Below are 72089 nucleotides of genomic sequence, written 5' to 3' on the forward strand. Positions count from 1 at the left end.
TCCCATATTCTTATCAGAAATGGGTCAAATGTGTTCCTTAGCATGTGTAACTATAATATTCCACCCATATTCCCCATGTAAAAAAATATTTATAGCCATATTCTTATCAAAAACAGGTCAAATGTGTTCCTTAGCATGTGTAACTATAATATTCCACCCATAATCCCCATATAAAAATAATAATACTCCCATATTCTTATAAAAATGGGTCAAATATGTTCCTTAGCATGTGTAACTATAATATTCCACCCATATTCCCCATGTAAAAAAATAATTATACCCATATTCTTATCAGAAATGGGTCAAATGTGTTCCTTAGCATGTGTAACTATAATATTCCACCCATAATCCCCATGTAAAAAAATGAGTATACCCATATTCTTATCAGAAATGGGTCAAATATGTTCCTTAGCATGTGTAACTATAATATTCCACCCATAATCCCCATATAAAAATAATAATACTCCCATATTCTTATCAAAAACGGGTCAAATATGTTCTTTAGCATGTGTAACTATAATATTCCACCCATAATCCCCATATAAAAATAATAATACTCTCATATTCTTATCAAAAATGGGTCAAATATGTTCCTTAGCATGTGTAACTATAATATTCCACCCATAATCCCCATGTAAAAAAATGAGTATACCCATATTCTTATCAGAAATGGGTCAAATATGTTCCTTAGCATGTGTAACTATAATATTCCACCCATATTCCCCATATAAAAAAGTATTTATAGCCATATTCTTATCAAAAACAGGTCAAATGTGTTCCTTAGCATGTGTAACTATAATATTCCACCCATATTCCCTATGTAAAAAAATATTTATAGCCATATTCTTATCAAAAACAGGTCAAATGTGTTCCTTAGCATGTATAACTATAATATTCCACCCATATTCCCCATGTAAAAAAATGAGTATACCCATATTCTTATCAGAAATGGGTCAAATATGTTCCTTAGCATGTGTAACTATAATATTCCACCCATATTCCCCATATAAAAAAGTATTTATAGCCATATTCTTATCAAAAACAGGTCAAATGTGTTCCTTAGCATGTGTAACTATAATATTCCACCCATAATCCCCATGTAAAAAAATAACTATACCCATATTCTTATCAGAAACGGGTCAAATATGTTCCTTAGCATGTGTAACTATAATATTCCACCCATAATCCCCATGTAAAAATAATAATACTCCCATATTCCTTTCAGAAAAAGGTCAAATTTGTTCCTTGGCATCTGTAACCATGATATTCAACCCATAATCCCCATGTAAAAATAATATTCCCATATTCTTATCAGAAATGGGTCAAATGTGTTCCTTGGCATGTGAAACTATAATATGCCACCCATAATCCCCATGTAAAAATCATAATAATATATATTCCCATATTGTGCCAATCAAAACAGGTAAAATATGGTGTTTGCACATACAGGTACCATATTATATCAATATGTTGATTACTTAAAATGTTTCTATTATTTCTATATAATTTACCATGATTCCGTTATAAAACTGTATATATTTCAGCAAGTAAACAGTTAAACATTTGCAGCTTCTTTTTGCAATGTATTCGTTGCAATTTAGTATCAAGAACTACCAAAAAGAACATACTTTGATTTACCATGAGTGTAAAAAGTATACTGACACCTATTGATAGTGCTGAGCATTGCAGCCAATCATCCCATCATCCCATCATCCCCAATATGCTGTTTAGTACGTCCCGTTTGATTTTTTGATTTTAAACTGATTGGATTGGTTGGCGAATTTGTTATTGATGTCATTGTTGGAAATTTGCTGTTATTAAGACCTTCTTGTTGTGTTGGGTTTTTAAATTTTTCTTTTCCTTTTCAGGCTCTGTGTAGGACTTGTTTTTGCAGATTTTTGGAATATTTAATAGGTTTTTCCAGACACATTGAAGATTATTTCTAAAAGGTATGTGGTGTATTAACCATTCCTTAAATGTACAGAACACAAAACATAGTGACATATAGGGGGCACATGCAAATAGTGAAATACAGTGGTACACTATAAATATAGGGACACACAGAGTGGTACATAGACACAAATAAGGACATCAAGTATAGAGACACAGGAGGACACAATATAAATATAAAAACACATGGGGGCACAGAAACATAGGGGCTCACAGACAAATAAAATAAAAACTTAGGTACACAGAGTCACACATATATACAGGGAGACACACAAAGACACTCATAGGGACACATAGAGACCAATACACACAGGAACACACAGGGTTACATAGAGGGGTACGCTTGAAAAGTAGTTCATTTGCATATCAAAATACAGGTAATGTCATAGACATGAGGAAACCTTTTCCTAATTTATGCATTTGCTTGCATATCTGTTAATACAATGTATAGATTATTCTTCATCATTATTTACTCTCTGTATTCACGGTATAAGCAATGATGAGGTTACTGAGTCAGTAACCTTTAATATGGCTACATCACATGGAGAGTGTCCTTACTTTGTGAATTAAATTCATCCCATTTGTAAAAGGTAGAAAATACCTACAAATTGTTGCTTCTCCCTTTCCAAGTGTCACTTCTTGCTTGAGCTCAGTATACTTTTGATGCTCAATTTCTGATTGATTTATCGTTATTTTTTCGTTGTTTTTGAAGGAGATTTTACAGTTTGGTCACCCTCCATGTCCTTGTTCCTGGAGTTCAGTTTACCCCCCACATCTTACAGTGTATTAAAGATTTTAATATTGTAATTGATGACTTCTTTTTTTATAAATTTTTTAAAGCTATTTTAAAGACGACCATCAATAACCTTTGGATACCGCACTCTGTTGGTCGCTCGTACAGACTTTTAAAACCCCAATGCTGCAACTTACCCTGCAGATCCCACTGGTCTCCCTGTTCTATCAGTTAAATGTCCGTATGAACGACCAATAAAGTCGCTTGTACGGACATTTAACTGCTAGAACAGGGAGACCAGTGGGATTTGCCAGGTAAGTTGCAGCATTGGGGTTTTAAAAGTCTGTACGAGCGACCAACAGAGTGCGGTATTCAAAGGTTATTGATGGTCGTCTTTAAAATAGCTTTAAAAAATTTATAAAAAAAGAATCTTTAATACACATCTTTTTATACAGACTTTTAGGCTCCTGGTGCACTTGTTGCACCTTAAGGGGTTAAGGGGCCGTGCGAGTGAGCCTATTGGTCGCTTGCACTGCCCTTTAACCTACGGATTTCCGCTCCCGTTATCTAATGCGGCATCGAAGGGGTTAACGGGAGCGGAAATCCATAGGTTCGCTGTCAGGGGTTACAAAGGCCGTGCGAGTGAGCCTATTGGTCAACTGTAGGCGACCAATAGGCTCATTCGCACTGCCCTGTAACCCGTGAAGGCGAACCTGCGGATTTCCACTTCTGTGAACTGCCGCGATGCCAAGGTAAGTTAGAAGGGGGGAGACTGGTAGACGAAGACGATCACGAAGATCTTCGTGGTGTGTGTCTTCGTCTTCGCCTACGTTTTACTGCCACTGTCTTCTCTTCGGCGTGTCTTCGGAACGAACACGAAAACGCACTCTTCGTGTTCGTTTTCATGTTCGCCCGAAGACGAATGCACAAGTCTAATGGATACCAAAAACAAAACGCATGTATTCCTGTTCGTTGGATAAATAGTGCTTTACCGTTCCACATGTATTTGTTCTCTAAAAATATTTTTTTCTTTAAAACAGCATCAAACGTTAAGGGTGCCGCCTATAATTGAGCCAATACGGTATATTTAGACATTTTAAACATTTTAAAGGTACTATCACAGTGGGGGTTATGGATTCCTCGCCAATACTTTACTCAATGATCCTGCTGCTTGCGCATCCATGTAATTGTACAGGAGATGCGTTGACTACAGCTTCTTTACCTCATAAACCACATAGGTAATTTAGGTACACTCTATTCAGGTATACGCCATGAAAGTGAATAAAAAAACTGTAAATCTTCTGGGAAAATAAAGAATAAATAAAATAAAAATATAAATTTTTTTTAAAAACATAACAAGGAGCTTCAACAGCGAACATCCTCTCTGTGAGCAGGTACAATACAAAACTAAGCTCCGTGAGTGTAAGGGTCCCGGGGTTCGGTACCTACCGGGACGCCCACCCATCCAGTCCGGCAGGTCCCGTGTCGTTCGCAGCGCCTCCTCCTCCTCCATTCGCGGCACGCCACCTACTAGACGTGCGCGCGTCACAACAAAACTTTATGCGTTCCCCGCCGCAGAACGCGCCTGAGTGACATCACGCACGTAGGTGTGGCGTTCACGAGCGGGCAATTTAAAAACTGAGCACTGACACTCATTCAGTGCTCAGTTATTGTGCTGTGCAGTCCCTGTGATTTTCTCTCCTTTCCTTCCTGATTTGACAAAGGGTGTACCAGACTTGGCTTTGTATGAGAGTGACCCTTTGTGTACCAGACCGGGCTTTGTATGAGAATGACCTTTTGTGTACCAGACCCGGCTTGTATGAGATTGACCCTTCGTGTACCAGACCCGGCTCCTGTTCCACAGCCTGCTTCCTGCGTTCCGGTCTCCACCCGTATTTTTTGAGGAACTCCTCTAGGGTTCACTACAGTGAGGAAACGGCAGTTGGAAGGAGAGGAGCTGAAAGCTTGTGGTTGTGTACTTCCTCTCTGAGTGTGATGAATTTAATTCACAAATGTAAGGACTCTCTTCATGTGCTGTCACCATTTTAAGAAAGAAAAACATGTTAACAAAGATAATAATTGAGACAATGGATAGACCGTGAACATGGTATAATTATATAATTTATATATCATATATTTACAATTTTTAAGGGAATTATACAATATTGTATTTTTTATTACAAAATATAAAATTCTTAAATTAAAAATTTAGAACATAATACATTAGAAACTCTTCTCTGGATAGCTGATCTTCTTCTGATTGTTCTTCCAACCGGGTCAATAAACATTAAACACTGCTGAACTCGAGTTTGTCTTGCATTTAAGCTACCAATTAGATAGACTTCTCCTGCATTTTGGAGTAGTGATGAGAATTTCATATATAAGATTTTGAAGTTCAGAATCACAAATATTTGATAATCGGGGTCTTCAAAATCCAGTTCTTTGACTATGATAATACAAAGTCCAACGGCTAATACCAAAACATTTAGAAATTGTTTGCCAACGAAAACCAAGAGTTGAAAAAGCAGAAATATGTTCCACGTTTATATCATATCTTGGACGTCCCCACCTGCCAGTCACTACCAAGCGAGGAGCTAAGAAATGTTGGTCTCCAATAGGCGTCCTCCAATGGGATTTGAGCCTGTAAAAATTAAATGATTGATAAGTTAAATTATACAATTCATCTAGTATAGAACATGGTTCGGATATCTGATTTGAATTATCACAAACAAACAATTAAGCACTTAAAATTCTTAAGTAATCTTTTAATTTACTATTTAGATTTTCAATAATGTTGCAATCATTTGAGAACGCATGTATTTGTACTGCAGACAAGCATTGCTTTAACTCTAATAAGAATTCCAGAGTATCATCTGTTGTATTTACAAATGTAATAAAATGGAATATAAATGAAATATCAATGAACAAAAACACTTTTTTAAAATCCAAATAAAAAAATTAAGTATTACATCATCAAATGCGGGTCCAAAGGTTATTGATGGTCGTCTTTAAAATAGCTTTAAAAAATTTATAAAAAAAGAAGTCATCAATTACAATATTAAAATCTTTAATACACTGTAAGATGTGGGGGGTAAACTGAACTCCAGGAACAAGGACATGGATGGTGACCAAACTGTAAAATCTCCTTCAAAAACAATGAAAAAATAACGATAAATCAATCAGAAATTGAGCATCAAAAGTATACTGAGCTCAAGCAAGAAGTGACACTTGGAAAGGGAGAAGCAACAATTTGTAGGTATTTTCTACCTTTTACAAATGGGATGAATTTAATTCACAAAGTAAGGACACTCTGCATGTGATGTAGCCATATTAAAGGTTACTGACTCGGTAACCTCATCATTGCTTATACTGTGAATACAGAGAGTAAATAATGATGAGTTTATGAGTACATTTAAGGAATGGTTAATGCACCACATACCTTTTAGAAATAATCTTCAATGTGCCTGGAAAAACTTATTAATTATTCCAAAAATCTGCAAAATCAAGTCCTACACAGAGCCTGAAAAGGAAAAGAAAAATTTAAAAACCCAACACAACAAGAAGGCCTCAATAACAGCAAATTTCCAACAATGACATCAATAACAAATTCGCCAACCAATCCAATCAGTTTAAAATCAAAAAATGAAAACCCACATTACACTGTCTTTTTAATGAAAAGATAAACATAATGAAATGGCAAAATTCATTAAAAAAAACCTGAAGTAAAAAAAACAAACACCTCCTCCACCCCACAAAACCACCCCACAAATCCCACAACAGACCATCTCAAGGCAGCACATCCACATGTAACCCCACGAACCCCAAAAATCATCATTAATTCACATGCCCAAAAAAGATCAAAACAAGCAAGTCCCCATCTCACTCCAGAACCCCCATCCAAAAACTCACATGACAGCATCATGCCATCTTGAACAAGCATTAGCAATGAAATTAATTGAACCACAGTAAAACCATGTCACAGATACTAACACAAATGTATATAATACACAATTCAAAACGAGGAAAATGATCACAAATTACACAAAGGGGCTCAAATGTACAAAAACAATGGGAAGAAAAACTTACCCAGTTCAATGGAGAGGCCTACACTGCTTACCAGCAAGTTCAGAATGAGCTCTAGGAGGCGGAGTCAACCTGTCAGGGTCATGATCATGTGACTGGTGACCAGTTTCAGTGTATATATATATATATATGTATACATATATATATATATATATATATATATACAAATTTCACTCCGTTTCACTATATGATAAAAGCATTTTTTCAGTCTATATATATACAAATTTCTGTTTCACTATATGATATATGAAAAATTTCAGTCTATGATATATGCGTTTCACTATATGATATATGAAAAACTTCAGTATATGATATATGCATTTCACTATATGATATATACGGTTCATTATATGATATATGCGTTTCACTATATGATGTATGAAAAATTTCAGTATATGATATATACCTTTCACTATACGATATATACGTTTCAGTATATGATATATGCGTTTCAGTATATGATATATTCTTTTCAGTATATGATACATGCGTTTCACTATATGATATATGTGTTTCACTATATGATATATACGTTTCAGTATATGATATATGCATTTCAGTATATGATATATGCGTTTCACTATATGATATATATGTGAGATAAAAAACTGAAATAATGTCCCTAACGGCACCTCGTAGCTCTGCAGATATTGGATATGTTCTACAAAAATAATCATATGTACACCATGTATTGTATCACATGACTCCTCATTGTGAGGCTACTTTTAAATTGGGATTTTCTGAATTTCCCAGCTGTGGTCTCCAGTACTGTTTAAAGGGTGGAGGGTAATTTTCCCCTGCCATCTCTGTTTTAAACCATCATCTAAGAAATCACGTGTCATGCCCTGAAACAGATAGGGAGATAAATGGGCGTATATATATATATATATCTATATATATATATATAGATATATCTATATATATATATATATATATATAGATATATCTATCTATATATATATATATATATAGATATATATATATATATATATATATATAGATATATCTATATATATATATATAGATATATCTATATATATATATATAGATATATCTATATATATATATATAGATATATCTATATATATATATATTACACTAGGTGGCGCCCTAGTGGATAAGCAGCGCCTGGATAAGTACTGATAAATGAAATTCCTCTCTTGGAAATTCTCTCGGTCTCCTGCTCTCTCTAAAGACTGTAAAGTAACAGCAATGCATGACTCAGCAAATGAAAGTGTGGCAAAATTCCCATGTAGCTGATCAATAATGATGTGGTAAACAAAGGACAAGTATTAATTAACTTCATGTTTATGTAAGAAACATTAGTGGAAACATCCTGTCTCTCGTGGGGAATTTTTGGGGGATATCAGCTAGCACAATGGAAATATTTAAAAAGGGGAATTCCCAAAACTTTCTCTGAATCCAGCTGGGTTTTCCCTAACCAGTAGACAGAAACAAAGGGGGTGTTGCACAAGCTGTCAAAAGGGATTAGAGAAAAGGCGTGAAATCATTTTTTAGAAGATAAAATGCAATAGCTAGGTTATAATGACATGAGCTGTGACTCTAGTTCTTTTTAATCCAATGATTTGTACCATATGCAACACGTTATTATTTTTCACTCTTGATTACTGTGAATCCCCAGTTATGTCCCCTGAAAAGTCCTATGCGGTAAAGGTAAAACATATTTAAGAAATAAGCTTATTCCTAGTTAAGTTTTCTTTAACTCTTTGAGTTCCAGGGATCTCTTACATGGGACACCAGAACATTTCTTTGTAATTTAGCTTTAGTTTAGGTGAAGCTTAAAGAACATACACTTTACATAAGTATCTTTTGCGTAATCATGATTCATGGGCGTAGGAACCCCTAAAAATTTTCCCCCATCAAATCCCCGCTTTCTCCCCATCTCTTTTTTTGCAAACATGTACAATAATATATAACTTGAAACACTAGTAAAAATAATGTACGTTTAATACATTAAATATAGGAAAAAACAGCTAATCTTTGCAACAAAAACATTTTTTTAAATATTGAAAAATTGGACCCTAGGCAAGCATTTCCTTTGGCCGCGCTCCATGCTTCACTCCCTCCGCTCCCCCACCAAAATAAATATATTTGCCACACTGACCGTAGATTAGGGGAAGACTGTGAGAGTCAGTGCAGTCTTCCCTCCTTCTGACTACTCCTTGACATTAAATCCAAAATAGAGAAGCAGAGGTTCAGCACTGAAATGGTAAGGTGAGTTTATTTCACACAGGCAATGTTTCGACACACAGGTCTTTCACGTTGCCTGTGTGAAATAAACTCACCTTACCATTTGAGTGCTGAGCCTCTGCTTCTCTATTTTGGATTTATTGAAGGACTTGGTGGTACCCTGGCTCGTGCACCATCTCACAACTGAGTGCTGCATCCCAAAAAAAAATTCCGTGTATACTCTGTGTCATTGAGAGGTCCACCCCCCCCCCGTAATCATCCCCTGAGTCCCTTTGTCCCTCATTCACTAAGCCACACCTCTCTTTTACTTACTCCCTGTAGTTCAGGTATAAATCAAATAAACAACACATGGAAACAGCATGTGCATATATAGATTAACTGAATAAGACCTACAAACCCTGTATTTGCAGGTATATATAAATAATGTATGGAAACATAGCATAGCAGATATGGATCAACAGAATAACACACAAACCCAGCTTTACAGGTATAAATCAACTGAAATTCACAAATAAACTCAGCATTAACGATAGAAACACCCTAAATTACAGGCATAGATCACAGGTTGCACACCCCAAAGGCCAGCCCTGGCGTCCACATTCTCCACATAGAACCTGACCAGCATTCAGATTACACAAACAAATTACAGTCCAGAGTGTGACAACTTTGTCCCCAAACAGCCCAGTGTGAGCCAACTTTGTCCCCAAACAGCGCAGTGTGAGCCAACTTTGTCCCCAAACAGCCCAGCGTGAGCCAACTTTGTCCCCAAACAGCCCAGCTCACAAATAATTAAAGCAATTCATCCTCACATTAATTCATTATTTCACTCATTCACACAATTCATCCACATATTAATTTACATAAATAATCTACCCCCTCTCCCCCTTCTCACACTATCTACCCCCTCTCACACTATCTACCCCATCTCACACTATCTACCCCCTCTCCCCAGGCTATCTACCCCCCTTCTCACACTATCTACCTTCTCTCCCCCTTCTCATACTATCTACCCCTTCCCTATCCCCCCTTCTCATACTATCTACACCCTCCCTATCCCCCTTCTCACACTATCTACCCCCTCCTTATCCCCCTTCTTACACTATCTACCCCCTCCCTAACCCCCTTCTCACACTATCTTCCCCCTCCCTACCCCCTTCTCGCTATCTACCCTCTCCCTACCCCCCCTTCTCACTAGCTACCCTCTCCCTACCCCCCTTCTCACTAGCTACCCTCTCCCTACCCCCCTTTGTAGGTCACTTACCGTGCAGTCCTGTGGTGGGAGCGCGAGGCCTCTGTCTCGCTGCTCTGCCGTGATACACGCAGCTTCACTGCTGAGCGCCGGCATACGACATCATATGCCGGCGCTCAGCGTGATGCGCCGGCACCAAGACAGACGCCTCATGCTCCCACCACTGCAGTCGGGTGGCGGCAGGGAGCAGAGGAGACAGAAGGACGCCGGGCGGTTGCTGAAAACGACCAGTCGGCACTCCTCTCTCTCCTCCTGTGGCATTTCTATTGGGGGGGTTCCTATGGCCCTGGGGGGGATTTCTTTATTATCGGTCCCCCCGCCTGAGTTACTGGGGGGATTATATCCCGGTGTTCAGCATGGTAGATGGCCGTCATGGAGGTAAGTGCATCTCTAGTACTGTTAAAAACTATTGTGCTTGTCTATTTTGCCTCTTCAGTCCCTTATGGATGCACCGGTACGTCCAAAAAACGCATCCCAAGAATGCCCTATGGACGTACGTCTTATCCTTCTGTCGTTTGATAGCCTGGACTCCCCCCTGACAGCCGAAGCCAGCATCTCATGTAACAGCTTCTGGCACGAATGCCGGAAAACTGTTACATTTTTAAATGCCCAACCCCGCGATCGGGCATTCCCTTCCAGGTAGCGTTACTACTGACGTCACCCGGAAGACCCTGTTGGGATATCTGATCGCACCGATGAGGCACAGACACTGTGATCTCTATGCAATAATAGTTTTAAAAAAAAAACAATAAAGTGAGCTAAGTGATGTCATTGTGACATCACTGACATTAATAACATGTTCAAGAGGACCTCTAACCATTTAAAATATATATATATATATATATATATATACCATATTGGCTTGAATATACGCCGCACTTTTTTCCCCCACTTTAAGTCTTTAAAGTGGGGGTGCGGCCTATATTCGGGGTCTAGCACCCGACGCCCGGGACATGCAGTTCACGGCGCCGGGCAGGCAGCAGGGTTAGGATACAGATCCCCGCAGCGGTGCAGGCGACCTGTATCCTACTCTCCGGTACGCTCAGACAGCCTCCCCTGCCGGCACTTTCCACGGGGGGGGAGTGCCAGCACGGGAGGTTGCCTAAGCGCATCGCGCAGGCGTTCACCGGCTGCAGCGATGCGCGCGTAACCAACCTCCGCTGCCGGCACGTCTGCACATCGTGCCTGCAGCGGAGGTCGTTTACGCGCATCGCCGCAGCCGGTGGGTGAACGTCCGCACGATGCATTTTACCTCTGCCCCCAGACTTACCAGAGCAGACTCCCGGGTGTCCTGCGGGGCCGGCGGGGACATCTACGCAATACGCGTATACAACTTCCGTTGTATACGCGTATTGCGTACATGTGCCCCTCTGGCCCCGCAAGACACCCGGGAGTCTGCTCTGGTAAGTCGGGGGGGGGCAGAGTGGCAGCATATGGGGAGGGCAGAGTGGCAGCATATCTCGGGGGTGGGGGGACAGAGTGGCAGCATATCTGGGGGGAGTGGCAGCAAATTTCGGGGGGGGGGCAGAGTGGCAGCATATCTATTGCAAAACTTTTTCCTTAAAAAAGCACCAAACTTTTAGGGTGCGGCCTATATTCAGGTGCGGCCTATATCCGAGCCAATACGGTATATATATATATATATATAGATATATATCTATATATATATATAGATATATATCTATATATATATATATAGATATCTATATATATATCTATAGATAGCAGTGGCGTCTCCAGCTTTCATATGTAGGGGGGGCACATGGGGGGCCAGGGACCAAAGTAGGGGGGCCAATTATAAAACGGTACATATACACTATATATATATATATATATATCTATATATACATACACACGTTAGACGTGCATTTTTAACTACATAATATGTATTTATAGAAACATAGAAACATAGAAAGTGACGGCAGATAAGAGCCAGAAGGCCCATCCAGTCTGCCCAACCTCTGAGTACTCTCCTTTAGTACTTGCCCTTATCCTATATCTAGCTTGGCATTATGCCTATCCCATGCTTGCTTAAATGACTTTACTGTATTAACATCTACCACTTCCACTGGGAGGCTATTCCATGCGTCCACTACCCTTTCCGTAAAGTAATATTTTCTGATGTTACCATTAAACCTTTGCCCCTCTAGTTTATGCTTGTGTCCTCTTGTTGTGGTTTTATTTCTTCTTTTAAATAAACTTTCTTCCTTTACTTTGTTGATTCCCTTTAAGTATTTAAATGTTTCTATCATATCCCCCCTGTCCCGTCTTTTTTCCAGGCTATATAGGTTAAGATCCTTTAACCTGTCCGGGTAAGGTTTATTTTGTAATTCATAAACCATTTTAGTAGCCCTTCTCTGCACTTTCTCCAACATATCTATATCCTTCTGGAGATATGGTCTCCAGTACTGTACACAATACTCCAAGTGAGGTCTCACCAGTGATCTGTACAGCGGCATGAGCACTTCCCTCTTTCTACTGCTAATACCTCTCGCTATACAACCAAGCATTCTGCTAGCATTACCTGCTGCTCTACTGCATTGTCTGCCTACCTTTAAATCCTCAGAAATAATTACCCCTAAATCCCTTTCCTCACACGTTGAGGTTAGGACAGTACCAAATAGTCTATACTCTGCCCTTGGGTTTTTATGCCCCAGGTGCATTACTTTGCATTTATCCACGTTAAATGCCAATTGCCACAGCTCTGACCATTTTTCCAGCTTACCTAGATCGTTTGCCATTTGGCTTCTTCCTCCAGGAACATCAACCCTGTTGCAAATTTTTGTGTCGTCGGCAAATAAACATACCTTTCCATCAACACCATCTGCAATATCACTAATGAAAATATTAAAGAGAATGGGTCCAAGTACAGATCCCTGAGGTATCCCACTGGTAACAAGACCTTGTTCTGAATATACGCCATTGACTACAACCCTCTGTTTTCTGTCACTCAGCCACTCCTTAATCCATTCAACAACATTGGGATCTAAACCCAGAGATTGCAGTTTATTTATAAGTCTTCTATGTGGGACAGTGTCAAAGGCCTTACTGAAATCCAGATACGCAATGTCTACTGCACCACCTTGATCAATTACTTTAGTCACCCAATCAAAAAAATCAATAAGATTTGTTTGGCAAGATCTTCCTGAGGAAAACCCATGTTGTTTTTGATCTTGAAAGCCATGTGACTTCAGATGTTCAACAATCCTTTCCTTTAACATGGTTTCCATTAATTTTCCCACTACAGATGTAAGACTAACTGGCCTGTAGTTGCCCGACTCCTCCCTACTGCCTTTTTTGTGTATAGGCACAACATTCGCTACTTTCCAATCCCCAGGGACAACTCCCGTTACCAATGATTCGTTAAATATATCAGTTAACGGTTTTGCTAGTACACCCCCAAGCTCTTTTAATAACTTGGGGTGTATCCCATCAGGCCCCATCGACTTATTTGTCTTTACCTTAGACAACTGAAGTAAAACCTCCGCCTCGATAAACTCACATATTTCAAATGATTCAGTCTTTTTTCCCAACTGAGGTCCCATTCCATCATTCTCATCTGTAAAAACTGAACAGAAATATTCGTTGAGGCAGTCAGCTAAACCTTTATCCTCTTCTACATATATGCCTTTTGTTTTTAGTCTAACTAATCCTTGTTTAACTTTCATTTTCTCATTTATATATCTAAAAAATGTTTTATCTCCATTTTTTACTGATAGGGCAATTCGCTCTTCTGCCTGTGATTTGGCAGTTTTTATAACTTTCTTTGCCTCTTTCTGCCTAATTTTATAGATCTGTCTATCTTCCTCACTTTGGGTATTTTTGTATCTACTAAAGGCTAACTTCTTGTCTTTCACGATTTTGGCCACTTCTGCAGAGTACCACAGCGGTTTCCTTAATTTTTTACTCTTACTGACCAACCTAATACAATTTTCTGTTATCTTCCATAAAACAGCTTTTACAAAATCCCATTTCTCCTGAACACCATTTAAATTGTGCCAGTCTGATAATGACTCCTCTATACATTTTCTCATTTTAGAAAAGTCAGCTTTTCTAAAATCTAAAACTTTTGTTTTTGTGTGGTGTGACTCAGTCACTGTTCGTATATTAAACCACACAGACTGATGATCACTAGATCCCAAACTTTCACCTACAGAAATATCTGTTAACAAATCTCCATTTGTGAACACTAAATCCAATGTGGCCTCCTTACGAGTTGGTTCCTCAACCACCTGTTTTAAAGATAATCCCAATAAGGAGTTTAGAATATCCGCACTCCTGGTACAACCAGCTACTTTCGTTTTCCAGTTTATCTCTTTGAAGTAAAGACTGTGATTAAAATATGATTTCAAAATAACAGCTAAAGTGACAGTTATTTTTCATTCTTTAATATTAGCCCCTGCTGACAATATATATATAAATATCAGACCCTGCTGCAGATATATAGAAATATTACACCCTGCTTCCGATATATATTAATATTAACCCCTGCTGCGGATATATATTAATATTAGCCCCTGCTGCGGATACATACTAATATTATACCCTGCTGCCGATATACATAGAAATTATACCCTGCTGCCAACATATATTAATATTAGCCCCTACTGCCGATATATATTATTAGTCCCTGCAGCCAATATATATAAATATTAGCCCCTGCAGCCAATATTTATTGATAATAGGCCCTGCCGCCAATATATATTAATATTAGCCTCTGCTGCCGATAAATATAAATATTAGTCCCAGCTTCCGATATATATTAATATTAGCCCCTGCAGCCAATATATATTAATATTAAACCCTGCTGCCAATATATTTGCCACACTGACTGCAGATCAGGGGAAGACAGTTGAGAGGTCCTCTCCCCTGTAATCATCCCCAGAGTCCCTTTGTCCCCTCATTCACTAAACCACCGCTCTTTAACTTACACCCTGTAGTTCAGGTATAGATCAAATAAACAACACATGGAAAGAGCACACGCAACTGAATGAGAAAAAAAACCTGTATTTGCAGGTATACATAAATAATGTATGGAAACATAGCAGAAACAGATCAACAGAATTTGACACGCTATTTGACATCCACACAACTATAAATCATTCTTTTTTATCACATTATTAAAATCCCAGAAATCAAAAAAGTTAAAAGGCCCAAATAAATTAAGGAGATTAGACATAATGGAAACTTCAACAAAACTTTTAGCCATTAATGCACAACCATCTTAGCGCTGCGTCACCAAATGAACATCTCATCACAGATAACAAAATGCATACAGCTGCATATAACTAAGCTGAGTAGCACTTGGTCTGTGAAGGCCTCTGAAACCAAAGGGGAATAGCGTCCTGTATAATGAAATCAAGAACTGAGTTTCACAAACTCTGAACCAACATCTAACTTTTAATAATATATTCAGATTGAAATAAGAGTAAATAACACAAAACCTTTACTTTTCCTCTGATTTCTAGGCCTAGAAAGTTTTGTCCTCTGAAGTGACCACAAAATCTGGATAAATAAAAATTACAAAGTTCTATTTAACCCTCTACAGCAAGTAAAGTGCCAGGAAACAGATGACCAAACTCATATCAGGACAGGCTCTGCCACACTGACACCCAAACACATACCCCAGGACAGGCTCTGCTGCCACATGGACCCCCACATCAGGATGGGATAACCATATAAAATGCCTTCCACATTGCTTTGCTGTTTGTGTGTATTGACCCTTGTGTATTTGTGCCCCCCCCTTTGTGCATTTTTGCAATACACCCTTGTGTATTGATTTATTTGATGCCCCCAGCCAGCCCCCCTCCCTTGTGTATTGATTTGATGCCCCCAGCCAGCCCCCCCTTGTGTATTGATTTATTTGATGCCCCCAGCCAGCCCCCTCCCTTGTGTATTGATTTATTTGATGCCCCCAGCCAGCCCCCCCCTTGTGTATTGATGCACCAACCCCTTGTACTGGTTAATATAATGGCCCCCATACCCATGTGTATTACCCCCCCGTTTGTGTATTGATATATGTGACATCCTTCTAACCACCCTGATGTGTAATTATGTCCCCAGCCACCATCTTTTTGTATTATTTAATTTTCCCAATGCAGCCCCCCCCTTGTTAATGTCCCTCCTTCTGTCACCTCCACTATTTATTTAAAATAAAATACTTTTTTTGCTGGCCTTCATTCTTCCACTGTAACACAGCAGACTGCTCTTCTCCCTCATGCTCTTCTCCCTGTCAGGCAGTGACAAGCAACTGTTCCGTAAGAGCCCGCCCCCTTCAAAGGGGCGGGACGAAGAGCCTCAGTCAGTGATCGGCATGCCTGCAATCCATTAAGCAGCCAGCGGAGGCGGTTTTACAACTGCTTTGAAACTGTCAGCCGCACCGGCTGCAATTAGAGCTTAGTGTTCTGGGTCAATGGTATAGCGTTTCAATTGAGGGGGCACACTGGGGGGCACAGCATAATTTAGGGGGGGCCATGGCCCCCTCTGGCCCCCCCCTGGCGACGCCACTGATAGATAGATAGATAGATAGATAGATAGATAGATAGATAGATAGATATATAGATAGATATATAGATAGATATATATAGATATAGAGAAAAAATAGAAAAATAAAATTAAAAAGATAATAATAATAAAAAAAACCTTACATCCCATTGCCCTAACACAACATCTAAAAAGTATAAACCTCCTGCATAAGCATAAGAAATTCTACAAATAATGTACACCTTATATGTTCCCTATAAGTGGTGGGAAAGTATGGAAAATCTAAATTAGGTATTTCTGAAATCAGGACACCTGAATTGATAAACTTGGATTGCCAAATGGCAAATGATTTAGGTAAACTGGAAATATGGTCAGAGCTGTGGCAACTGGCATTTAATGTGGATAAATGCAAAGTAATGCACCTGGGGCATAAAAACCCAAGGGCAGAGTATAGAATATTTGATACTGTCCTAACCTCAACGTGTGAGGAAAGGGATTTAGGGGTAATTATTTCTAAGGATTTAAAGGTAGGCAGACAATGCAGTAGAGCAGCAGGTAATGCTAGCAGAATGCTTGGTTCTATAGCGAGAGGTATTTGCAGTAGAAAGAGGGAAGTGTTCATGCCTTTGTACAGATCACTGGTGAGACCATATCTACAGAAGGATATAGAAATGTTAGAGAAAGTTCAGAGAAGGGCTACTAAAATGGTTTATGGATTACAGGATAAACCTCACCAGGACAGGTTAAAGGATCTTAACCTATATAGCCTGGAAGAAAGACGTGACAGGGGGGATATGATAGAAACATTTAAATACTTAAAGGGAATCAAAAAGATAAAGGAAGAGCGTTTATTTAAAAGGAGAAATACTACCGCAAGAGGACATAATCATAAGCTAGAGGGGCAAAGGTTTAACATCAGAAAATATTACTTTACGGAAAGAGTAGTGGACGCATGGAATAGTCTTCAAGCAGAAGTGGTAGATGTTAATACAGTAAAGGCATTTAGGCAAGCATGGGATAGGCATAAGGCCAAGCTAGATATAGGATAAGGGCAGGTACTAAAGGAAAGTACTCAGGTTGTGCAGACTGGATGGGCCTACTGGTTCTTATCTGCCGTCACTTTCTATGTTTCCATATGCCGCTCTGCCTCCAGAAAGCCCTTATACCCCCCATATGCCACTCTTACCCTTCCCCGACTTACCAGTGCATCCCTAGACTTTCCCCCGTGCTTCAGATTCTTTGGTGTCTAGTGGGGCAGCCAGTGGAGGTGCGATGCACGCAGACAAACTCCGCTGCTGCTGCCGGCACTTACGCGGGGTTTCTATGAATGAGCACTGGAAGTTCATGTGACAACGGCGCTCTGTCATAGATGCCCCAGAGGAAGTGCCAGCAGCAGCGGAGGTTGTCTGTGCACATTGCACAGACCTCCACCGGCTGCCAGAGAGGAGGATCCAGGTCCCCTGCCGTATTCATTCACTCATTCAGATACGTATTAATTCACTCATCCACAGATAATCATTCATTCACTCATTCCCTTTGGTAAAACACCTAATAATACCGTATTTGCTCGAATATAAGACGATGGTTATTTTTCAGAGCTCTGAAAAAACCTTGTCTTATAATCGAGCAAATACGGTATTAAACACCCTCCTGAATTTGTAGTCACTTCAGAGGACAAAACTTTCTAGGCCCAGAAATCAGTGAGAGGAAAAGTAAAAAGGTATTGTGTTTTTTATTCTATTTCAATCTGCATATTTTATTAAAAGGATTAGTCGCGCTAAATTGTAGCTTCAGGCATCCCATTTATCATGACATTTTCTTTTTAGTGTACTGATGTACTCCCAATGACTTTACGTAAGATTATATCCTGTACTATTTTATTAGCACTGATGTCATCTTTATCCAGTACACATCGATGCAAAGGAGTTAAGATTATGTCTAGATTTTATTTATTCCCATTAAAACGTCCATCAACATCCTCAGCACCCTGCCCATGATGCTCTTAATCTGGACCTGCATGGTAGATTCAGTAATTAGAGACTATTGTTAGAGTAGATTAGGACAGGTTTATTTTCTTGCTTCCACACACCCTGTGTGTAGGTACTTCATCACAGTAGATTCAGCAGCAGATGCTCTGCAGGTCCAGTCTTTGTCCAGGCTGGAGCAGACTGAGACAAGTTCCCACCTACTTGCTTTGCAACACAGTAATGATCAGTATGGTACTGAATGCAGCCCAGGGCCTTTCTCCCAGGCTGTGGATGCAAGATCTTCAGATGATAAAGCTAAACATTCTTCAGGGATTCAGTCTGTGGGTGAGTATTATTTTTATTTTCTGCAGTAGTTGGCATCAGAGTTTGAGAGGCTATTCATAAAAGACTTCTAAGTTACAAAATGTGATGAAACTGTCTTTGCTTTATGTAATTTTTCCTGAGAATGCAGAGCAGCCAATCTGTCCAGGAAACCACTTTACATTTTTTGTAACTCTCCTCTGAATTACCTGGAATGTTTCAATATCTTTCTGGACATGGGGTCCCCAGAACTGTACTCAATACTCTAAGCGGGGCCTGACCAGAGATCTGTAAAGTGACATAATCACCTCCCTTTTCATGCTACTAATGCCTCTTCCTATGCAACCCAGCATCCTGCTTGCTTTTTAAGACACTCTTACATTGTCTCCTTACCTTTTAGTCATCAGAAATTCGCTCTCTTCTGTGGTCACTACCAGAACTTAACTCGTTTGCCATTTAAGTTGTTCCACCCTACCCTGGTTGCAGACCTTTGTATCATCTGCAAAAAGGCATACTATACCATTTAGACCTTCTGTAATATTACTAATAAAAATACTATGCCTAAGGTGCCTCACTAGTCAACTATTTTGACATCCAAACCCAAAGACTCCAAGCTGTTTATGTCTTCTATGGGAGGCAGTGTTGAATGCCTAACTGAAGTCTAGGTAAGCTATATCAGCAGCTCCTCCCTGGTCTATTATTTTAGCTTTACAGTCAAAAAATGTAATTGTTAGTCTGACAGAATCTTCTTGTAGTAATCAAGTGATGTTTCTGTTTATGCAAACCACTTACTTCCAGATAGTAAACAATTCTATACTTTAGCATGGTTTCTATTAATTTACAAACTACTGACATAAGGCTTACTGATCTATAGTTGGCAGTGTATGCCCTACTACCTTTTCTGTGCAGTGGTACCACAGTTGCCTACTTCCAGTCTTCTAGAACTACTCCTGCCATTAGTGACTAACTAAAGTAAAGTCTGCTAGTGGTTTTGCCAGGATACGTTGAAGAAAAAATATTTTGGGTGTGTCCCATCAGGTCCCATGGATTTATTTGTTTTTACTTTGGAGAGTTCAAATTGAACTTCTTCCTCTCGAAACACAGCTGTTACATGTGTCACCTTATTTTCCTTTGCTAACAAGATTTGCTAGATCTTTAGCTTCAATTATATTATTTACTACCTTAGTCGTTCTGTCACCCTTTTTTTAATCTAGCAATTTTCTCTTTAGTGTTTGTTTTGTCGCATCTAATAATGCTCTTTGCCTTTCCAAGCTTAGCTTTATAGTTGCGCTGATCTTCCTTATTTTGAGTCTGTTTATATTAATTAAAAGCTTGCTTCTTCTCCTTCAGTATATTTACCACATCTATGGAGTACCACAGTGGTTTCCTTTTAGTGGTTTCCTTTTAGTCTTACTAACAAGTTTAATGCAATGTTCTGCTGCCTTTAGCAGGATATTTCTTAAATAGTTCCACCCAGAGCTGCGCCGAGGCAGTTCCACCCAGGCAGCAGGGAGCGGAGAAGAGTGGAGGGCCTTTTCAGCAACCGCTTGGTGCCCCTTTCTCTCCTCTGCCCCTGCTGTCAACCGCCTCAGCGCTGCTCTGACTGTGGTGGTGGGAGCGCAAGACATCTGTCTCTGTGCCAGCACTTGATTCTGAGCACCGGAATATGACGTCATATCCAGGAGCTTAGCAGTAAAGCCACCCACATCGTGACGGAGCAGCGAGACAGAGGTCTTGTGCTCCCACTGCAGGACTTCAGCAAGGTAAGTGAATAAGAGAGGGGTAGGTAGTAAGAAAATGGTGGGGTAGATAGTGAGAAAAGTTGGATGGTCCAAAAAAGAGAAAATATCCAGTGAGCAGCAGTTGTGTGAACGAAAATGCACTTTTGCAGCTGGGCTACAGCAGCAGAAGACCACACTGGGTGCCACTCCTGTCATCTAAGAACAGGAAAATAAGGCTATGATTCTGACCAAAATTGTACAATGGAAGACTGGAAGAACATTGCCTGGTCTGATGAGCCTCGATTCCAGCCGTGATATTCAGATGGCAGGGTCAGGCTTTGGTGTAAACAACATGACAGCATGGATCCATCCTGCCTTGTATCAACGGTTTGGGCTGGTGGTGTAATGGTGTGGGGGACATTTTCTTGGCACACCTTGGGCACCTTAGTACCAATTGAGCATCGCTTAAACGCAACCTGAGTATTTTATGCTAACCATGTCCATCCCTTTATGACCACAGTGTACCCATCTTATGATGGCTACTTTCAGCAGGATAATGCACCATGTCACAAAGCTCACATCATCTCCAACTGTTTTTTTGAACATGACAGGGAGTTCACTGTACTCCAATAGCCTCCACAGTAAACAGATCTTAATAGAGCACCTTTGGGATGTGGTTGAACGGGAAATTTGCATCATGGATGTGCAGCCGACAAATCTGCAGTAACTGCGTGATTCAATCAAGTCCATATGGACCAAAATCTCTAAGTGTTTCCAGTACCTTGTAGAAAGTATGCCACAAAGAATGAAGGCAGTTCTGAAAGCAAAAGGGGGTCCAACCCTTTACTAGCAAGGTGTACCTAATAAAGTAGCCAGAGAGTGTATATTGATGCAAGTTGTGTTGTACCACCCTCAATGTCAAAATCGGAATAAATTACTGGGTTTGGGGAAATTAGTTTTACTATTATTTTTGTAACTCTCTGTAGTTCAAATATCATTAATTTCCTTGTTGTTTATCTGCCTTCCTTAACATAGCCACTGTATAGATATAGCGGGGGGGGGCATAATTTGACATTCTTGCCTCATTGCGCAAAAGGAGCTAATTACGGCTTTGCCCCTCTTGTTCAGTGCCAGATGTCACCGACGCATTTAGTGTAATGCAAATATGTCACTGATGACCTGTTTGGAACTGACAACAGTTTGGAGGCAAAGATGGTACTAAGAACCTGTTTGGGGATAAAGATGGCACTGAGGAGCTGTTTGGGGGCAGAGATGGCACTGTGGGAAACAAGTGACATGTTACATGGTGAAGTCAGGAGCCCAAAGAGGTGGAGTGGTTGCTATAGAAAAAGAGTGTGGTTAGAGGGGTTATGTTTCTTATGGGGAGGAGTTAGCGATATTGACAAACCCACCAACATTTTTTTGCACCCAGACATCAGTGACCCTAGGCACCCAGACATCAGTGACCCTGACTGAGCACAGCCTGTTTCCTGTATACAGATGACTGGGGCGCAAATACATACAGGGAAAAAATAAAATAGTGCAATATGTATAATTAATAATCAGTGCTGTGTGTGATGTGATATGCACTCACAAACTAATCCTGTCTTGATTTAGGTGAGTCCTCTATATTCCCTGTGCCCGGGGTGTATATATTTGGAGATGAGCCCTCCGTATTGAAAAACATCCGCTGTTTCACAGCAGCTTATTTATATACTGTCATGGGCCAGCATGCATTGCCTCCTTAATTATGGATGCCTATATCCAGGGTGAGCCCCTGTGTGTCTTTGGGGTGTCTTTTAGGGGGAGCCCCTATTATATATATTTCTCACAGCCTCCTTTTGTGTACTTCATCTCAGGACAATACTCCCAACCATAATGCCTTTATGGCATGGCTGGAGTCTAAGTTCTCCAATTCTTTGGAGATTTTCATTTCTAAGATGTCTGCCTCTATACCCCAGTCTGCCCAGACACCCCCTCCTGCCCCTGTAGCCCCGACCACTATCCCTTTGGATTCTGACCCCGAGAAATCTGGGGAGGCAGGCCACTCTAAGCACCCTTGGAAGGGTAATAGTGCCTCTGCTGGTAAAGGCAAAGCACCCAAAAACCTCTGCCACCTCCCTGCCCTCTGGATACGAGGGTCCTTTTCAACTCCCGCTGTCTATAGTGGATGAGTGGCAGGCGGACTCTGCGAATGAGTCAGAGGCTTCTGTTACCCTGGCTTCGTCCAGGACCATGGACTCACGCTTCATCCGTGAGTGTCTGGTGGATGAGCCCCACCATGCCGATCCCCATTACACTATAGGTGCATCCATCACCCCCCATTCGGCTTCTACCTCGACCGACCTCCCGGTCCTTGACCCAACTGGCTCCTCTTTATTTGACCCCATCACGATACGCCACCTCAAGGCCACTGAGTGGGCTCCACCAGAGAATATTGCACTATACTTACACAAGTGGCTGCGCAGACCCTTTCCTAAGGAGGCGTGCAACAAGCTTCGGACTGAGTGTCCCCACCCCTCGCTGGTCGCTCTCCTTTCTTTAAATAAGAGAGATCCTAGTAAGGGTATGGAACAGGGTCTCAAGTCCGCTCAGGATAAGACCCTGGATTTAGTGGGGCCTGTCACTCAAAACCTCTCTCTGGCTAACCGAGCGTTCCTGCAGGCCACTCCCTTGGATCCTAAATCCCTTGGATCCCTTGTAGCTGTGGCCACGGAAGGGCATAAGACGGCCCTCCTACGGATTGACCCCCGTCTGGCAGAGCTGGGTTCAATGGATCTCGTTGCGGCAGCTAACGGGCTGCGGTTTGGGGACGCTTTTGAGAAGATGCCTAACAGACATGTGTCCCTGATGACCTAATGGGACAAGACGAAGTTCTCCATGAGAAAGGTGTTCTAGACTGGTCCTTGTTTTTTCCGGCGGGGTCAGGTCGCTAGCCGCTCATCCTATCAAAGCTCAGGGGCTTTCCAGCAGGCACAGCACCGCTCTTTCATACCTAGAGGAGGAAGTAGAGGCAGGGGTTCCACCGTTTTCCCCAGGGGTCGCTCTGGATTCGATAAGTCCAGATGTTTCTTGTTCTTTTTTCCCCTCCACAGGTTGCGGGCAGGATCTCGCATTTTTTCCACAACTGGGTTTGGATTACTTAAGACCCCTGGGTCCTCCAGACGGTGTGCGGGTATCAGATCAATTTTGTCTCCCCGCCACGCCTGGTCCGGACACGTTCCGGCAAGTTTTGCCCAGTCATCAACCCGCCGGCTCTGAACACTTTTGTGGTTCATTGCCACTTCAAAATGGAGGGTATCCATCTTCTGCGGGACCTTATGTCGGAGGGAGATTGGTTCACCAGGTGGACCTCAAGGACGTTTTCTTCAATTCCGCTGGGGCAGTATGGCAATTCAAATTGCTCCCTTTCTGTCTCAGTTCTGCCTCCTGGTGCTTCACGAAGCTCCTAAAGCCGGTGATGGTTTTCTTCTGATCTAGAGGTATCCTGTATATTGTTTCCTCGACGATATCCTTCCTTTTTGCAGCTGTTGGGAAACCCTTGGGGTCAGACGGATTTCATGGTTCAGATGCTTCATCAATTGAGTTTCGTTGTCAACGCACTCAAATCTGAGCTAAACCCCAGCCAGTGCATCCTGTTGGGTTTCGACATAGACTCCAGGGTGGCGATGTTGCAGCTTCCAAGGACAAAGATTTTTGCCATCCAGAAGGAGATTTGCGCCCTGCTCAAGAAGGACTCTGCTCTCTCCGCTTACTCGCGCATGTGGTGGTCTCCTCGCATCTTCCATTCAGGCGATCTTCTCAGGTCCTCTACACTACCGTGTACTTCAGTGCCTTAAGGTTCGACATCTACGCAGGTTGCCATCGTATGATCAGCCGGTCCGACTTACTCCAGAAGTAAGCTTGGAACGGGCATGCAATCTTTGGTCGCCAACCAGATTTTGTCCTGGAGTCCGACGCCAGCATGCTGGGCTGGAGAGCAGCTTCCCTCATGGAGGCGACCGGTGGACGTCGGAAGGGCGTTCCCTTTACATAAATTGTTTGGAACTGATTGCAGGATCCTTCGCGATCAAGAGCCTGGCGAAGGACCGGTCCGATTGCTGTGTACTCCTTCGCATGGACAAGGTCTCGCGGTACATCAACCGCTTGGGGGGCACCCGCTCTCAAAGCCTCACAGAACTGACGAATGACATTTTTCAAGTTCTGTCTGGATCGAAACATCACCCTGCAGGTGGAATATCTCCCGGGGGTGGAGAACCTCATGGTGGACTCGTTTTTAAGGCACTGGAGGGAAGTAAGTGACTGGAGGCTTCACAGACAGCCAAGGGTAATTCACTACCTTTGATGAGCTGGAGGGTGCCTGGTTCTAGTAACTTCGCTCTGAAGCGCACAGCCATGGTTCCTGGCGCTGCTTGAGATGTCGGTCCAGGATCCCCAGGCCTTTTCTGTCTATCCTTTCGGACCCATACGGGTAGGCTCATACCTGCATATTGGGGGGGGTCGATCGTCGCTGGTGGCTTGGACAATTTTGGGGGTCCCCGAGCGGGCTCGGGTTTATCGGAGACCACTCAGTCCTTGCTCAGGGAGTCCTGGGCTCCAGGAAGTCTTACCTGTCAGATTGCATGGTGTATGGGACAACAAGTGGATCCCCATTCGGCCCCTGTTGCGCTCATCCTCAATTTTTTGCCGATCTTTTTGGAAGGGGTAAGTCATATCGGGCGATATTAACGTTTTTCGTTGGGCGATCTCTTTGGCCATTAAGGTTGCTCAGGTGAGTCTGTGCAGAGAGAGCCCTTGCTTTGTCGGTTGTTGAAGGGCATCTGCCTGTCTCATCCTCCGGCTGCTCGCTATGATTCCTTGTGGGGATGTCGCAGTGGTTCTGGACTTCTTTCATGCTTGGCCAGACGACGAGTGTTTGTCTTCAAAACAGCTGTTGTCTAAACTTTCACTGCTGTTATGCCTTTTATCGTTTCGCAGAGTCTTTCGTAGCTCCCTTTCGACTTCTGTGTCCTAGCCATATTTGTTTGAGGATCCTAAACTATGTGTCTCCAGGTGTGTTCGCATGTATTTGGCGCGTACAGAGGCGGTTAGGCCGTCTTCTTAACTTTTGGCTCCTTTGGGGCTCATGCAGTTAGGGGTGCCGCAGCCTCCGGGGCCTTGGCGGCTGGTGGCGCCCGGGGTGATGTTTTGCGGGCGGCAGATTGGTCGCGCGCTTCCACCTCTCGTACCATCTACTTTCGCCCGTTGTCTTCGGCGTTAAAACTGCAAAATAGGAAGCCTCCTGTCTTGCCTTAAAATTCTAAATTATTCTAGCCTTGGTGCCTAAATAATTGTAATTTTAATAAAGACAGGAGGCGAGTATTCTCCCCCCTTCTCTTTTTGGCTCTGGGCTTGGGGTGAGTATGGTTTTGGTATTATGTTTATCTATTTGTTGTCTGTTTGCTTTATGGCTATGGGATTGTTTCGGTTAATGTTTTTCCCCTGACATTTGTCTAGGGATACGGTCCTGTTATGTTTTCTCTCTTCTTTTCCAGCTTAATCACCAATCGTCTGGCTGGTTTCCTGTTGGAGTGTTCTCTGGTTGTCACTCTTCGATGGTTGATGTTCCGGTCTAGTTCCCATTGGCTGGGCTGTTTTTCTGCGTTCCAGGAGTATGTTCTCAGCTACCGAAAGAGGAAGATTAGGGGTGTCTTAGGGTTTATATGCTGCTGTACCTTGTTTTTTTATTGGTTGTTACCAGTGTTATGTTAACTCTTTCTTTGCTGCTGTCGGTGAGAGTAAAGGAAGATATGCAAAATACTCGCCTCCTGTCTTTATTAAAATTACAATTATTTAGGCACCAAGGCTAGAATAATTTAGAATTGTTGCCATGTCTAGAAACTCTGTTTCAAGCTTTGATTTCTGATACCCCCTAGGTGTTCCAAACCTCTTATTTTAAGTTTCCTAGAAGTACATCCTATATATTGGGCTCCACATTTGCATTTGAGAAGGTATACCACATTTGTTTTGTTACAATGAATAAAGTGCTTAATTATATATTCTTTTCCTGTGTTGGTGCATCTAACAGTGGTGATTTTTTTTTATCTTTTTTTTATACATTTTGTATAATTTGCACCTCCTGCACCACATATTTTTGGAGAAAAAAATCAACTTTAATTATCAAGACACATACAGAAACTTTCTCCTGAGGAAGCTAAAAGTGAAACGTGTCGAGAGAGCAGTTTTAAAAGACATTTTTTACTCTTTTTTTACCGGACTGTGCTGTGGACTCTGAGAGGATCAAGGGCCATTAAATCTACTATACACGCTTATTGCCATTTGTGCTTAACCCAAGTGTAAGTGCAATTCAACTTCCTATATATTCCATGATCAGAGTTACTATCACTATTGCGGTCTGTTTTATCAATTTTTAGAGTTTTAAGAAGATATTAAAGAGATTTTTCCAAAGAATCATCAGATGGGCTTGATATTTCTACTTTATTTGTGAGTGGTACTTACACCTCTACATATTCATTGTTTTACTTCACTATATTACACTATTTTAATTTTTTTCCCTTCCATGTCATTGCGCCCCAACTTTGGATCTATTCGTATTGTTGCACTCTGAGGGAGAGTGATATTTGGGCAGTCGCAGACCCTGGGAAGTATTATATATTTATAGCACTTTTGTACACGTGTTGGTGGGGATCTGGGTGCTTTCTGGAATCTGGGTATGCCTGAGATTGCTGTTAACAATTGTATATATATATACCCCAAGCCTTAACTATTAAGCCAGTATCACAACCTCATGCTGACGAGTCCCATGAAGGACGAAACAGCTGTCCATGAGTGGTGATCTGGCTATTGCACCTCTTCCCGAGTTTTCTTCTGTCACATAAAGGCTGTCTTGTACAGCGGGCAATTACTTTCAAGGGATCCATGTATAAGGTGCATATAGAGGCAAAGGTGATAATTGTTAACCTTATTTGCATGCGCCTACCCAGAATCCCTTGTGGTTGTGGAAACACCATGAGATTTCTGAGGGAAAAACAAGCCTTCTGGCTTGTCTGGTGTCTGTAGATGAGTGTTTAATAATACTTCTACTACCCCTTAAAATTAAATGGAAGGGTTTCCATCACCTTTACCCACCATAACTTATGTAATGGTATTTCTTAGCTACCCCAAGCCTCAACTATTAAGCCAGTATCACAACCTCATGCTGACGAGTCCCATGAAGGATGAAACAGCTGATTTGATTTTCACGGTCACCAAACCTTCATGCGAGGCCACGTTCACCCTTTTGTTTTTCGATTCGGCACTTTCGTTTTTGGACACTGCCTTTTGGCGGTGAAGCCTAAGGGGGTTTCTCCCTTACGGGAGTACCCCAAAGGTAAGGGTTCTCACCCTTCGGGGTGAGTCCCATAGATCCGACCCTCCCATGGGGGGGGGGAGGAATCAGTCTGGGTACCTTTTCGGAGGTCTCAGAATTCGTATAGGGCTTCTGCTGCCATGTGCACGGAATGCAGCACCAAGGAGCACGCACCTCGGGCTCTAAAAAAAAAAAAAAAAAAAAAAAAGCTGTCCATCTGGACACCAGGTCCACTTCTTCGTTTTCTTCTGGGGTTGCACTCCCGAAGGATACGCGACCCCTTCCTTCCCTCCTCGGCCATAATGACCACCTGAATTACGCATGTCCCAAAAGTAGCCTTTTACCAGCCAAATAATCTGACAAACCTATGCATTAAATCCTATTTAGTTATAAATATACAGGTCCTGATATATGTCACTGTCAAACAACACCCCAATGTGTGTTCAGCAACATCTCCTGAGTATGGTGATACCCCACGTAAAAAATACCATTACAAAGTTTGACAAAGTGTGGTTGTATAATTAGTGCATGGAGAGGGTTAAAATACCAGCATTTGAAATACCCTGGGGGGTATTTTCAAAAATATATGGTTTGATGGGGTAAATTGAAGTAGCCGGCTTCAAAGATGTTCCAAAGAGGAGATAGAGGCAGAATGACCAGATTTGGAAAAAAAGGTTTGGAAATCATAAAACGCTACTTGTACTTATTGCCTTATAACTTACAAAAAACAGCAAAAAAGCATAATAACATTGGGTATTTCTAAACTCAGGACAAATAGTAGAATCTATTTAGCTTGTTTTTTTACTTCCTTTTGTATGTGAGTAAAAGATTTTTCAAAGAAAAGTCATAAAAGGTGGGTTTTTTTTCAAATTTTCACCATGTTTTATTATTTTATGGTAAGATGATATGATCACAATAATGGTCTGAAGAAAGCCCATCCTGTCCTGAAAAAAAACAATATATAATATGTGTGGGTACACTAAATGGGCGAGGAGAAAATTACAGCTGAACACAAGCACCACAAAAGTGTTAAAACAGCCTCGGTCCCAAAGGGTACAAAAAGAAAAAATAAGCCCAGTCCTTAAGGGGTTAACATTGTTATTTTTTTTTTTTTTTACAATTTTGGTGTGTTACTTACTTTTATTAAAAGTGTGGTTAGTTGTTTTATTTTTAAAGCTGTGGGGGGGGGTCATTTTCGGTTTCAGCTAAGTGAACCCTGAATTTTCCGTTTCGGTCCAGAATTTTCATTTTGGTGTATCCCTAGAATAAATAGAACTATTTAATTTTTACTTATCCAGAATCCTGAATCTGTAGTCACCTCAGAGGATAAAACTTTCTAGGCCCAAAAATCAGTGAGAGGAAAAGTAAAGGTTTTGTGTCATTTACTTTATTTCAATCTGCATATCTTATTAAAGGCCATATTTTCTCTCAGTGAAAAATAAGTGCGGTCCACGCACGTAAACAATTCTGATGAAGTGGCCCACTGCAAAAAACTTGGACACCCCTGCCCTAGCTGAAACTTGTTTCAGCTTCTTTAGCTTGTTCATGGATTTGATTTTTTTTTAATGTAACCCAATTGTTGGGTTGTTTTGTGTTACCTATGACTGTGACTGTGAAATATCTAATTTGTTCTTTTGTCCATTCACACTTACATCTGGTGACACACGCTCACACAGGACCCTCACATCAGTCCCAATTGCTACACATGTTGCTTAGGTAAAATATTTGTTGAACACTATAGCATGTTAATAAATCTTAGCATATTTTTAATAATTTTATTCCTTTCTCCAAACATAAAGACAACACTGAAACCTTAAATAAACTATTTCAGTTTTTATTGAAACTGTTTATTGGTGCCTGCTTTTGTGTTTGTGGCAAAAATTACTGAAATTTGTTCTTGGTGGATTTTGGCATTCAAAAACTAGAATTTCTAATTCATGAAGTGATAAATTGAGCAGAATATATAGAACATCACCTTTAATTGCTAGAACAGTTACATCTTCCATAATATGAGCATAATAAGACAGAATGACAGAAAAACAGAAGCAGTTCTCCCTCCACCTCTCAAATCTCAAAGCTATTTTATATTATATTCTATGCATTATAAGATAGTGAGAATAAAATAATTTTCAAGGTATAGCTTGTATTAATACGGCATCAGTATTACAATAGTCATTCTAAAAGTAATCACTTTAGCATTCATTAATCATAAGGCATAGCCAACATTGATATACCGTAGATCTAGCCACTTCCTCTTACCCAGGCAATGGTATATAATTCATTGCGAATAAAGTCTAAGAGAATAATTTGCACATTTATTGGAGTTATATAGAATTTTTTGACATTTCCAATTATCTAAATAGATGGCGCCAAGAAAATATGAATCAGTAGTAATGTGACCACTGGATAATTCCTCATTCTATAATTTGGATAACTCTTTGTCACGTTACATTGCTTGTGAACATTCTTGGGAGAACGGTCATATCCCGCCAGCTGTTATAGTGGTGTTCACATGAATAAATTAGTCATTCAATCCCATAAAACCTTTTTTTACAGGAGCAAGAGAAAGGGCTCCTAAAGTTTGGAGCTGTTCCCAGGTGCAGTTTATATTATGGTAATTGGTTTGATAGGTGTTAGCTCCGTGTGCAGATTCGGGTTCGCTTATGCGCTAACACCTATCACACCAATTACCACAATAAAACTGCTGGAATCTAGAGGATGGTTGGTAGACTTTCTTCTAGAAACTTGGCAGTCTGTCTTCCTGCCCCTTGTCCCCTGTATCCTGTTGCCATACCCAATATCCTTGTAAATCCTTTGCAAATTATATTGATCCACTGTGAATATCTCTTGCACCTCCGATTCTTTTAGATATAGCAATATTTAAGGCCTAGCAGGATCAAGCAATAAAGATGCTGTACACAATATGGGACAGAGCAATTATTTCCTAAACAGGGGTACTCTGAGAACACAGTTGATTACACCTAGCCACAGAAAATAACTACTCTGTCCCCTACTCTGTATAGCTTCTTTACTGCTCAATGCTCTGCTCCGTGCATGTCACTCTGAGCCAGAAAACTGGTGTGAAAACGCTCATTTTCTAACACAATCAGTCTAACACCATACACTAACATACCATAAACTGTACATTAACATACACCCTAACACTGTGCATTTACACACACCTATTCATTCTAGCCCTGTACACTGTCACCGCCACTCACTCACTGTAACACTGTACACTGACACAGCCTATATTTATCTGTTGCAACCTTTGTGTGTTCTGTTCAGCAGAGGCGTATCTAGGGTATGGCAGCTATGGCTCGTGCCATAGGCGCCATTTGAAAGGGGGAGCCAGTGAGCGGCTTTTAAACGCCGTCTTTTTTTTTTTTTTTTTACTAGGCGCTCCTCTCTCTCCTCCACGAGCCCTCTACCCAGTGGCATTGCTACAGGGGGGCAAGGGGGGGCCCCTAGGTTAATCCTTGCCCCCCCTGTTGCCCCCCTGCCGAATTTGGAATAAAGTCGCAATGCGACTTTAAATCCCGTCTGTTTTTTTTTTTTTTTTAATGCAGAGGAGAGAGAGGGTGCGGCCCGCTTAAGATCGGCAGGCAGGGCAACCGATCTTATGCGGGCCGCACCTCGAGCCCTGCTACTTACCTGTGGGAGGGTCTTCTGTACTGCATAGAGGAAGCAGAACCTAGCAGAGTTCACGTCACATCACATGACTCTGCTCCAGTCCTGCTTCCTCTGTGCAGTACCAGAGAACGCAGAGGGAGGCCGCGCCCTCTGCTGAAGTCTGTGAGCGGCATCGAGGAGCTGCAGTGCAGGTAAGGGGGTGGGGAAGGTGTTTGAATGAGTATGCGTGATTGAGGGAATTAATCTGTGAATGAATGAGTATATGAATGAATGAGTGTGTGTGTGATAGCATGGATGTGTAAGTGCTGGAACTTAGGCATGATGGGACTGTGATTGCTGTTAGCAATCACACTCCTATCATGCCAAGTCAGCCAGTACATGCTGAAACCTAGCTAGCTGCCCCCCTTGTGTATGGATGCTGCCAGCAGTATGGGGTCTGCACATCACTTACAGCCACCCTGTACCAGCATGTACTGGCTGACTTGGCATGATAGGAGTGTGATTGCTAACAGCAATCACAGTCCCATCATGCCTAGGTTCCAGCATTTACTGGTTGGATGTGTAAGTGCTGGAACATAGGCATGATGGGACTTTGATTGCTGTTAGCATTCACACTCCTATCATGCCAAGTCAGCCAGTACATGCTGAAACCTAGCTAGCTGCCCCCCTTGTGTATTGATGCTGCCAGCAGTATGGGGTCTACACATCACTTACAGCCACCCTGTACCAGCATGTACTGGCTGACCTGGCATGATAGGAGTGTGATTGCTAACAGCAATCACAGCAAGCTCAGTCCCATCATGCCTAGGTACCAGCATTTACTGGTTGCCTGGGTATGATAGGAGTGTGATTGCTGTGTGGGCAGTGTGGACGCCAGGGCTGGATTTGGGGTGTGCAACCTGTGATCTATGCCTGTAATTTAGGGGGTTTTAAATATACCTTTTAATGACGTGTTTTTATGTGAATTCCAATTGATCTATACCTGCAAAGCTGGGTTTTTGCGTTATTCTGTAGATCAATATCTATATATTTCCATACATTATTTATGTATACCTTCAAATACAGTGTTTGTATGTCTTATTCAGTTGATTAATACCTGCAATGCTGTTTCCATGTATTTTTTTGATCTATACCTGCAGTGCTACGTTTCATATACTATTGTATACCTGCAAATACAGGATTTGTATTTCTGATTCTGTTTATTTGATATATACCTTCAGTGCTGAGATCACAAGTGAATTTCAGTTGATCTATACATGCAAAGCTTGGTTTGTGTGTTAATGTGTTGATCTATAAATATATATGGGCAGCAGGGGCATCAATACACAAGGGGCAAAAACACTAAGGGGGGAATAAACGACAATGCAGTGTGAAAAATCCATTCTGATGTAGACGTCTGTGACGTAGATTGTGTCCTGCTGTTTGTGTGTTTTTGGTTATCAGTGTAGAAGAGCCTGTTGTTACCTTACCTGCGGTCCCGGCGGTTCCGGCGTTGCCACGAGCAGGGGAGCCGAGACGCAGCCCGCGCGTTCAGCCCCCTGCTCGCGGGAAGACGCGATGTGGTCCGTCTAGCCGTTAGACGCGCGCCCCCGTGTGGTGATCTGTAGTTAGACGGGGCGCGCGTCTCTGCAGCATGAGAGCCGTTCGCGCATGCGCGAACGGCTATCTCATGAATATTCATGCCGCGTCTTACAGACAGACAGGATCAAGTTCTATCTGCTCACGCTTCTCAACTCCAATCCTTGGAACGGAAGTTAGACGATGTCGCAGACCTACTAAGATCTATGGCCACGAACATGTCTCCGTCCATCTCGCAAGGGGCATCATCTGATTCGGCCCCTTCTGTTCCGGGGCCAAGTACAGCTGTTCCAGCACCCAAGATGCCATTACCTGACAAATTTTCTGGTGATCCTCAAGAGTGTCGTGGGTTCCTCAATCAGTGCGCCTTACATTTCCGGGCACATCCTCATACTTTCTCCTCTCATTGCAACAGAGTGACTTTTATTATAAACTTATTAAAAGGAGAAGCATTGGCGTGGGTATCACCTCTACTAGAACAGAGCTCACCCATTTTGGAAGACGCAGACGCCTTTATCGCATCCTTTCGTGCTGTGTTTGATGCTCCTGGGAGACGTGAAGCCGCTGAATCCATTCTTATGGAACTGCAACAGGGCAGGAGAACTGTGGCCCAGTACGCCGTTGAATTTCGTACTTTGGCGTATGAGACAGACTGGAATGTCAGCTCCCTGAAAGCCGCCTTTCGCAGGGGTTTGAACGAATCAATCAAGGATGCACTCACCTATCGTGAAATTCCCCATGATCTGGAGAATCTGATCACATTATGTCTTCGGTTGGAGGCCAGAGGTCAGGAGAGAAAATTTGAACGCGACCGAGAACGCGATCGTAGGCCACGTCCAGTTAGGCCTTGGATCAGACATCCTACTCCTGCACCTACTGAACCTGCAGCTACTGTGGCAGAGCCTATGGAGATCGGTCCTGTGCTTCATTTATCCGTGGAAGAGAAACAACGCCGCAGATCATTGGGACTGTGTTTATATTGTGGACAAAAAGGACATTTGATTGTTGCCTGCCCTAGGAAATCGGGAAACGCCAGAGCTTAGTGGAGGCCGGAGGTGCTTCACTAAGTGCTACTGTTGCTTCACCTCCTCAGTCACCAAGACTTTTGGTTCCCATCAAGCTGCAGTGGACAGGCCACCAAGTGGCCACCCAAGCTTTCATTGATTCGGGTGCGGCTGGAAATTTTATAGACAAAGGTTGGGCCCTGGAACACAGTATTCCCTTACAGCCCAGGACGCAGAAAACTTCTATTACGGCATTAGATGGCTCTCCTCTAGGAACCGGGATTGTGTCCCTCCAAACCGAGACTATTGGTGCCATCATTGGGATACTCCATTCTGAAGAAATACAGTTTGATGTGTTATCCAGTCCTCATATTCCAGTCATCCTGGGAATGTCGTGGTTACAACAACATAATCCCAGCATAGACTGGAGAGAAGGACAGATTCTGGCGTGGAGTAAAGAATGTTTAAAGAACTGTTGCAGCACTCCTACTAAATTAAATCTTATGCTCGAAGTACCTGCTCAAGATCCCCGTCATCTGGTACCCCCTCAGTATTGGGAGTATTTAGATGTTTTTTCAAAGAGAAAAGCAGAAACTTTACCTCCTCATCGGGCGTATGACTGTTCGATACAATTGTTGCCAGGCACCAATCCACCTAAGGGACATACATATCCATTATCCCATCCGGAGAATCAAGCCTTGGCCCAGTACATTGAAGAAAGTTTACAGAAAGGGTTCATCAGACCTTCCGCATCACCAGCAGGAGCAGGCTTCTTTTTTATTTCCAAGAAAGATGGATCCTTGCGCCCCTGCATTGATTACAGGGGCTTAAATAAAATTACCATAAAAAATAAGTATCCGCTTCCCCTCATTACAGAACTTTATGATCAGCTGAAAGATGCCACTATCTTCACGAAACTAGATCTACGAGGGGCCTACAATCTGATTAGAATCCAAGAGGGGGACGAATGGAAGACGGCGTTCAATACGAGATATGGACATTATGAATATCTTGTGATGCCTTTCGGGCTATGCAATGCCCCAGCTGTGTTCCAGAGCTTCGTGAACGATATCTTCCGTGATATGTTGTTATCTCATGTTATGGTCTACCTCGATGACATTCTCATTTATTCAAAAGATTTGGAAGAGCATCGGCAACATGTTAGCCAGGTGCTACAAAGATTAAGAGAACATTCCCTATTTGCCAAAGTCGAAAAGTGCGAGTTTGAGTGCGATAAGGTGAAGTTTCTAGGATATATTATCTCTGCCGGGCAGCTGGAGATGGATCCAGGCAAGATAACAGCCATCCAAGATTGGGAAGAACCTTCTGACATTAAAGGCATTCAACGGTTCGTAGGGTTCGCCAATTATTACCGTCGCTTTATTCGCAATTTTTCCCAGATCATCTCTCCCATAATTGCACTTACTCGGAAGGGGTCGAATCCAAAGTCTTGGACCCCTGAAGCTCGAGATGCTTTTGGAAGATTGAAGTTGGCCTTTACGACTGCCCCTATCTTACAACGTCCCAATCCAGACTTGCCGTTTACTTTGGAAGTTGATGCGTCTGAGACCGGGGCTGGGGCCATTCTTTCCCAGAGAGACCAAATTTCGAATCGTCTACATCCCTGTTCCTATTTTTCTAAGGCTTTCTCTTCAGCGGAACAAAATTATGACATAGGGAACCGGGAGTTGCTGGCTATTAAATTAGCGTTAGAGGAATGGCGACATCTGCTTGAGGGGACTGAAATTCCTATTACCATTCTTACGGACCATAAAAACTTGGTGTACATAGAAAAGGCCAAGAGACTCAATCCACGTCAGGCTCGATGGGCATTGTTCTTCACACGATTTAATTTCACCATTTCTTTTCGGCCGGGTTCAAAGAATACGAAGGCTGATGCCCTGTCCAGAAGACATGAAGCGCCTAATGTGGAAAAGTCGGTCGAACCTATAATCCCTCCTACGAAAATAATTGCCACGATACATAGCACTCTCATGTGGCACATCTCTAAATCACAGACACCCCGTCCCAGAGGACAAATTCCTCCGCCTGGGAGACTTTATGTGCAACCCCGTTTCCGTAAAGCCGTTTTGTCTTGGGGTCATGCCTCTCCGGTAGCGGGTCACCGGGGAACTCGGAATGTTAAATTTCTTCTGCAGAAGAATTTCTGGTGGCCTACTATGATACGTGACATATCTGAATTTGTACAAGCATGTACTATCTGCGGTCATAACAAAACCCCTCATACCAGACCGGCAGGGTTATTATGTCCGTTGCCTGTGCCAGATCAGCCATGGCAACACATAGCCATGGATTTTGTCACGGACCTGCCTCCTTCTCAAGGCCATACGACTATTTTAGTAGTGGTTGATTTATTCAGCAAGCAAGCACATTTTATCGCTCTAGCTAAACTTCCATCTGCCAGTACATTAGCAGACACCTTCATGAGAGAGATCATAAGACTACATGGAGTTCCGCAAATCATCATTTCGGACAGGGGGTCACAATTCATCTCGAAATTCTGGAGAGCGATGTGTAAACTTATGGGAATCGAGTTGCATTTTTCATCTTCCCATCATCCTCAATCTAATGGGCAAGCTGAAAGAACAAATCAAGTACTTAAGCAATATCTTAGAATGTACGTCTCGGAGGATCAGTCCGATTGGTCGACACTTTTGCATCTTGCGGAATGGTCCTACAACTGCTCTTATCATGAAGCACTACAGATGTCCCCATTCAAAGCGGTTCACGGTTATGAACCAGCACTCTGGCCTGAAGAAACCAGTTCTACAGGGGTACCTGCAGCTGAAGCTCAATTTCAAGTTCTACGTGACCATTGGGCACTTATTTCGGAACAGTTAAAGCAGACTAAGGTTTTGCAGAAGAAAACCGCTGATAAGTCTAGATCCAAAGGGCCGGTGCTCAATCCAGGAGACTATGTGTGGCTTTCCACGAAATATCTTCACCTCCAGCAAGCCGCCCGAACCTTAGGACCTAAATATATTGGTCCATATAAAATTAAAACAAAAATTAATGAAGTTACTTATTCTCTGGTTCTACCTAAAACACTGCGCATTAATAATGCGTTTCATATTTCTTTATTAAAACCAGTAATTAGAAATCAATTCTCCCCCACGGTTCGTGCTCCTGATCCGGTAATAGTCCAAGGTGAAGAAGAATATGAAGTACAAACCATCTTGGACTCTAGAAAGAAACAGGGGAGACTGCAATACTTTATTAGATGGAAGGGATACGGTCCTGAAGAGAGCTCCTGGGTCCCGTCCTCTGATGTCCATGCTCCAGCCAAGATTCGTGCCTTTCACAGGAAATTTCCCCAGAAACCGGCTCCTAATCGCCAGGATGGCGCTTGTAGACAGGGGGGTACTGTTACCTTACCTGCGGTCCCGGCGGTTCCGGCGTTGCCACGAGCAGGGGAGCCGAGACGCAGCCCGCGCGTTCAGCCCCCTGCTCGCGGGAAGACGCGATGTGGTCCGTCTAGCCGTTAGACGCGCGCCCCCGTGTGGTGATCTGTAGTTAGACGGGGCGCGCGTCTCTGCAGCATGAGAGCCGTTCGCGCATGCGCGAACGGCTATCTCATGAATATTCATGCCGCGTCTTAAAGGGGTATTTATCTTTTTTCCTCCTCCCCCTAATTTAGGGGGTAGGAGGATCCTGAGCAAGAGGACTATTTAAACCCTCAGTCTGCATGTACCCCTTGCCTGTGATAGTGCCTTTATTGCCTTCACTAGCGTTCCTGAACCTTATTTGCCTTTTCGTTGCCTGACCTTTGCTTGAACCTGACCATCCGTTGTTTGCTGCCTGACCTGACCTCTGCTCGTGACCCCGACTATCCATAGTTTGCTGCCTGTCCTGATCTCTGCTCGTGACCCCGGCTATCCGTTGTTTGCTGCCTGACCTGACCTCTGCTCGTGACCCCGACTATCCGATTGCCAGCTCCTAGTTCTATCTGGTTGTTCCTGCTCTGCTCGTCATCACCGTTTGGGGGCGCCTTTCCTGGTACTGCAGCGTGGATCCACAGCCTGAACCACCGTTAGTGACACCTGTCCTCGGGTGTGTGTGTATAGGTATTGGTGTGGCAGAGCCTGTCCTGGTGTGTGTGTTCGGTTGTCAGTGTGGCAGAGCCTGTCCTAGGGTGTGAGTTTGGGTGTCAGTGTGTCAGAGCCTGTCCTGGTGTGTGTGTTTGGATGTGGGTGTGGCAGAGCCTGTCCTGATGTGTGTGGGTGTCTGTGTGGCAGAGCCTGTCCTGGTGTGTGTATGTTTGGTTGTCGGTGTGGCAGAGCCTGTCCTGGTGTGTGTGTCTGGGTGTCGGTGTGACAGAGCCTGTGTTGGTGTGTGTGTTTGGTCATCTGTTACCTGGCACTTAACTTACAGTAGGAATTATTTAATTTATATTTATCCAGAGATAAAATGCCCTCCTGAAGTTGTAGTGACTTCAGGGGACAAACGTTCAAGGCCCTGAAATCATTTAGTGGAAAAGGTATTTATTGTATTATAATATTTATTTCAAGGATTAGTTGCACTCAGTTGTGGCTTCAGGCTTTCCATGTTGAATGATCAAGTATTATTTTAGCCCAATAACAAAAGTATAATTCCATAGCACATTACTTTTGGAAATTATGAATGCCCCCCCCCCAGTTTGACTGTGGTATCTTGTGTGCCCCCCCTATATTGTTTCTAGAGTCGCCACTGCCTCTACCTCCGCCCCGGTGCCGCCATTTCATGCTGAGCGTCCTAATATTATGTTATATTTCGGCGCTCAGCAGTGAAGCAGCGGGCACCAGCTAGCGGCTTTTAAACACTGTCTTTTTTTTTTTTGATGCGGAGGAGAGAGAGGGACGCCTAGCAATGGCTTGGCACCCCTCGTTCTCCTCCGCATCAAAAAAAAAAAAAGACAGTGTTTAAAAGCCGCTCGCTGGTGCCCGATGCTTCACTGCTGAGTGCTGAAATATGACGTCATATTACGGCGCTCAGCAGTGAAGCAGCAGGCACCGCACCAGTGCAGGAAGACAGGAAACTCAAGCTGGACCTCAAGGTGAGAGAACTACAAAGGGGGAGAGGAAGAGGGTAGTAGGGAAAGGGGAGGGAAAGGGGTTAGAAAGTGACAAGAGAGGGAGAGGGGGTAGTAAAGAGTGTGAATTAATGTGTGGAAGTTTGGACAGGGGCGCAATTTCAGTGCTTGCCATAGGCGCTATTTTCACTAGATACGCCTCTGCCGTTCAGACACACACATACTACACCCAGCTACCTACTGTGTATGCAGCCCTCTTCAGAGCAGCCACTATGAGCTGATGTGCTTCTTTTTCTGGGTCATGTAACATTGTGTTATTGGAGTCTGGCGGGCATCACCTCGGGGAGCAATGTGTTAATTGAATGCCTGGGTGCCTAGGCCAAGGTGGCTAAGACCAGCTCTGCACCTTAGTGGATAAGTGCTGGTTAGTTATTAATCCTGCACTTTGGTTCCAGTCTTCCTGTGGTCTAGACCTGTAGGCTGTATACTACAGGTTGATTCACTAAACTCCAGAGGTATCAGTAACGTTAAATTGATAACACATCATGCCAGATTTGATGTAGATTCACCGAAGCTGCCCCATTCAACTTGATCAAGTCACAAGATTCTGACAAGCTAGCCTTCCCTTAAATATTTATTTATATAAGCTTGTTGAATGTCAAGTAGCAATTATTGTTCTTTACATTTTATAAAAAATATATAAAATAGAATAATGAAATCGTAATTATTACTGTAGTCATACATTGTTTATTATTACAATAGAAAACAAATAGTTTTGGAGCCTAACATTTTCTTTACTACCTTAATAGAGAATATAATACATTGTTTTGAAAAGGGCCGAACGCGACTCATCTTTCTGTCACTAAAGATTTTCTTGCCTGGGGGTATATGTCATTTTTTTAAATTTTGGTCAATTTTATGTCTATTTTGAATTCATATTTGCACAGTTTGTTTTTGTCAATTTAAAACTTTTTTTCTTTTTTCATCATGGCGTCCATTAACTTGATGCCTCTTACTGTTAATGGCCTTAATACACCCCATAAATGCAGAATGCTCTGCTCAGAGGCTCCATATCTTATGTATACAAGAAACGCACTTTAAACAATCTAAACCACAAAAACAATTCTGAAAGACTATCCTTGACATTTTCACTCCATGGCTAAAACATGCAGATCAGGGGTTTCTATATTGATTTCTAAACACCTCTCCTTCAAATAAATCAGGAAGACAGTGTTCTGATCATTAATTAGATAACTCCAACGTCCTTACTGGCAGTTATGGTAGACAAATGAGGAAGCTGGCTAACTTCCTTACCAAATCTTTCCACTCATTTTAATTATACGATGTGTGGTGCCTGCACTATCCATCAGAGAAGGATTATTCTTTTTTCTGCATTAAACAAATCATACACGAGAATAGATTTTGTTTTACTTTGCAATCAGTGTGGGACTGCTCTATTGGTATGATTAATTGGACAAATCATGTGCCAGTGTATTTATCTTTAAAAGCCGCTCAGCCCTTCATAGGCAGAAGGGGTGAGCATCTCTTGGCATCTTAACAACACTGATTTCAGATGAGACTGTAAAATCACAGATTCATTCCTATTTAGATTTATACTTTAAAGAAAATCAAAATCCACTTACTTCTGTTGAAACATTATGGAATGCTCATACAGCAGTTATTAGAGGCAGATTCATTAGGACCGCTTCTCATCTGGGCAAAAAACTAAGGTCCGCGGTCTAGATTTTTTCATGTTTTCAGCCAAATACGGTATTACATGTAGCTTCCATACAATGCTTCCCACAACATTACTTTTATGTTGGTTGTTATTTGGGGTGCTGAAGGTATGATTTAAAGCAGGTTTGGAGAAATTGAAAAAAATATATATTTTTGGGCAAGAAAGTAAAGTCCGCAGTCTAAATTATTTCATGTTTTCAGCCAAATACAGTATTGCATGTAGCTTCCATCAAAGGGCCCAAGAGAGAGATAGAGACTCTCTTCTCCTCTGACTATATGACCATGAAATTCTCAACAAACAAAACCCTTCCAAACAATACCTTAATGATATTAAGAGTGTGCAGCTTAAACTAGCTGAGGTCCAAGCCATACAGCTCAGATGGTGTTGTCTTTGCGCCAACGCTTTTACTCTAAGGGGAATAAAGCTGATACTATGTTGCAAATAAACTCCGCCATTTGGCAGCCCTGACATGCCCCTAATTTGTTAAATCAGTGGGAGGGACTCCACTTAAAAACCCTTCGCATATAGCAGATGAGTTCGATAGATACTACTCCTCCTAATATAACCGTAATGATGCCTTTATTCCGCAACCCACGTTAGACTCTATCATTACCTTTACTCTATATCTTTGCCTACTCTTACAGAGGACATTAAATTAAGCCTAGAGGCTCCTATAGACTTAGATGAACTTCAATCCACTATAATTCAGTTGAAAAAGAATTCTGCTCCTGGGCCGGACAGTCTAACAAGCTATTATTATAAGATTTTCTTCCCAGTTCTAGGTCCTCATCTTATTTCTTTATTTCAATCCTACATGCCAAAAGGTCACATTCCAGCCTAAAATCTTCATGCTCATATAGTTACGATTCCCAAACAGGGAAAACCACCAGATAGATGTGAAAATTTTAGACCCATTTCTCTTTTAAACAATGATGTTAAGCTCTACACGTAAATTTTAGCTAATAGACTTTCTCTAATACCATATTTGCTCGATTATAAGACGACCCCCCAAAACCTGAATATTAATTTAGGGGGAAAAAAAAAGCCTGAATATAAGCCGACCCTATAGGAAAAAAGTTTTACCAGTAAATATTAATTCATGTAAACTATGTAAACAATTTTTTTTAATAAAAGCTATGATTGAGAAAAATATTTTGTTTTTATTTCCTTTTATTTTCCAACCTGCCCCCAGTTATGCACATCTTCCCCCAGAGATGCCTTAACCCTCTATATGCCACTGTGCCCCATGATATGCCTTTTAACCCTCTAAATGCCACTGTGCCCCATGATATGCCTTTTAACCCTCTATATGCCACTGTGACCCATGATATCCCTTTTGACCCACTATGTGCCACTCTGCCTCCAGAAATGCCTTATACCCCTATTTGCCAATATGGCATTTAGGGGGTTAAAAGGCATATTATGGGGCAGAGTGGCATATAGGGAGGTATAAGGCATTTCAGGTGGCAGAGTGGCATATAGAGGGTTAAAAGGCATTTCTGGAGGCAGAGTGGCATTAAGGGGGTTAAAAGGCATATTATGGGGGGCGTGGCCTGCAGCTGAAGAGAGAGGATGCACGGCTGAGCTCCTCTCCAAATAACCCTGACGATATCGGCACAAACCGGCTTCATACGCAGTTAAATCACCGGCAAGCTGGGTCCCGGGCTACCGCGATCCCTGGAGCCCATACCGGACACGATTCGCGCCGCGGATTTTGCTGTTTATAAAGACAAAAAAACGGCTCTGCAGAAAACCGCGCGAAACAGCCGCCATCTTACCTCCTCGCTCCCTACTCACCTTCAGCTGCACGGCACAGGAACAGCTCTATCACATCCTGACAGCGGCCGCACAGATCCCGTCGCTCCGGCAGTCGAAACGATACTCCAGCACCAATACGCGGCGAGAAACAGACAGGGTAAGGGACGTTTTCTCCCCAGCCCTCTGCCGTTTTCTTGTCACCGGCCCTCACACGCTAAGGGGAAGACGAACTCCCGGCCGAGATACACGGCAATCCCTGCTATACTGCACACGCTGTCTGCATTTAACTTTCCGAGAATAGAACTGGGCTACCTGGTTACTGGGCATTTTAGTGTCCGAATTTTGGAGGAGGAAAGGGACAAGGGGGACAAAATATAATCATTAAAAAAAAAAAAAAAGGTTCTTTTCCACTATACTACAAAATTTACCTACTATCACTGGTGAGCAGTATTACATGATAACTGCCTCTATATCATCACATTTATATCTTTGATTGCTGAAGGGTATGTGAAAGCGTCCTGATACGGATCACTACGTTCCCTCCACATTTGTATCAACTCACATTATGCCCAGCCCGCGATCAAAAAAACAGACTCCACTTAAACTAACTACATTCTATTCTCCAAAAGACAACAACCCATCGCTATCTACTCTACTTTCTTCAACGGACACTACACACAGTGATTCTCACCCGCTATCACCTATTCATTCTTCTACGAGCTTAACTATGCCTCCCAAACCCACCCCAGCAGCCTCTACTACACCCTCAGAGGCCGCTGCTTCAAACACATTCGTGGAAGACTCTAGACTCTCACCTACCATGGAAACTACTATTCGCTCTCTATTTCAAGAATTCCGAGAATCCCTACAACAAGACTTTATGTCCACCCTTAGCACCTTATCCAAAGAAGTTACCAACATAGGGGAACGGACTGCACATCTTGAAGAAAAGATGGGGGAATTTACTGACGCCCATAACGCTCTAGTAGACAACCAAAACGAAATGACTGATGATTTATTTGAACTCAAATTGAAATTGGCAGACCTAGAAGATAGATCTAGACGTAATAATATCAGATTCCGTGGAATTCCGGAATCAGTGCAAGCTTCTGACCTCAGGGATTTTCTCATGGCTTACTTTGCAATTCTCACACCTCAAGCAGACCAGCGGGATATGACTATTGACAGGGTCCACAGGCTTCCAAAGCCCTCTCATCTTTCCAAGGACATACCCAGGGACGTCCTAGCTAGAATTCACTTTTTTCACTACAAAGAGAATGTGCTAAAAGCAGCCAAAAATCCTCCTACTTTACCTGACCGCTTCTCTACAATAACGTTATTTGCTGACTTGTCAGCAGCTACTTTGAATAGACGAAGAGCGTTTTCTACGTCCACCGCAATTCTAAGAGACAAGGGAATCCCTTATCGTTGGGGATTCCCTGTTAAGCTTCTTGTGACAAGGAATGGAGTCACTCACGCACTTCATAATCCCAATGTGGCACTTCATCTTATTAACAAATGGTTCCCTGACTCCATGCAAGAGACTTCTACATCTCCGCATAAGAAGAGACCTTCCCCTCTCCACCAGGAATGGACCAAAGTCGGAAAATCAACCTCCGTGGATTCATCGTATGGACACAGACGCTCTCACTCAAGATCCCGATCTCCTACTTAAGCACTAAGGAGTCCCAAGAAATACACCTGTTAGCCGACTTCTCGAAATTTCGGATCTTCTGGAAATCTCGTCTAACACATCCGATCCTCCCACCAAACTACATTGAATGTAGCTCCAGCTTCTTCCTGACTGAACATTCTTTAGCCGCGTATGGTTAGTGATATCTTTCTACACTGAATCAGGGTTGGGCAATTAATTTTTGTCTCTGCCTTAATGTTCTTATGCATTTCACATATATCCACCCCCTCACTTGCCACTGTAAACCTGACAGGTTTGGCATGTTCTCACAGAACACTACTGTTGTTATCTATAGTTAATCGTTTTTTGTTTTTGTTGCACTCAACTTGTTCGAAATTTTTCTATATGATCACTGTCGTTAATGGTATACTACTTCTTTTTTTGGAGTTGGGCAGGTTCGTTACTTTACCCAAATACTATAACTTATCAAGATGGTGATTAAATTATCTACTTTAAATGTGAAAGGTTTAAATAGCCCCTTTAAACGAAATTTATTTTGGAAAGAATGTCGCAATCTACAGTGTGATGTAATTTGTGCACAGGAGACTCACCTGCTCGACTCCGACACCTTTAGGGTTAAACATAAGAATTTTCCTCATATCTTTTTTACACCTAATACAAAAAAAAAAGGGGAGTCCTTATAGCTATTAGGAACTCGGTGGCGTTTCACTTGTTTAATGTAACCTATGATGCTAACGGTAGATACATAATTTTGAACTGCGACATTAATAATGTAAAGTTTTCTATTGTATCACTCTATGCTCCTAATAGGCGACAGGGGAAATTTCTTTCTCACCTCCTTACTACTCTTGACAAACATAGATATGGGGCGATTATATTGGCTGGGGACTTTAACAAGGTCCTCTCCCCCCGCTTAGATAAAAATCCCCATGACGCCTCGGATAAAACCACAGACATTTATAACATTCTCTTTAAAGAGGACCTATATGATACATGGCGAACCCTTCACGCTGATGAGAGGGACTATACGTTTTTCTCTAACCCACATCACACATACTCACGTATTGATCTTATAATGGTAGACAAATGGCTTCTCCAGAAAATTGTCTCTTCCACAATTGGAATTATATCGTGGTCTGACCACGCTCCTGTCTCCATCTCCATTAGGGAACAATTTAACACTCCGCCTACTGCCCCCTGGAGACTCAATCACTATTTTTGGTGACCCAACTGCTAATTCTACAATTGAACGGGACCTTACTGAATTCTTTCATTTTAACTCCCCTGCAGATACTAACGCTCTTACGAATTGGTGTGCCCATAAAGCTGTCTTGCGTGGTACTTTTATAAAATTGGCCTCGGCCCAAAAAAAAAGCAGATTAGCCAAGACACAAGACATTTTGCACAATATTAAACTCATTGAAGACACACACAAATTATCCAGGGACCCTACTTTGCTTAAGGAACTTAAATCGTTACGTTTCCAACTATACCAACTTTTAAACTTTAAATTCGACTTTTATCTTAAAAGGACGAGAACCCAATTCTACTGGCAGGGTAATAAAGCTGGCAAATTATTAGCGAATCGTTTTAAAACAAGAATAGCAAAAACTAAAATTCCATTTCTTTACAATAAACAGGGGAAGAAGGTGCTAAACCCACAAATGATCACAAACGTACTAGCAGATTACTATAGGGACTTGTACAATCTCCATCTAGATCCGAATACCCCCCAACCGACACCACTCGCCATTTCTTCTTTTCTGAAAGCTATTAATCTCCCCTCTCTTAACAACGACAATTTACTTCTTTTGAATCATCCTATTTCAAGAGAAGAGATTACATCGGCGATCTCCTCTTTGAAACCAAATAAATCCCCGGGCCCAGACGGACTTACAGGAGAATACTATAAAAAATATTCCCACATCTTATCTTCTCAACTTCACATAGCCTTTAACGAAATTTTTAATACAGGTATCATTCCCCCCGAGATGTTACATGCAATTATCATCACACTCCCTAAACCAGGTAAACCCCCTAACAGGCCCGAAAATTTTAGACCGATATCTCTGCTGAACGTTGATTTAAAATTATATACTAAAATCCTGGCTAACAGGATCAACGATATTCTTCCGTCCTTAATTAATAATGACCAGGTTGGCTTCGTTAAAGACCGACAAACAGTAGATGGGACACGACGATTTATTAACCTGACTTACTGTGCTGAAACTCGCCGGATGCCTTCTCTGCTTCTCTCCTTGGATGCGGAGAAGGCGTTTGACAGGGTGCACTGGGGTTTTCTGTCATCGGTCCTCACAAAATTTGGCTTCACAGACAAAAATTTTTCAGCTATACAAGCCCTATATTCCAACCCTTCTGCTGTAGTTTATTCTTCAGGATTTTTATCGCGTAGATTTAATATTTCAAATGGCACTCGTCAAGGGTGTCCCCTGTCGCCCCTCATATTTCCTCTCGTGATGGAGCCCTTAGCTGAGACAATACGAACTGACCCCTCCATATCAGGTTTACAGATAGGCGGGAAAGACCATCGCATAGGCTTATTCGCTGATGATATCATTATAGCATGTAGGGATCCCTTGTTATCCCTCCCATCCATACTTTACAGAAATTTGGAGATGTCTCCTATTATAAAATCAACGAAACTAAATCACAAATCCTTAATATGGGTCTTTCTCCTCAAACAGTTAAAATCCTTAAATCAAGATTTCCATTCACCTGGACATCCACCTATCTCCCTTATTTGGGTATACATTTGACGTTCCCTAGCGCACATCTTTTTGAAGCAAACTATGCGGTGTTGTTGAAAGACATGAAACGCACAATTTCTAATCTACCTTCTTTGGGCGTTTCTTGGTTAGGCAAAGTAGCAGCTTTTAAGATGTTGATCCTTCCCAAGATCCTATATCTGTTCCGTACTGTTCCAATTTTTCTCCCGATAGCTTACATCCAAAAACTACAAAGCATCATCATGCAATACATATGGATCAGAAAAAAACCTAGGGTTGGGGCAAAAATTTTATACCTACCTCCGAGGAACGGAGGTATTAGTTGCCCTTCTATTCTCCAGTACTATAGGGCCACCTTGTTAGCTCAACTTAAATATATCTGGAACCGAGACGTCTCAAGGTTATGGGTGGAGATGGAGTTGACGGAACTGGGCTCCTGTGGACTCAGTGATGTTTTTAGCGCTGCCTATCTGTTCCAACCCTTTTTGTCATATTCTCATCCTACTTTAAGAGCAATTTCACAATTATGGTACCAGTTTGTGATCCCCAACAATTTATTTCAAGTTAACCCGCTATCTTTGCCTATAAAAATCTTAGAGGCAGTGATCCCTGATCTGACCTTATCAGGTTGGATCAACCTGGGCGTACAGCATATATCAGACATTTGGGAAGGTGGAACTATGGTCCCGTTTGAAATCTTACATAACAAGTTCCACATTAGCAACAAAGACTTTTACAAATACCTACAGATACGCCACGCTTTTCAATCAATCACAATACACTCTACTCACACTGACTCTGATTTGTTTAAATGGCTGACACAACAAGGTAGACATCACAAAGGCATCTCAAAGTGCTATTCATTATTACTCAAGCTTTACTTAGATCTTCCTGACCCCTACAAACTCAAATGGGAAACTGAACTTCATACTCACTTCACTGCACACCAGTGGCAATCGGCACACTCGGTCATAACCTCAGTATCTAAATGTATCAGTCACCTGGAAACTTCCAAAAAACAATTATATCGTTGGTATCTTACGCCGTCGAGATTAGCGCTATTTAATCAAACTCCAAACACCTGCTGGAGGTGCTCAGACATAGGTTCGTTTCTACACATCTGGTGGCAGTGCCCCAGAATACTGGCCTTCTGGAGGAGACTTGGTAAATTTTTGTCGACCCTTTGTAGGTTTCCTGTAATATTGGATGCCCCCCTTGCACTACTCAATATTAATGTGGACCAATATTCCCATTTTCATAAAACTATCATTTTGCATGCACTGATTTCAGCGAGGCATAACATAACTAAACGTTGGAAGTCTAACCTGATACCTTCTCTTAAAACAGTTATTCAAGATATAAATTCTAATTGTTGGCACGAATTTAAAATATCGACGGCCCAAAATATGACCACCGCATTTTCCTCCAGGTGGGATATTTGGTTACAGAGCACACATAATACCGTTCAGCTCCTTTGACTCACGTATCTCATTAACATTGCTCGATTATACGTGAATGCAATTTCCAAGAGTGCGGATTTGTTTTCTGGTTTTTTTTCTGTTCTATGTTGTTTTCAATTGATTATAACAAGCCTGCTTATATCGAATGTACAATCTGTATACTGTAACTGCGTTATCTCTGTACATTTATACAAACATGTTTATATTTTTCCAACAAAAAAGAAAAAACTTTCAATAAAATATATGTTATAAAAAAAAGGCATATTATGGGGCAGAGTGGCATATAGGGAGGTTTAAGGCATTTCAAGAGGCAGAGTGGCGTATGGAGGGTTAAAAGGCATTTCTAGAGGCAGAGTTGCATTAAGGGGGTTAAAAGAGCACTCTGCCTACAGAAATGCCTTATTCCCCCCATTTAACACCCCCCAAACTTACCGGTGCTTCTGAGTCCCGTGTGTGTTTTCCGGGCAGCAGGTAGACGTCTACGCGATTCGAGTAAGCAACTTCCGCTGCAGCCAGAAGGAGGTGCGGTTAGCAGCGGTGGTTGTCTGTGTCCATCGTGCATACACCCCCCGACTGTCAGAGATCATAATTCCCACACCGGTGCGGGGAACTCTGATCTCTGACAGCCGGGGAAGGTCTGCGCGATGGACGCAGACAACCCCCACTGCTAACCGCATCTCCTTCCGGCTGCAGACGTCTACCTGCTGCCCGGACAACACACCGGGACATCTACACGCTGCCCCGGCTACACACCAAGGACTCAGAAGCACCGGTAAATTTGGGGGGCATAAGACAGGAGGATCCAGGCCCCCTGCAGCGTTGCAGGGGATCTGGATCTTAGTCTCATAGTCAGACCTATTTGAGGTCCGATTATAAGACGGCCCCGATTATACTTTAAAAAAAATTATGCTATTTTTCAGAGCATTTTGATTATAAACCTCGTCTTATAATCGAGCAAATACGGTACTTCCTTCCCTCCTGCATTCCGACCAGGTAGGATTTTTTTGGAACGGACAGTCAACGGATAATATTCATAAATTTATTAACATTTCCTGGGAGGCTTCCCAGAAAAAAACTCTTGTCTTTTAATATACTTTGAAGCAGAAAAAGCTTTCGATAAGCTTCATTGGGTGTTTCTTTCAGCTGATCTTGAACACTTTTCCGCCCTCTTTGGTCCAATCCATAATGGCACTTTATTCATACTCTTCGGCCTCTGTATATTTTTCGGGATTTATGTCCTCCTCATTTTTGATCTCTAATGGGACACGCCAAGGCTGTCCACCCTCTTATTTATACTCTTACACCGAACATTAACTAAACTAAACCAATTCAATGTCATTCCACTACGGAAACATATTTTGAATAAAATTTAGAGATGCACGTGTTTGAGTTATCATGGCTTGGACGTATTTCGTCTTAAAATGATGGTGGTCCCAAAACTTTTTTTTTTTTTAATTTTTATTTTAACAATTCAAATACAAGCCGTTTCTTAAACATTACAGTTTATACAGTAATATCCATTGTGCGCAGCATGGTAATAGAGAAGAAGAGAGAAGAGAGAAGAGAGAAAAAAAAAGGCAAATGAAATTACAAATGTACAATGAGTATCTAATGCTTTACTATCGGCTTTAAAAGTTATTAATATATCCTGCTGATTTAGGCATAATTAAATATTATGTGTAAACAAACATTCTAACCCATTCATCCATCAAGCAACCTCGTGGGAAGGACCTAAAATATTCTATCAGGGCAAGTTAAGTACCACAGTGAGATGAACTATTCACCCAGGGAAAGGGATATAAGGAAGAGAAAGTCTATTAAGGGAATGATTAGCACGTGCCTTTTAATTACCAGTTTACTTAATTCTCATATAGGAGAAAAATTCAGAAATAGGTAAGGAATACTGATCGCTAATCTGATGGAAGGACATAAGTGATTCTTGATTAAAGATATTTTCTAGACATCGAATTCCACCGTTAATCCATTTAGATAAATCAATATCCTGAATATAAAGTTGTAGAATTTCTATAGAAGTGGAGGGTGAAAAAGAAGTTTAATTTTACTTTCTTTTTATGTTTATCGATTGATTTTAATGTATCATAGATTATTGGATTCAATTTAATTACCCCCTTTACGTGAGAAATATCGGCCCAGAATAAAGAATATAATTTACACTTCCTGATGTCTGCTTGCTCTATTTGTATCCATCTGGGGAGGTTATTTGAGCTATTGTCCCATGCCAGATAGTGTGTCGACATGGTAGCCGCGTGAAGGTTAATAACATTTGGATAAGAAATTCCTCCCCTATTTAACTTTTTAATTAAAATACTATGGGCTATTCTGGTTTTTTTTTATGCCAGATAAATTGGTCAATAGATTGTTGGAATTGTTTTAAAATTTGTGGATATACTCTCAAAGGGATTGTTCTAAAGAGGTATAGTAATTTAGGAAGAAAATATCCATTAATTAGATTTACTCGTCCGAGCCATGAAATTTCGAGATTTTTCCATGCAGAAAATTGTGTCTTGGATTTTTCCTTAAATAATGTATAATTGTAATTTATGAGTGAAGAAAGATCTTTTGTTATCTTTATTCCTAAATAGTCGATTTTTTGCCCTTGCCAGTCTAAATTATGCCAAGCTCTAAATTCTATTAAATCAACCTGAGAAAGACCTGTCGTTATTATCTGTGTCTTCCCAAGGTTGATTTTATAATTAGAATATGAACTATATTGATCGATTAGGTTAAATAGTGAAGGAATAGAAGAAGATAAATTTGTCAAAGTCAAAAGGACATCATCCGCGTATAAGGAAATTTTGAACGAGTCTGAATCTATTTCTATACCAGAGATATCAGGCGTTTGCCTGATAATTTCTGCTAGAGGTTCAATACTTAAAGCATATAATAATGGGGCAAGAGGGCAGCCCTGTCTGGTTCCGTTTTTAATATGGAACCAGACAGAGTCAAGCATGTGGCCCACCACTTTGGCAGTAGGGTTTGAATAAAGTGACATCACGCAGTCACTGAAAAATCCCTCAATTCCAAATCTTCTTAATATAGCTTCTCCAGTTGACACGATCAAATGCCTTTTCGGCATCTAATGCCATAAAGGCGGTTTTAGTTTGGTAGAGACTGGCCTTATGTAGAAGGTTTAAAATTTTTCGAGTGTTATCCGACGCGCTTCTGCCCTCCACAAAACCCGTCTGATCCTTATGAATGACATACGGGATGACTTTATTCAGTCTTTGAGCAAGGATTTTAGAATAGATTTTAATATCAAGATTTATTAATGAGATTGGTCTATAGTTCAGCGTTGATGTAGGGTCCTTTCCCTCTTTCAGAATCGGTATTATTGCAGCTTGCAAAAGTTCTAAAGGAAGCTGATCTTTTAAAGATATAGATGTAAATAATCTCAATAATAATGGAGCTATAAACTTCTGTAGCAAGACGTAGAATGGAGAAGAGAAACCGTCTGGACCTGGTGCTTTGCCTGGCTTTAAGTCATTAATTGTTTTTGTTATTTCCGTTAGTGCAAAGGGTTGAGTTAAATAATCCCTTTGGAGGCTTGAACTCTGAGGGAGTCTTAAGTTTTATAAATATAAGTCTATTTCCTGCTCAGAATAAGTAGTTTCGGGTAAGTTATATAATAATTCGTAATAATTAAGAAAACAATTCGAAATAGCTTTTGGGGTTAAGACCTGAGACTTTTCCACTATAATCTTCTTGATAATTTCAGTTTTACGTTTGGATTTCAGCCTATTTGAAAGTGATTTCCCAATTCTATTATTAGAGTAGTACCATTTTTGTTTTAGCTTTAAAAGCGTCCAATTAATTTTATCCGGTTCCTTAGTATCTATTTCTTTCCTGACATTTTTTATCTCCAGAAGTGTAGAAGGAGCTATGTTATTTTTGTTAGATCTTTCTAGTTTAGCTAATTTGATATAGAGTTCCGACAAGGAGAGGCCCCGTTGCTTTTTCTCTCTAGATCCCATTTTAATTATTATTCCTCTGATATAAGCCTTAAATGTGCACCATAATATGGTATCTGAAACTTCTCCATTATCATTTTGCTTCAAGAATTGTTGGGCCTCATTGCTCAATTCCTGTATATTTGCTGGATCTTTTAATACAAATTCATTTAATCTCCAATTTCTTCTAATATTATAAGATGGATTATTAACGATCTCTAAAAATACTGGGGCATGATCAGACCACGTGATATTCCCTATCCTGGAATTCTTTACTAACTCCAGATATCTAGAGGTAATCAAAAAATAATCTATATGAGAATATGTATGGTGCCTATTTGAAAAAAAAGTATAATCTTTAATAGTCGGATGGAAAGTTCTCCAGCAATCAAAGAGAAGATTTTTCATCAAAAGCTCTTGAATTCCAGGATAGGGTCTTGTTCGTGCTCTGAGGTCCGATTTTGGATATGTGTGATCGATCTTAAGGTGCTGGATATGGTTGAAATCGCCAATCAAAAGGATACCCATCTATTTTATTAATTATTGTCTCCAAAAATCGAGGTGATTTTCGATTAGGGGCATACAAATTAACTAGAGTATACATGATATCATTGCGTTTAACTATGCTTATTAGAAACCGTCCTGTAGTATCTACCTCCTCAAAGATTATTTCTATCTTCAGTTTATATGAAAAAATTAATGCCACTCCTCTTTTCTTCTTATTGCCCACTAAATTAGCTGATTGCACCAATGGATATTTGCTTGAATAAATGCTATATCTATATTATTGTCCTGCAACATTTGATAGAGTCTACCCCTTTTCTGCGGAGAATTTAAACCCTGGGCATAATTTAAGGGACATCCCACTTAATTAACCGATGTAAAGCCCTGAGATCCTTAGGCCTCCCGCTCCCTAAACCCATTCTAACCCAACAAACATTCCATATCATCCACACCGTTAGAATTAGAACATATTCTTCCATATTACTAACTCCAACAATTCCTGTATCCACAACAGGAGCTGCATGAGGGAGGAGGGAATCAAGTAAATTATACACTATGTGGCCAAGCAGAAAAATAATAATAAAGTAAAAAAAAAAAAAAATCAACCATCTAGTTCTCCCTACTATATCTAACATATATCTTTGATTCCCCAGAAAAGAGGAAATAGAGAGAAAAAAGAAAAGAAAAATAAATAATTTTTTTAAAAAAAGGATTATCTTGTGAATTATAAAAGGTGTGTCATATATAGATGTGTTCCCCTATTGGGTGTGAATTATTTTTAATATATCATATGTGTGTAGGGTTATCCATAAGGACGTGTCATCGAATTATTAATTATCGTACTTCAAATATTCCAATAAATAAATATGTTTGAGTGTTATTTAAAGGTTAGACCTACGGTAAGAAGAGAAGGAAAGGAAGAAAAAAGAGAAAAAAAAAATGTGTCCTATATAAATGTATTCCCCTATTGGGAGTAAATTATTTTTAATGTGTCATGTGTGTGAAGGGTTATCCGTAAGGATGTGTCGTCCAAATTATTAGTTATCATACTTCAAGTATTTAAATAAATGAGTGTGTTTGAGTTATTTAAAGGTTATGACCTACGATAAGAAGAGAAGAGAAAAAGAAAGAAAAGAAGAGAAGAAAAAAAATCTACTATGTGAATAAAAAAATATTTAAGTGTAGTAAGTGTATAAGTAAGTATGTGAATTAATAATAATGTGGGAAAGCCTCATCCATGGCCGGCCTTTGGGGTGTGTGACCTGTGCGACCGCACAGGGCGCCACACTCCAGGGGGCGCCGCCGCGGGGTCCGTCGCCGCCGCCGCGGGGTCCGCTGCCGCCAGTAGCGTACCTAGCGGGGGGGGGCGGTCTGCACCGGGTGCCGGACAGTAATGTCCGCCCCTGTCCGCCCCTGGAGGAGCAGGCTCGCAAGGGAGCGGTATCGGAGGTCTTTAACAGACCTCCGGCTCCCTTGAGCGATTTTAAGCCGGGTTCAAGGGAGATCCTTGAACCGGCTTAAAATCACTCAAGGGAGCCGGAGGTCTGTTAAAGACCTCCGATATCGTTCCCTTGTGATCCGTGCGGCAACAGCTGCTGTGCGCCGGGGTTTGTTGTCAGATCCCGGCGCACAGCACTGAAGCCGCGCCCACCGCTGTCCGTGCCCTCTGACCCGGAAGAAGACAGAGAGGAGAGAAGAACTGAAGAAGAGGAGCGAAGAGGAGGAAAAGAAGCTGTAAGGAGAAAAGAGGAAAGGTAGGAAAGCATTCAGTGAGAGTGAGAGTGGATTGGTATGTGTGGATTAGTATGTGTGGATTGGTATATGTGTGCATGAGTATATGTGTGGATTGGTGTATATGTGTGGATTGGTATATATGTGTGGATTGGAATATATGTGTGTGGATTGGAATATATGTGTGTGGATTGGTATATATGTGTGGATTGGTATATATGTGTGGATTGGTATATATGTGTGAATTGGTATATATGTGTGGATTGGTATATATGTGTGGATTGGTATATGTGTGGATTTGTATACGTGTGGATTGGTATACGTGTGGATTAGTGTACGTGTGGATTAGTATGTGTGTAGTTTGGTATATATGTGTGGATTAGTGTATATGTGTGGATTGGTATGTGTGTGGATTGGTATGTGTGTGGATTTGTATACGTGTGAATTGGTATACATGTGGATTGGTATACATGTGGATTGGTATACGTGTGGGTTGGTATACGTGTGGATTGGTATACATGTGGATTGGCATACATGTGGATTGGTATGTGTGTGGATTGGTATACGTGTGGATTGGTATACGTGTGGATTGGTGTATGTGTGGATTGGTATATGTGTGGATTGGTAAGTGTGTGAGAGTGATGGGTGTTATGCTGTACCATTTCCAATGTCTTTTTCATGATCTAATTATGCTCTAAAAGTACATCATAACTCCCATTACTCTATACTGTTCCATACAGTGGCAGAGCTGGGAGGCAGAGGCCTTGCACCCCCACCGCAGGACTCCTGAAAGGTAAGTGAACTTCAAAGAGGGAAAGGGTAGATAGTTAGGAGGGGGTAGATAGGGAGAAGGGAGTGAGGCAGGGGAAAGGGGGTAGATAGGGAGAAGGGAGTGAGAAGGGGTAGATAGGGCAGAAGGGAGTGAGAAGGGGTACATAGGGCAATCATACTCCTATCATGCCAAGTCTGCGAGTACATCCTGGAATCTGGGTATGCCTGGGCATGATAGGAATGTGATCGCTGTTAATCATATATATATATATATATATATATATATATAAAATATTGTTATTTAATTGTTTTGTCCTATTTTGGTGTGTTACTTACTTTAAATAAAAGTGTTAGATTTCTTTATGGTGTGGGGGGGTCATATTCGGTTTTGGGCAGGTAAATGCTGCACTTTCGGTTTCAGTCCAGAATTCGTTTCGGTGCATCCCTACTACTAAGCCACACAATGAAGTGGTAGGCCTACACCACATCAATGTTTGGCGTTGTATATAGTGATTGGGGTTTTGTTACAAGTTTTTATTCCTTTCTTTTTTTGGGATGGGGGGGCACCAGAGGAGTAGTCCGCACAGGGCGCCAGAACACCTAAGGCCGGCTCTGGCCTCATCTAATCTATAAAAGAAAAAGTGCAAGTAAAAAAGAAAAGAGATAAAAAAAAGAAAAAAAAAGGAGAATGAAAAATATATGAATAAGTAACAATTGTATTAACAATATTAATAGTATCAATATTCTTTAAAATAGTGTTTATAACCCTTATGTTATTAGGTCGAACGAGGCTTAAAGCGAGCAAAAAATGGAAAGAGAGATTTAAGTCCCAGTATTATTCTGGATAAGACCCCAGAGAAGCATCTTTTCTCTTGCAGAAGCATGATCCTTAAAATGATATAGATTCTCTTCATAGAAAACAATGAGTACCGTAGGAAAGCCCCATCTGTAACCGATTTTGTTGTCCCTTAGAATTTGAGTAAGATCTTGAAAGCTTTTTCTTAGAGTTCTTGTAGCCTGCGATAGGTCTGCAAAAACTTGAATATTCTTGAATTGATCCCGTCTGGGTTTATCTTTTCTAAGCTCCTGCATAATAAGGTTCTTAGTATAGTAGTTAGAAAACCTTACAATTATATCTGCCGAGTAAGGGACATTCTGAGCTTTAAATTTTCGGAGTCTGTGGAATCGTTTAAATGGGAAAGATCCTAATTCATGAGGTGTAATAAAAAGCAAAAAAAAAATCTTTCAAAAATTGCTCCAAAGCGTGTGATTGTAGTGAGTCCGGAATTCCCCTCATTTTTACATTATTCCTCCGAGACCTGTCCTCCATATCTATAATTTTCAATTCCAGATCTTTGACTTTACTAGTTAATTCAGTATTTGCATATTGCAGTGTGTTGTTGTCTTCCTGAATTTTTTTAATGTTTATTTCTTGTTTAGCTATTGTTTCAGAAACATGGAGGACCTCTGTTCTGATTTGTGCTAAGTTATTTTCCAAGTCATGTTTGATTTTCCTATAGTATCCCTCCATCGGGTCTCTTATAAACTCCTGCGAGATTTCTTGATGTACCGATATCGGAGGGGAAGTAGATATAGATATATCCTGTTGCTGGGGTTCCGTAACTTTATGAGGTATTAATTCCCTTTGCTCAGCAGATAAAGTTCTTCTGTGGTCAGCTAATTGCATATTTGATTTAGGGGAGCAAAAGATATTAATTGGTTTGTTTCTTTCTTGGGTTTTCTCTCTCTCCTTGTCTCTATCCTTCTTAGGAGGCATATTGATCCAAAGAGTAGGACACAAACTCAAATTACTCAGCCTCTGATGTTTCTCTGCTCTCTCAATATGACCGCTTGGGCCAGTTAGGAGTTAAGTAACGCACAGCTATAAGGTAAATAATACCAAAAAATAATGAGTAATTATAATTGGATAATAAAGGTAATACCTTATTGTTCCCTTTTTCTCTAGATGTGACTATTATTATAAATAGTTAGAACGCAAACAATTCAATAATATTCAATAATATTCAAACCAGTTCATTTATCGCTGGTAGATCAATTCATTTATCATCCAATAAATCAGCTTGTTGTTCCCTTTTTTCTCTAGGTGAATCTGTACCATCAAGTAGGTAATTCAAAGTATTCAGTAGTATTCAATGATATTCAATTCAGTTCATTTATCCACCAATATATTCACTTGATGTCTTCCTCTAGTTAAACTCATTAATGCCAGTAAAAGTGAGTATTATTTAATATTCAGCAGTATTCAGGAGTAATGAGTTCAGTTCTTTTAACAAGAGAAAAAAAAAAAAGGACGCTAAAAAGGAACATTCTTATAGAGCTCACCACTCTGCTCCATTGTCAGGACCCTTCTTTATATTATGAAGATTTTCTTCTGTTCCGTATGAGGAGGCCGCGATAACCTCGTAGTTACTGCAGGATTCTGCTGATAAGGGCTCTCTCGGCAGGGAGTCCTGTGAGCAAAGCACCGTCCAGCAGGCTCCGAATCTCCCCACGCCCCCCCAGCCTTCGTCCCACCGCCCGGAACTTCACCTCGTCTCAGCAGGGCAGAGCAGGGGTCGGTGCCAGGGACAAGAGCTGCAGACCAGGGATGGAAAACAGTGGCCGCTGGAAGCCTGAGGGCAGATGGCAGAAGCCCAAAGGCGAAGGAACGGACACAGCGCCGGCAGCCCGAGTGGAAACGCCGAGTTGGCAAAAGCGCCGGTCCCCGAGAACAAGAACACCGGGCGCTCGAGAGCCAAAACGAGAAAAAAAAACAAAAAAAAAAAACGCCGAACAGCAGAGGCACCGGGAGCCAAGAGCTGATCTCCACGTGTCAGGAGCAGAGTAGGTTTGGGGCGGTGAGAGTCAACGGTTACAGCTTGCGTCGGCGATCATCGTCGATCCCCTCCTCCCCCATAGACGCAGCAACGCCCAATTACGTGCACATCACATCCGCGGTCGTGGTCCTAAAACATTTGTACGTCTTTAGATCAGTCCCAACTACTTTTCGTCATAAATTTGTTACTACAGATAGTTTCATTAATATTAAGGGGAGATCAGGAATCTCTATACAAGCTTTCTATGTATAGTATATCTATACACAAACACACACGCACAAACTGACTCACATATACATACCACATATACACTGATTCACATAAACTATTATATATTAATAGTATATGTGAATATACTATTGTATATGAATTATTAGGAAGCCTTGGAAACCATGTTCAGTAAACGGGACAGAAGAAAATTACAGCTAAACATGAGCACTGCAGAAATGTTAAGCCATCGTCAAGAAGGGTATACAAAATAAAATCAGCCATTGTCACAAAGGGGTTAATAGGTGTTATTAAAAATAAGGGGTTAATTTCTTATTATATTATTAATGTTAATGTATTATATTTATTTATTCTACCTACATTTGCATTACTACTTTACCTAAATTTGATGGGACAGGACTGAATAAAAAACAGGACTGTCCTGGGAAATTCAGGACTGTTGGCAGAAAGTGGGTCAAAAACTCAAAATAAGCTTAAACTTAGAGTTATAGGGTTAATGTAAGGTTAAGGATAGTAGCAGTGCACCAGTCTGGTTAAAGATCTATTATTATTATCTAATTCCAACGCTATTAAACGCATGATGTCCCAAGAGTGAGCTGATCAGCTCAATCAACCAATGGCCCTCCTCCTCTTTCAATAAATTGCAGGTATGACATGAACATGAAGAAACAAAGATTCTTTGTGTTGTACGTCTTAGTGTACATTTATTCTCCTCCGAATTAGTTTATTCGGTTTGAACAACGAACAGACATTATTTGTGTTCGTTTTTATGTTCTCCCGAATACGAATGCACAAGTCTATAATTTACTAAGATAAAATATGCTAAAAAATGTAGGACTTTTACTTTAAATATTTTTCTCATCTGTAAAAGCTGATGAAAAAATCTGCAAAATGGTTTATACTACTTATCCTGAGTTTAGAAATATCCAATGTTTTTTTGCTGTTTTTGCACGTTATAGGGCAACAGGTAAAAGTCGTCTATTGCTATTACCAAACCATTTTTTTCAAACACGGTCATTCTGCCCCATGTCCTATTTGGGATATCTTTAAAGTCCGTCAGTTCAATTTACCCCATCTTACCATATATGTTCTAAAACTACACACCCCAGGGTAGTTCAAATGCTAATATTTTAACTCTGTCATGTCTCATGAATCAGGGTTTATTTTGTGTTGAATGTCAGAAAGCACCCAGATTCCCATCAACACATGTACAGAAGTGCTATAAATATAGGGAGCGCCCATTGTCTTTAAGGGGTTAAGTATTAGGTTAGTCCAATAATAAAGCCATAATTGCATACCACATTAAGATTGGCATCTTATTTATATATTATTTGATTTTGTGGTGGAAACTACTATCCACCCCCCCCCCCCGGTTTGACTGTGGTGTGTTTCCCATATATATTGTTCCTAGAGTTGCCAATGTTGGTATGAAAGTCAAGTTGGGTCTCAATGGGTCCCTCCCCTATCCTGTTATGTGGTAAGGTTGTTTATCAGTCGACTTGTCCAGTAAAATTTATGGTGGTGGTTTGCACCTGATATGTCGATTTGTGTTGGAAGAGGCGCGAGTACTCTGGAATTTTAGGTATGGCTGTATAAGTTTACTAAGTTATGGTTTTATGTTATTTATAATAAAATTCTATATTTATTGTTCTGTACGTGGCTAAAACACTATTTGAAGTATCCAATAAATCCTGTGGCCTGTTTAAATCCAAATTCGGTGTCAAATGGTTATTTATAGGGGTATTCAGTAGATCAAGTAACGCACAGCACTGTCCTCACTACCTTCATACAGGTATGCAGAATAGTCACAGTTCTGCGCATCCAGCTCAAAACAAGGATAAGTGCAAGCAATACCTGTGGGATGCATGGTTAGTCCTAGTCCGCTGGCACAGTGCAGAGGCAGATCCAGATGGCAAGCAGGCATCACAAACCAAAGGTAGGGACAGGGATACATGTAAGCATGAATCAAAAACAAAGCTTCAAAAGAAATATTGGGGCTTGTTCTAGGACATTACACTAATGCAAAACATGTAAAGATTTAGTTGATTTTATGGCCATAGCATGGAACCCATCCATCGCTTCACGGTACTTCACACTAAGCAAGTCCTAACACTAGCCCTGAAAACTAAAACAGGGGAAACAGAACCAAGGTGCTTACCTGTAGCAAGTAGGAATTTAATAGAGGTACAGGGTTGGGCAGGATAAATATACAAAAACTGAGAAACACATGGCCTGACAATAAGTCCTTCATCATATATACCATATTTTCCGGCGTATAAGACGACTTTTTAACCCGTGAAAATCTAATCAAAAGTCGGGGGTCGTCTTATACGCCGGGTATACTTACTTACCGAGCCGGACCAGAATCTCTAGGGGAAGGGTGAGCGGAGAAGCCGCCTCCCCTGGGCCGGTCTTCAGGGCCGCGCCGAGGTAGCTGCAAGATCGTGATCTCCCCAACTAGCCCTGATCAGCGGGCGCCCGATGAACAGGGCTGGTTGGGGAGATCACGACCTCCCTCTAACTAGCCCTTCTGGGCACTTCACTGATTAGTACGCGCCGGCTATTGATGCCGAGCGCGGGAATGACGTCATGTCCCGGCGCTTGGCATCAATTGCCGGCGGGTAGTGATGAGGGAGCAGTAAAGCAGAGGTCTGACAGACCTCACGCTCCCACAACTGTATGGAAGACAGAAGATGAGAAAGGTAAGAGATGGGGAGAAAGGGGCAGTGTATGTGTCTATATGTTGGTGTGAGATGGTCAGTGTATGTGTATGGTCAGGTGTGTGGTCCGGTCCCCATGAAGGGGGCGGCGCTTCTGCACGCCGATCTGATTCCTTCTCCTCCTGCTGTCTGTGTGCAGGAGGGGAGGAGTGAGGGCAGAGGACTCCCCTGGAGGGGCGGCACCTCTGGGGCCGTCTCTCATTAAGGATGAGGTTGGGGGCGGTACGGAGGGTGGAGATCTAGATGTGACATCAGACGTCACGTCTGAGATCTCTATAAAACCTCCAAGCTCCCTTATGTCGGCGCTCAGATATTCTGAGACGCTCTGTGCCCTACACAGCGTTCCCAGTACTGTGCTGCTTTCCTTGATTTAACCCTGATTGTCCCTATCTGTTGCCTGGCCATTGCCTGTGACCTGACTACGTCTATTGATTGCTGCCTGAACCTGATCTCTGCCTGTGACCTGACTACGTTTATTGTTTGCTGTCTGAACCTGATCTCTGCCTGTGACCTGACTACGTTTATTGATTGCTGCCTGAACCTGATCTCTGCCTGTGACCTGACCATGCTACCTGATTTGCTCCTGTACCTGATTTATTCGCCCGTGGCCTATCTTCACTATTATTCTGGACTGTTCCTCATATCCTCCGGTGGTCCTGCATTCTGGGCTCCATCTCCTTTGCTAACGCAGACACATGCTGGTGTCTGACATAATATCTGAGCCATACATGGAGTCCTCGGGGCTAGCAGAGGCCATTACGTCTTTGGCCCACAGTTAACCTCCCTTAATCATACTGTGGGGGAACTCCAGGCAGATTTGGCTGATCTCCGGCATCAGCTACAGGAACTTCAGTCCGAACGCTCTGCACCGGCGGCCCCTGATCTGTCTGATACTTTCTCACCTGCAGGGGCTATTGACCCTCATATCGCAATGCCTGACAAATTTTCTGGGGATAGGTCCCAATTCTGGACTGTTCTTACTGCTTGCCAAGTAATGTTTACACTGAAGCCTCGCACCTTTGCCTCTGACCGTGCTAAAGTACACACAGTAATTACGTTATTGGCAGGCAGTGGCGTCTCCAGCTTTCATATTTAGGGGGGGCACATGGGGGGCCAGGGACCAAAGTAGGGGGGCCGATTATAAAACGGTACATATACACTATATATATATATATATAAAATATAATATATATACACACACACACACACGTTAGACGTGCATTTTTAACTACATAATATGTATTCATTCTTTAATATTAGCCCGTGCTGACAATATATATATAAATATTAGACCCTGCTGCCGATATATAGAAATATTACACCCTGCTTCCGATATATATTAATATTAACCCCTGCTGCGGATATATATTGATATTAGCCCCTGCTGCGGATATATACTTATATTATACCCTGGTGCCGATATACATAAAAATTATATCCTGCTGCCGATATATATTAATATTTGACCCTGCTGCCAATATATATTAATATTAGCCCCTACTGCCGATATATATTATTAGTCCCTGCAGCCAATATATTCAAATATTAGCCCCTGTAGCCAATATATATTAATATTAGCCCCTGCAGCCAATATATATAAATATTAGCCCCTGCTGCCAATATGAATATAAATACTAGACCCTGCTGCCAATAAATATTATTAGCCCCTGCTGCCAATATATGTTAATATTAGCCCCTGCTGCCGATATTTATTAATGTTATCACCTGCTGCTGATAGATATTAATATTAGACCCTGCTGCCAATACATAAAATGCTGCCAATATATATAAATATTAGACCCTGTTGCCAATATATTTTATAGTGAAAAAATTGGACCCTACCCAAGCATTTCCTTGGGCCCCGCTCAACGCTCCCTTGCATGCAATCACTCCCTCCGCTACCACACCAAAATATTTGCCACACTGACTGCAGATCAGGGGAAGACTGTGAGCGTCAGTCCTGCACCTAGAGGTCCTCTCCCCTGTAATCATCCCCAGAGTCCCTCATTCACTAAACCATACCGCTCTTTTACTTACACCCTGTAGTTCAGGTATAGATCAAATAAACACATGGAAACAGCACATGCAACTGAATAAGATAAAAAAACTTGTATTTGCAGGTATACATAATGTATGGAAACATAGCATTGCAGGTATAAACCAACAGAACACACAAACCCAGCATTGCAGGTATAGATCAACTGGAAATCACATGTACACTTAGCACTGAAGGTATAGATCAAATAAACAACACATGGAAATATCACTCAAGGTACTAATCAACTGAATAAGACATACAAATCCTATATTTGCAGGCAAACATAAATAATGTATAGAAACATAGCCGATACAGATCATCAGAATAACACAAAACCCAGCTTTGCAGGTATATATCAATTGGAAATTACATATAAACTCTGCATTAAAAGGTATAAACCCCCCTAAATTACAGGCATAGATCACTGGTCGCACACCCCAAAGCCAACCCTGGCGCCCACATTGCCCACATAGAACCTGACCAGCACCTAAATTACACATACATAGGACGTGCCATCTTTGTCGCCAAACAGCCCAGCATGAGTCAACATTGTCCAAAAACAGCTGAACGTACGCCATGTTTGTCCCATAAACACACTACCTGTGCCATCTTTGTCCCCAGTCCTTAAATACCCTGCTTATATCATCTTTGCTTTTTTGACAAATCAATAATACACCTATGATTCACACAAACACTTTTACAGTCACTCACTAATTCACTTTCATTCAATCATTTATTCTTTCACACAAATTATTTACACATATTCATTAATGCATCCACACATTAATCCATTCATTCTCTCTCTCATTCTGACTCTTTATTTCAATATTCTTGCCACCCTCCCTTCTCCCTATCTACCCCCTCTCCCCCCCTCCCTATCTACCCCCTCTCCCTCCCTATCTAGGGAATTTAGAGTTTACTTCTTAGAATTTAGAGTTCGTATGACTTGCACTTAGGGGCACTAATATCAGCTTCTGCTCTAGTGATACATATATTGTACTTGCTTCAGCAAAAATGGAGTGGAGTAAACCAATATTTAAATGCAGTTGTTGTAATCCAAGAAAGCAACTACACAAACACTAGATAAAGAAGGTCAATAACTAGCATTGGAGGGTCATTACAGCACAGAGGACAAGTATGACCGACATGTTCAATGTGCACCATCCAACCCTGTCCAGAACACATTTACAGAAAATGAATACCGGTACATAGAAAGTGCCCCACAATGGGGCACAGAAAGGATCCAGTCGTGCATGCCTGTCTGGAAGCGTCGCAAATGGAAAATGGGTTAGCAAAAACCTATCTACCTCTTCTCACTCCCTATCTACCTCTTCTCACTTCCCACTACCCTCTCCCCCCTTTGAAGTTCACTTACCTTGTACAAGTCCAGTGGTGGGATCGCGAGGCCTCCGTCTCCCTGTTCTGCCGCAGCGTGCGCGGCTTCACTGCTGAGCACTGGATATGACATCATATTCTGGCGCTCAGCTTGAAATGCTGGCACCGCGACCAAGGCAGAGGCCTCGCGGGGAACAGTGAGAGGCACCGAACGGTTGCTGAAAACGTATTCATCAGCGACCGCTCGGCGCCTCTCTCTCCTCCGCGTCCAGGGGAAGGCTGGCAGCCTAAGGCCTGGGGGGGCAAGTCTAGTCAACTGGCCCATTGCGCCATCAAAGCGGCTGCGAGCGACATTGAAAATTAATGAAAAATTAATGAAATTAAAGCGGCCGGCGTGCACGCACCACGCCGCCCAATGGCCGTGCCTCAGCTCTTCATCCCAAAAAGTAACACCAAAATTAGACAAAAAAATTAATAACAATATTAATACATATATATATATATATATATATATATATATATATACACACATATATATAACAACAATCACAATCCTATCATGCTCAGGTTCTAGCATGTGCTGGCTGACTTAGCATGATAGGAATGTGATTACAGCCTCCCTATGCCATGCTATCCCCCCACACTTACACATCCATGCTATCTCAACGGCCATTTAGAATATCTCATACATTGGAAGAGCTATGGGGTGACGGATCGTTCCTGGGAACGAATAAGTAATATCCATGCTCCCACCAAGCTCTGTGCTTTCCACCGTAACCACCCTGATCGCCCCAACCTCGAGCGCCCCCGGAGGGGTCGTCTGGGAGGGGGGCTCTGTCAGACAGGGGTCCGGGACATACCTCCCGGGGAAGACCGTGTCGGCTCGCGGCAGGCTCCTGGTCCCTGGCACCAGCTCGGGCAGCGTGTTCTTCACTCCCTGCGTCCATGCAGGGAGCTGGGGAACACGTCGGCGACGCGGTCCAGGTCCCCATGAAGGGGGTGGCGCTTCTGCACGCCGCTCTGATTCCTTCTCCTCCTGCTGTCTGTGTGCAGGAGGGGAGGAGTGAGGGCAGAGGATTCCCCTGGAGGGGCGGCACCTCTGGTGCCGTCTCTCATTAAGGATGAGGTTGGGGGCGGTACGGAGTGTGGAGATCTAGACGTGAAGTCTGAGATCTCTATAAAACCTCCAAGCTCCCTTATGTCGGCGCTCAGATATTCTGAAACGCTCTGTGCCCTACACAGCGTTCCCAGTACTGTGCTCCTTTCCTTGATTTAACCCTGATTGTCCCTATCTGTTGCCTGACCATTGCCTCTGACCTGACTACGTCTGTTGATTGCTGCCTGAACCTGATCTCTGCATGTGACCTGACTACGTTTCTTGTTTGCTGCCTGAACCTGATCTCTGCCTGTGACCTGACTACCTTTATTGATTGCTGCCTGAACCTGATCTCTGCCTGTGACCTGACCACGCTATCTGATTTGCTCCTGCACCTGATTTATTCCCCCCTGCCCTATCTTCACTACTATTATGGACCGTTCCTCATATCCTCCGGTGGTCCTGCATTCTGTGCTCCTCCTCCTTTGCTAACACAGACACTTGCTGGTGTCTGACAAGCACACACCATACTTTCCATACATTCACTCACAGAAGCACACACCATTCTTTCCCCTTGCAATCCCACAGAAATTATGGTAAAGGGAGAAAAAAAATCACTTTTACAGCAAAAATACATTTTGCTGTAAAAATGCAAGGAGCTCCAGGGATGAGATGGTTACTCACCTACCACACAGGCTAAATGGCTGATTTAAATAATATTTGCAGTTCATTTACAGTTCATCAGGATTTCAAAAATTGCCTCCCTCTACCATTGGCTAACTTTAACCCCATGATCAAAGGGATCATGGGATTAAAATTTAGTATCGGCCATTTTTAAAAAAGGAATGTGACTTTTCATAGCTATGTGATCACTGCGGTAACATTGGCTACCACAGTGATCATTTAGCTAGAATACTTAAACTTTTTTTTTTTTTTTTTTAAAGGTAAACTAGTTTATTTTTAGATAATTTAATTTGATCTTTATTTATCTGTCTTTAGAGACCCCCAAATCATTTTTTTTACTTTTTTTTTAAAAATTTTACTTTTTTAATGTAATATTTCTTATTCTTCTTTTACAAGCCTTATACCGTTGGAAAGCATGCCCCCATACCTCTTTAACTGACAATTGTCAGTTGTTAAAGTTGTGAGATGACATCATCGCTGGAGGACAAAGACACCCGGCGATGCCTGTGAGGATACAGGCCAGATCGCCAGTCACTGCTGAGGACGTAGTGGTTACATCCTTAGCACCTGAAGCCCGCTTGTGAGGACGTAACCACTACGTCCTTAGCAGTAAAAGGGTTAATTTGCACTGTTATCAGTGCAGTATGGTTAGAGGTCCTCTGATGCCAATGATGTGACAATGACATCACTTAGCTCGCTTTATTGTTTATTTTTTATTATTATTATTTACTGTTTTATATAGCGCCATCAAATTCCGTAACACGGTACAATGGGTAGACATGACACAACAAGTAGTATGTAACATAACAATTTGACTTACAGAGACAACAGGTGAGGAGGGCCCTGCTCAAACAAGCTTACAGTCCAGAGCAGGGGCGTCCAACATGTGGCCCGCGGGCCAAATGCGGCCTGCGAGACCTCGAGGTGCGGCCCGCGTAAGATCGGCAGCCAGGGCAACCGATCTTACGCAGGCCGCACCTCGAGCCCTGCTACTTACCTGTGGTCTTCTGTACTGCATAGAGGAAGCGGAACCTAGCAGAGTTCACGTGACATCACATGACTCTGCTCCAGTCCTGCTTCCTCTGTGCGGTACCAGGGAACGCAGAGGGAGGCCGCGCCCTCTGCTGAAGTCTGTGAGCGGCATCGAGGAGCTGCAGTTCAGGTAAGGGGGTGGGGAGGGTGTTTGAATGAGTATGCGTAATTGAGGGAATTCATCTGTGAATGAATGAGTATATGAATGAATGTGTGTGTGATAGCATGGATGTGTAAGTGCTGGAACCTAGGCATGATGGGACTGTGCTGTTAGCAATCACACTCCAATCATGCCAAGTCAGCCAGTACATGCTGAAACCTAGCTAGCTGCCCCCCTTGTGTATTGATTCTGCCAGCAGTATGGGGTCTGCACATCATTTACAGCCACCCTGTACCAGCATGTACTGGCTGACTTGGCATGATAGGAGTGTGATTGCTAACAGCAATCACAGTCCCATTATGCCTAGGTTCCAGCATTTACTGGTTGCCTGGGTATGATAGGAGTGTGATTGCTGTTAGCAATCACACTCCTATCATGCCAAGTCATATTGCTAATTTTTTTGTCCAATTGTGGTGTGTTTCCTACTTTTATTAAAAATGTGAGTTTGTATTATTATTTATAAAGGTGGGGGGTCATTTTTGGTTTTGGCTAAGTGAACTGTGAATGTTTTGGTCCAGAATTTTCATTTTGGTGCATCGCTAGAATAAATAGAAGTATTTTATTTTTAATTATCATGAATTTGTAGCCACAAACCTTTCTAGGCCCAGAAATCAGTGAGAGGAAAAGTAAAGGTTTTGTGTCATTTACTTTATTTTAATCTGCATATTTTATTAAAGACCATATTTTCTTACAGTGAAAAATGTGTGCGGCCCTCGCACCTATACATATCTGATGACGTGGCCCACTGCAGAAAAAATCTCATCGGAGCGATCTGGTATCCCAGCGGGCATTTAAAACTTTAACAGTTTTCCTGGGTTCGCGCCGGCAGCTGTTACAGAAGCAGAAATCCCTGTGGCTGCAAGAAGGTCAGGACATACCAGCATGTCCATACGGGTTTCTTGAGATGTGTTTTATGGACGTACTGGTATGTCCATAGGGGACTGAAGGGGTTAATCATAGGCACTGGTGACTGGGAGCACCTCAGTTAAAAAGAGGAGGGATTCAACAATGGGTTAGACAACAGATGTGAAAACACCAATACCATTGAAACATTAACTATTTCAAATGCATATTCATGTATCACCCACACATACAGTGGCTATGATTAAGAGCTTTATATAGCTGCAAACATATAAGGCATTTGTTTTATTGGTTCCATGCCTCTGCTTTCACCTCCTTACGTTCATTTTACTTGATTTTACTTGATAAACAAGATTTTTTGCGCGTGTTGTGTAATCCTTATGATGTAAGCAACTCTTTGGATTTCCCTCAATGTAATAATTTACCGACCCCCCTTTAGGGTAAAATAGAAGTAATTTGCTTTTTTTTTTAAGGGAGCATCGCAATTGTAAAACCTTTTCATTCAGAAACGAAGGGTGAGTAATTTAAAAAATATTTTTTAAAAAAGCCACCTTTTGTAAGCTTCTCCTTTACTACTTCTGGAAAAGACAAAGCAGACTTAAAAACTTTGTGAACAGTTTTCACTTTGGTCTGCCGAAATAGAATAGAAAACCCTTTAGTGTAAAACTAAATTCAATTAGCTCTGCAGCAGGATGGTTTGCATACTGCCTAAGCCATTGACCTGTCTCACTTTCACTTACTGGTGTCATCCTCTTTTCCTCTAGGCTCGTTTTCCTTACGGCCTTTACTTTCTTTAACAGCTGGATAGGGGATGATGCCATGTACACATGTAGTTAATTTAAATAACAGTGTAGAAGTAATAATAATAATAATAATAATAATAGACAAGTACATTAAATGCTATAGCTCCCCATGTTGACCCTGATTTATGTTCATCAACATTTTTGTAGCAGAATAATACTCTGTATGGATATTTCTTTAATAAGAAATAAAAAAAAAAAAAGTAAGTTTTTTTTTATTTCAAGTGGGAGTGATACAAAGTGGTTGTGTGCCTATTTTAATATATTTTTAAACTTAATTTTGTTATTTTCATATTGGTTTTCGTTTCTTATAGTCGAATGTGCCTCCCAGGATAACTGTACCCACAAACCAACATCTTCCCAAGAAAGACACGTACACCTTTATTGAATGCAAATATAATTTCCTCAGCTTTATTAACAATTTACAATATTTAATGTCATTGTCAAAACAGACCACCACAATTAAACAATGATAACATATTTCCCCTTCATAAACAATGACAATGACCCCCAATTATAAACATATTAACTGTAAACATTTGGCACCAACACATACCAGGTGCCTCCAAATTAACCCGTTGACCACTGTAGGGGCATACCAAGACACCCCTACACCACACCGTTTAATAAAATAATAACCCATATAGGGGCATACCAAGACACCCCTACACCACACCGAATAACCAAATAATAATCAATGTAGGGGCATACAGAGACACCCCTACACCATCCAAATTAACAAAAAAAACGATGCAGGGGCATACCGAGACACCCCTACACCACCCCAGGTTCTGAGCCACAGGCCAGCTCGAAACCTAACAAACTAACTGATTAGTAAATTAGTAAAACCAAATCAAAACCCACTGTACCAAAACAATTATCCCCAACTATCCCCACCGCTGTGAAACAACAGGTTAGACACCTCCACAACCCCACTAATTAAAGGGAGAGTGGGACAATCCATATATAGAAAAACAGTTAAGTGAGCCTCTTACAAAATGGCTCCCACTTAAATGCCCTTAATGGTAGCCACACCCATTACAGCATTGGACTAATTAAATCAAAATTACCATATTTTCCGGTGTATAAGATGACTTTTTAAGCCGTGAAAATCTTCTCAAAAGTCGGGGGTCGTCTTATACGCCGGGTACTGAAACTTACCGAGCCGGAGAATCACGATTCCCCACGAAGCCACGTATTTCTAGGGGAGGGGCGAGCGGAGAAGCCGCCTCCCCTGGGCCGGTCTTCAGGGCCACTCCGAGGTAGGTGCAAGATCGTGATCTCCCCAACTAGCCTTGATCAGCAGGCGCCCGATGATGAACTAGCCCAACATTAGGGAGCTCGAGGTCTAGCACTTCAGACCTCAGCTTCCGTGCTCCTTAATCACTATACGCCGGCTATTGATGCCGAGCGCGGGGATGATGTCATATCCCGGCGCTCGGCATCAATTGCCGGCGGGTAGTGATGAGGGAGCAGTAAAACAGAGGTCTGAAATGACAGACCTCACGCTCCCACAACTGGATGGAAGATAGAAGATGAGAAAGCTAAGAGATGGGGAGAAAGGGGTGTAAGTGCAGTGTATGTGTATATATGTGTGTATGTGTATGGTCAGGTGTGTGTAAGAGCAGTGTAGGTATGTGTGTGTTTGTAAGCTGGTGTGTATGTATATATATATATATATATATGTATGTGTGTGGGTGTGTGTAAAGGCAGGAGTGTCGGGTTTAATAGTACCGATAGGGATGAGACGTAGACGAAGTCAGGATAAGCAGAGGTCGGTTCAGGCAGCGAAGGTTCAGACACGATTAGGCAAGCGAAGGGTTAATATCCAATGAAACAACGATAAGGAAGCACTGACGAATATATGTAGGGAGCACAGAATGAACTAAAGGGCACAGATTTATAGGAAGGAGGGAGGGATACTCCCTCCGATGTCAAGATTAATCTGATTCCATACACCTGGGAATGTTGCCGACTGTGCCTTTAAGAAGAGGATTTGTATGCGCGCGCACCACTAGAGGGCGTGCGAGAGACGGAACGTATTCCGGCCGTCCTGAAGATCACAGTGCCGGGAAGAAGATTGCGGCACCGTCAGCGCTGGGGAGTGAGTGGGTCTGCCACGTCGGACCCCTCTTCGTGCGGCGCCATATTGGCGGTGTGGGTCAGAAGGAGGACGCGGCATGGGACCAAGGCGAGTACCGCGGCGGGGACCTGACAGAGCCCCCATCCTAGGATGCCGCCTCCGGAGGCATGTGGTACCCGGTTTGTCCGGATGCTGGAGATGAAAACGATGAATCAGTTTTGGAGCATGGACATCGGTTGCGGATTCCCACATTCTTTCTTCTGGTCCATATCCCTTCCATTGTATGAGATATTCCAGGGATCTCCATCTGATACGTGAGTCTAGGATCTCCTGAACCTCATATTCAGGTTCCCCTGTTGATGACCGGAGCCGGAGGCGTGTAGCCCCTAGATGGATAGGGATCGGGAACAGCCGGTTTCAGGAGCGATACATGGAAGGATGTATCTTGTACCGTTCTGGAAGATCTAGCCGGACCACCACTGGAGAGATAAGTTTCTTTACAGTGAAAGGACCGATGTACTTAGGACCCAATTTTCTGGATGGACATGAGAGTGTCAGATGCTTAGTGGACAAC

Source organism: Spea bombifrons, chromosome 2 (assembly GCF_027358695.1).
Source record: "Spea bombifrons isolate aSpeBom1 chromosome 2, aSpeBom1.2.pri, whole genome shotgun sequence".
NCBI lineage: Eukaryota > Metazoa > Chordata > Amphibia > Anura > Pelobatidae > Spea > Spea bombifrons.